The sequence below is a fragment of the Odontesthes bonariensis genome, chromosome 1 (genome assembly GCF_027942865.1).
Source record: "Odontesthes bonariensis isolate fOdoBon6 chromosome 1, fOdoBon6.hap1, whole genome shotgun sequence".
NCBI classification, from domain to species: Eukaryota; Metazoa; Chordata; class Actinopteri; order Atheriniformes; family Atherinopsidae; genus Odontesthes; species Odontesthes bonariensis.
This window is the reverse complement of record NC_134506.1, coordinates 43,815,982-43,888,070: the sequence shown is the minus strand read 5'-3', so window position 1 is coordinate 43,888,070 and position 72,089 is coordinate 43,815,982. Positions and strand designations below refer to the sequence as shown.

The following is a 72,089-nucleotide window of genomic DNA, read 5'->3' as shown; positions in this document are numbered from 1 at the left end:
TGAGCAGAAGGTTTAAAGAGGGATTTTTTTACCTTAACGCTCATTTGAACGTTTTCAAAACTGTCAGAGAAAGTTTCCAAAGTTCTTCAGAGGAGATTTCTCTACACAAGGGAACCATCTGTGACATTATTGTATACGAAGGCCCAACAAACAAAACCTTGTAAACATGGGTGAAAATGTCAAAAGAACTGATGGATCCACACGTCAAAGAGCTCACGACTCGTCTCAGTATGGGAGCTCTTAGGCTAAGAATACAGTTGGTGTTTCACCTCGAGATTCCACAAGGTGGCACAGCTCGTTGCTAAGAGTAGAAGCAGCTAACGTATTAGTTCGTTACTAAGAGCAGAAGCAGCTAACGTATTAGCATACCACAAAGAGCAGAAGCAGCTAACGTATTAGTTCGTTACTAAGAGCAGAAGCAGCTACCGCATTAGCTTGTTACTAAGAGCAGAAGCAGCTACCGTATTAGCATATCACAAAGAGCAGAAGCAGCTACCGTATTAGCATATCACAAAGAGCAGAAGCAGCTACCATATTAGCCGTATTAGCTCATAACTAAGAGCAGAAGCAGCTAATGTATTAACCGTATTAGCTTGTTACTAAGAGCAGAAGCAGCTACACTATTAGCTCATCGCTGAGAGCAGAAGCAGCTCCCGTATTAGCTCATTGCTAAGAGCAGAAGTAGCTACCGTATTAGCTTGTTGCTAAGAGCAGAAGCAGCTACCGTATTAGCTCATTGCTAAGAGCAGAAGCAGCTACCGTATTAGCTCATTGCTAAGAGCAGAAGCAGCTACCGTATTAGCTCGTTACTAAGAGCAGAAGCAGCTACCGTATTAGCTCATTGCTAAGAGCAGAAGCAGCTACCGTATTAGCTCATTGCTAAGAGCAGAAGCAGCTACCGTATTAGCTCGTTACTAAGAGCAGAAGCAGCTACCGTATTAGCTCGTTGCTAAGAGCAGAAGCAGCTACCGTATTAGCTCATTGCTAAGAGCAGAAGCAGCTAGCGTATTAGCTCGTTACTAAGAGCAGAAGCAGCTAGCGTATTAGCTTGTTGCTAAGAGCAGAAGCAGCTACCATATTAGCTCGTTATTAAGAGCAGAAGCAGCTATGATATGAGTTTATTCTCTCCAATAAACACGTAAGGTATGCAGAGAGGGCAGGACTGATTGACAGGGTAGGGATCCAATCATGACGCTTTTCTCAGCCTGCGCTCCTACCGGGTAATCCGTATTATATTTTTAATTAATTTATTAATTTTATATTCAAACTGAAAACATGAACTGAATAACACTCAAGTCATTCAAGTCATCGTGTCTCAAGTCATTCAAGTCATCGTGTCTCAAGTCAAGTGCCGAGTCTTTAACTTCCAAGTCCGAGTCGAGTCTCAAGTCTTTTATTTTTTGTCAAGTCACAAGTCATCAAAACAGCGACTCGAGTCCCCATCTCTGGAAAACAGGCACCAACGGACAGCTTCCAGCTGTCTTCTGTTTGCACAGAAAGTCCCTCACATCCTGTTAGAAACGACGGATTTAACTAAACGTAATCAGACCCATTAATGCGGCTCAGTCACGTTCTTTCTCCAGGACTAAACTGACCGTCTCCTCCTTGTGGTTTTCAGCACCTAAGGTGACACTTTTCCTCTCACACCAGCAGATTTAGCCACTCATTCCCTGCAGGTTGCGTCAGAATAACCAGGAGGTGAACCTGGAAGCGTTCACTCTGCTCTGGGCTCCTGCCGCTCAAACACTTCCCCCCTTCTCCTGGAGCAGCTGTTACGTAACCAGCGGAGAAATTCAACGAAGCCCCATCTGAGCGCCGCTCCTTCGGCCTGCAGACCGACGGCGGGCTGCAGGAAAATGTGCCGTCAGGCCGGCGAGCCGCTCACACGGGACATGACTTCACACGCTGGCTTTAGTTACAACTGTGGGCCTGTTTGAAATCAAGGAATGAGCCTGAAAACCACGTTTCCGTTGGTGTAAAAAGCTTCCAGAACCCAGAGGTTAAATGTGCTGTCATGTGCTGCTCCGCGCCAGCTGGAAGCCACTTTGTGTAAATAAACGAGCTGCTCTGACACACGGACGGATTATGAAACAACGACGGGTCCCAGACTTCCTGCAGAGGAGCCCAGAGACCCGGAGGAACCGAAGGAACCGAAGGAACCGAAGGAACCGAAGGAACCGAAGGAACCGAAGGAACCGGAGGAACCGAAGGAACCGTCCCGTTGCTCCACCAAACAGGAATCATGGGCTGTGTTCGAAACCACATACTGCATACTACATACTGTATACTGCATACTACATACTGCATACTGCATACCGCATACAACATACTGCATACTACATACTGTATACTGCATACTGCATACTACATATTGCATACTACATACTACATACTACATACTGCATACTACATACTGCATACCGCATACAACATACTGCATACTACATACTGCATACTGCATACTACATACTACATACTGCATACTACATACTGCATACTGCATACTGCATACTACATACTACATACTGCATACTACATACTGCATACTGCATACTGCATACTACATACTACATACTGCATACTACATACTGCGTACTACATACTACATACTGCATACTACATACTGCATACTGCATACCGCATACAACATACTGCATACTACATACTGCATACTACATACTGCATACTGCATACCGCATACAACATACTGCATACTACATACTGTATACTGCATACTGCATACTACATATTGCATACTACATACTACATACTACATACTGCATACTACATACTGCATACCGCATACAACATACTGCATACTACATACTGCATACTGCATACTACATACTACATACTGCATACTACATACTGCATACTGCATACTGCATACTACATACTACATACTGCATACTACATACTGCATACTGCATACTGCATACTACATACTACATACTGCATACTACATACTGCATACTGCATACTGCATACTACATATTGCATACTACATACTACATACTGCATACTGCATACTACATACTGCATACTGCATACTGCATACTGCATACTGCATACTGCATACTACATACTGCATACTACATACTACATACTGCATACAACATACTGCATACTACATACTGCATACTGCATACTACATACTGCATACTGCATACTGCATACTACATACTGCATACTACATACTACATACTGCATACTGCATACTACATACTGCATACTACATACTACATACTGCATACTGCATATTGCATACTACATACTACATACTGCATACCGCATACAACATACTACATACTGCATACTACATACTGCATACTGCATACTGCATACTACATACTGCATACTGCATACTGCATACTGCATACTACATACTGCATACTACATACTACATACTACATACTGCATACTGCATACTACATACTGCATACTGCATACTGCATACTGCATACTACATACTGCATACTACATACTACATACTACATACTCATCGATCAGACAGTATGCAGAGCGTTTACCCACAATGCATTTCGCTCCTGCCCGAGCCGAAATCAGCCGGCCTGAAGCTGATTTCCCTTAAGCTCTAAACTCTGTAAACTTTAGCAACATTTGAAACATTTTCAGGTGAGAAAGTAGTCGTTTAGATCCCCAACGTGTTGAAAACCTGACAAAATACCGGCTGTTTACAATTTTGTTCCCACGAATTCGGCGTTACTGAAGCTAGCCGCAGTGAGCAGCCCACTTCCGGTTATTTTCACAAAATAAAATACCCGTTGCCTTTTATCATAGGGAAAGCCATTATGATACAATTGGTGCTTTTGTTTTGAAAACAGGAAGTGAACCTACCCTCGTTGTAGCTAGCTTGAAACTGCTGTTTTGACAGGAAATGACGATCAGCGACGTCACGTTACGTTGCATCTTGGGTAGTTTGAGTATGAGTAGTAACCTCATGATGCATACCCAACATTTAGGAGAATCTAGTATGCATCTGGGAACTTCTGCTTACTCAAACTCGCATACTAACTCAAAAAGTTAGTATGAGTAGTAGGAGAAGTATTCGGTTTGGAACACAGTGGAACACAGCCATGCAGATGTTTTTCCTTGTGGCTATTTTAATCCACATTCTGATTATTTGGTGCGTTTTTTCACACGTTGCTTTGAGCTCGGCGACGTCATGGAGTTAAACTGCGTTCTTCGCTTTGCTTTCACTGAAAAGTTGAGCTTTTTTAAAGTTAAAACTTCTCCAGCAAAATCAATAAGTTGTTTGTTCCCCAATATGAGGGAAACTCAGAGGTCATTTTGCGGCATTTGCTTGAACCGAACACATAAGGAATAATTACAGGTCGCCTCTGCCTGCAAACAAGTCGCGGCGTCCAAAAGTATCACTCATTGGGGTCACATGGCCCTGAAAGGATCGGATTATTGGCTAAATTACATTAAGACTGAGCTGAGCGAGGGTAATTCTCCTTGGATATGTGGCGGTGAATGAATGGGATCAGAGGCACAAAGCGTGTCATACCCCGGTATGATAGGTGGCGCTGTACCCATTCCAGCTGTTGCTAATAGAGCCACTTCCTGTTGACCTCTTCACCACCAACAACAACAACAAACTCAGGCATTGGAGAAAGATGGAGAACGCAGAGCCAGATGAAGCTACGTCCCTCTACATTTGCTCTGTGATGAGCTGCTTGTTGCACAAACTCGATGCCCAACGGAGCTTTCTCCATCGCGTTGTTTCTTTCTTTCTGACGGCGACAACAACAGGAATATCGTCTCCTTTGACTTCCGGGTCACGACCCCGGGAAAACATCTGGAGCATGCGCAGAACGCAAAGTCTGATTCACCACGAGCTTCAGCGTCTACAAGCAGGTTTAGAGTGACTTTCAAACCAGTTATCTCGGGGTCTGAATCCCATCCGATCCAGTTCTTAGTCAGATTAAGGTGTCTACATGCACTTAATAACTCAGTCTGATTGTAATTTAGCCAATAATCCGATCCTTTCAGTGTCATGTGACCCCACTGAGTGTCAACAATTCCAACTAACGTTGTCTGCTGTTGTCTGCACCAGGTTCCTGGTTCAAATCCCGTGCATGCCTGGGTTCTGATGGCTTAAAAACATGCACGGTAGGTTATTGGTGACTCTACATTATGGCCCTGTGATGGACTGGGACCCATCCTTGGTTTCCCTCTCAGCCAATCACAGCTGGACCCTGAGTTGGTACAGAAAATGGATGGATGGAGGTCGGGTTATTGACCGGTTTGCATCCATCTCAAACAAGTCTTCCAAAGTGAGAACATGTTGTCAGACGGAGACCTGATGGAAGCTGAAGGTCAGTCCACAGATTTTATTTTCCTCATGTTGAAACAGGAAAAGATCAAAGTTATCTATAATACATCATGTTCATCATGTTTTCCTTCAGTGGAGCCTGAAATAAACCACGAACAGGCGGGATTTTACCCTTTAAGTGAATTATTCTGATTAAAAATGAGTTTATTAAAGTTAAAGCGGGTCTAGCTAAAGAAAAGTTGGTGATTTTTTTTTCTCCACCTGCAGCGGAGCTCCCAGCGGCTCTCAGCAGCCTCTGCAGCCGGCTCTCAGACACCTTCTGCGGCTGCACAGCTCAGCGTGCTCAGGTGTCTCCCGGAGCTGTTTTCTGCGCACGAAATGCGTGAATCCCATCAACCCGTTTGAAGTTGCCTCAGCAGCACAAACACACACATTCAGACCTTTATCATTTAACCCGCCGCTCCTACCTTTGCCCTGGCCGGAGCCGGAGGAGCCGGAGGAGCCGGAGCCGCTGTGCGCTCTGACCGGGGCGAGCTGCGCAGTCTCCGGGGTTGGTGTCGCGGGCTCAGAGCGGCTCCTGCCCGCCTCACGCACCGAATCCTGCGGAGGCGACTCCATCCAGAAACCGGAGAAACTCTCCTGAAAAGATCCGACAAAAAGATCCCGGACAGCTGCTTCTGGAGGCAGGAGGCGGTCAGGAGAAAGCAGCCGGGGTGGAGCGCTCAAAGGGCGGCAGCGGAGCGGCCGGCAGGTCGCTGTGGAGGAGAAGAAGCCCGGCTGAGAGGGAGGAAGGGCGGCGCTGTGCAGAGCCCTGCACTCCCTGGAGGCTGAACACGACCCGCAGCACAGAGAAGTCTGGAGCTGAACTAAAGTCTGAGAATCACTAACAATCCCATTTAACTCAGATTAGAGTGTTTCCCTGCAGATAACTGAGAAAGCAAAGGCTCCTGGGTAACTCCTGGATGTGGAAGCTGCTGTTCAGTGTCATAAAAAAATTAAATAACTGCAGAGATTCACTGAAACATGTTCCAACATGAACATAAACCCAGAATCTGAGTTAGAACCAGAGTTAGTTCAGTTCTGAGCAGCTTTAAAGTGAATATCTGCTCTGAGCTCCTTTCTCCTCCAGCACAGCCTGAACCCTCTCAGACGAGCTTTCTGTCCTTTCTTTAAGGAGTCTTCAGGAATAGTTCTCCAGGCTTCTTGAAGGACATCCCAAAGCTCTTCTTTGGATGTGGGCTGCCTTTTGTTGCGTTCTCTGCCAACATGATCCCACACTGCTTCAGTAATGTTGAGCTCCGGGCTCTGGGGAGGATTCATCCCTCCATCAGACCTGCTGCCACTGATTTTCAGCCCACTTCTTGTGTCCTTTGGCCCAGCTCAGCCTTTTCTCCCTGTTTCTCCCAAGTTTTCAGCTAACAGCTCTTTGGGAATTACCTTGTTGCTGCAGAAATCCTGTTTTCTGTCTGTCACACTGTGTTATCTTTGCTGTTTTTCACACATGCAGCTAAAGAAATGGGAACAAATCTGAATTCCAGCCTAAAACCCACAAAGAGCCTCTAGATTATTCATTTCTGGTGGCATAAAACAGTTTAATCATTTCATTTATATTAATTGTTCCATAATTAGTCATTAGATTATATCTTATATTCCTTTTTAAGCTTTAAATTTAATCTTATTTACTTTTTCTTGATGTTGAATAACATATAATTCTTATTATTGTCTGTTTTTTCCTACTTTTCTACTTTTAGACGTGATAACATTAATTATTTTGGGATTAGGATTTTTTTTTAAACTGAATTTCATATATTAATTTGACTCTTTTGGTAACTGAAAGCAGTTTTAACGTAAATGTACAATAAAGTTGAAACTATGAAGCTGTTTTTCACAGATGCAGCTAAAGAAATGGGAACAAATGATGTGTCTCTGTGACAGGCTGCTGGGAACAAAGTGCCTAAAGATCCAGTTTAAAACGGCTTCTTTGCTAAGTTGGACACAACACTGGTTCATCCCTTGAGTTAGGAGCCTTTTTCCTGCCTGAATGCTTCACAGCTCAGAGTTAAGTGGCTTAATGAAGAAAAAAACGCATTCCTCTGAAGATGCTCAGGTACGAGGACTGGGCTGAAGATGAGGGAAGAAGCTGAAAAAGCTGCAGAACTGCTGATCAGGACACTTTAAAGGTTCCAGGGACATCTGGCTGCTTGGAGGGAATATATAAAGAAATAAAATAAAATCTATTTGTAGCACATTTCATGTATATAACAGTTCAAAGTGCTTCACATAAAATAAAAGTGGAATAAGCATTAAAATACATAAAAGAATATAAAGAGAAACAAATAAAATAATTCAAATTAATTTAAAAAGAAGCAACAGATTCAAAGATATCGTGTAGATTTCATGCATAGACACATGAGAAAAGAAATGGTTTTAACCTGGATTTAAAAATCAAGGCTGTATTAATCACTAAAGTAACGCTACGACAGTGTGAAAGTATTCTGCTGTGGTTCTTATAGCAGCAAACTGCAGCTGGAGTATCAAACACGAGTTCTGAATGTGTCTGTTTTCTTTCACAAACATCGTTTCCAGCTCATCAGCTGCAGTATTTGAGTAAATACTTTCAGCACTTCTTTGGAAACTGACTGAGGAGCCACACCTGATATCTGACTGATGGACAGAAGCAGCGCCTCATCCTGTGAACAACATTTCTAATAAAAATGCTAAAAACCGGCTCCTCGGCTCCTTTCCTTCACTTCCTGTGGCTGGATGTCCTGATGCCAACACAACTGTGTGAATAAAGTTGATTCTTCATTATGCAACCGTCCCGTCTTTCCTCTGCAGATTAACCAGCACACACCAAGTTTCTGCCTGATATTAGCACATTAAAAGAGCATTTTTTAAAGGTTTTTAAACTCTCACATCAAGACACGTTCATTTATGATGGAAAAATTCTCCCTGAGGTGTGAGAACACAGTAAAAGTCTTTGGTGGGCAGAGACGTCAAAGCCAACTCAAAGACTTCTGATCTTATATTCTGTGTTTGTCTCCTTTTCTGCTGTTAATTCAAACTGTTCATGTGATGGAAAAGATGTTTAATCCTAAAACATCCTGAGAAAACTTGACTTTAACTTGAACTGATGGTACGGCAGGTTGCAGGCTGACTGAACTGCGTCACTCTGACCAAACTGGGGTCGGTTTCAGGACTGCAGCAGCCTCCGTGTCCCTGTCGGCTTTTCTTACCACTTCCTCCTCCACCTTTTCATCATCAGATGCTTTTATTCCTGATTTCTTTTCGCCGAAAGCTTCAAAACGCCTGCAACGTTTTAAAAGAGGGAAAATTGCTGCAGATTTCATCATCTTAATTAGCCAGGATTAAGTAGAAAAGAGCTGAATATTCCGATTGTTTAGAGGACTGAGGCGGCTCCTCGTTCGCCTGCAGAGAAAAAGCCTCGGGAGCGCTCACGTTTCCCTCATTTCCATCTGGCTTTCCCTTTAAACAAATTACAGATTACAAATGTGGCAATCTGTGTGTTCAGATTGGATCTGCAGTTTTCATGAAGTTAAGAGTGTGGATGGACCTCTGAGACTTTCTCCCCTAATAAAAAGAGTTGCTGTAAATCACAGCGGCAGCTTCCTGGTTCAGAGTTTGGGCTCTCACTGAAACTCCTGATGGAGGCAGCTGGGATGGAGGAACAGATCGTTTCAAAGCGTGGGGCACCGGCTGTAGCTGTGACCCGCTGAATCAGCAGGTGACCTGAATTAAAAAGAGTTTTCTCAGATTTCCGATTCGTACGAGACGCCGTTAAACACTGCGATGCAGAGTTGAAGCTGCAACGCTTCCTCCATCATCTCACGGCCTCATCCATCAGCCTTCACCCACCTCTCTGCCTCCTCCCACGTCAGCCGGAGCTCTCAGAGCGACCTTCACCTGTCTGTAGTGGAGCTGTAGCGATACACTAATGTCACGATACGATTCGATATGATTCTATACGGTACAACTCAATTCGATTCGATACAATTCGATACGATTCGATGCGACTCGATACGATTCGATACGATGCGATTCAATGTGATTCGATTCGATACGATTCAATACGATTCGATGCGATGCGATGCGATTCGATACGATGCGATATGATACGATTCGATACGATTCGATGCAATGCGATTCAATGCGATTCGATACGATTCGATACGATGCGATTTGATTCGATACAATTCAATACGATCCGATACGATGCGATTCGATGCGATTCGATACGATTCGATGCGATTTGATTCGATACAGTTCAATACGATTGGATACGATATGATACGATTCGATACGATTCGATACGATGCGATTCGATGCGATTTGATTCGATACAATACAATACGATTCGATTCGATACGATTCGATACAATTCAATTCGTTGCGATTCGATTCAATTCGACACGATTCAATGTGATTCGATTAGATACGATTAAATTTAATTTGATTCAATTCGATACGATGCGATTCGATACACTTACATAATTTTCTGGGGGAAAAAAAGAACAGTGTGATTTGATATAAATGGTCATGATTGGACCGGTGGTCCGATCTTTGAACCGGAAGGAAAACACCGCCAGACAAACAGAAACAAACGTGAGAGCTGTGCACTTTATACAACATTTTTATCAACTAATTTATCACTGTTCGAAAGCAAGGCTGCTCAGTTTCTCCATTGATAAAATAACTTCACAACTCTACAACATAAAAATTCATAAAAAACATGTAGAATATAGCATATACTTTGTTGTCTACAGTAGTAGATCAACCCTCATCTTACTTTGAAGCTCCCAGCTCCCTGAAGTGACGTCGACGCAGCTTTAGCTGCAGAGAAGCTATCAGGCTTGTGTTGATAATAATAAACTCCTGGACTATTTTCAAACTTCCAAATGCATCGTTTGGTGAGTACAGACCATATTTGTACTCCTGTAGAAGTTTGGTGTCATGGCATGTGATTTTAGTGTGGTAATTTTGGAGATACTGCCTAGGTTCCATTAGCGCTTGTACTAAGCTATTCGGGATAACTCAGTAACTCAGCTGATGTTCAGCCAATATCGAAAAAACTGCGGGTGGGCTACTTGGCTGGATATCACGGTTCAAATGACCCCAGGTTGAAATTACTCCGGAGTATCACTTTAATCGTTGCCCAGCCCTGGTTTAAACTAACAGAACTGCACTCGGTGCATTTCAAAGAGGCTGAAGCGACTCAGTTGTCCTGCAGACTGACCTTTAACATCTCCACAACAGACAGGAGATGAGATTTTACCTCCTGAATGTCTTCACTGAACCATCGTGTTTCTACACTGTGAGCAAGAGGAGTTTGCAAAAAATGCAAATTTATGCAGTGTGACTTATTAAAATGCATCTGGCTAAAAATGAAAATACTCAGCAAGCACTAATGCGCGGCATTATCATTTTAAAGCTTCCCTTTGTAGTTTGTGTTTCATCAGAGCAGGGTGTGATGAAATGATTGTGACACTTTATTAGAGATTCATGTGGAGATGAAATCGTGTGCAGATGGTTCAGTTTCAGAACATCAGAGCAGCTTTTCTGTCTGATTCTCAGCCGTCCTGTTGTCTTTAAACAGAAACACCATGATGGGTTCTGTGCGAAAGCTGAGAGGTTTTACAGCACTGTGTTCAGTAAAAGTCAAACAACAGAAACACACAGAATGCAGTTCTGGTTCCTCAGAGTTTCATCTCATTATCAGAAGAATCTATGAGAAATCACTACAGTTAACACACAAGTTCCTGCTGCTGCTAAAAACGTTTGACTTCAGAAATAAACGTCTGCAGAGTTCTGCTTGGCAAAGGAACAAGGCCAGAACACTGACTAAATTAGGCAAAAACACCAAAGAAACACAAATAAAAGACTAAAAAAGGAGCACAAAACAACAGGGTTTGAGATGGGTTGTGTCACAGCATGTGACCGAGTCTGCAATCATTGGGCCTCATGCAACAACCGTCCGTACGCACAGATTTGTTCTTAAATCGTGCGTTCGAGTGATTTAAGAGAACATTCACCAATCTTTTCGGATTTTATGTTTTCTTTCAGGTACGAACAGAATTCACGAGTGATCCAGACCTGTCGTAGGAGTTTCCTAAAATAGTCCGCTGTGATTCCAATCAAGTTTGCTTGACTAATGGATTGTATATTTAATTACTTTGAAGCAAACATAAATAAATATATACATTATACCCCATAATGATGCTGAAATTATTCTGTTTGACTTGAATTATGCACTAATTGAAGTTTAATTTGACTCTGTATACAACAAGGTCAATGGGAAGCGTAACCAGCGGCTGACTTTCTGCTTTTGGATGCCTTAGAGCATCAGGCTTTTGGAAGAGAGCGTGTGTTCCGAGACCGAGTAGATATCCATGTGGAGACAGACGAATGGCTGACATCGCGATTAAGATTCCCAAGGACTGTGCTGCTGCAAATATGATGTTTGTTAGAGCCACAACTCCAGAGAGAAACACACCGATCAAACCCAATTCCACCACACGGCCAGGTCCTCACCACCCTTGGATTTTTGGCCACTGGAACCTTTCAGAGGGAGACTGGAGACAGATCGGGGGTGTCCCAGTCCTCTGTGAGTCGTGCGCTCCCCTTGGTCATCAAAGCTCTCATCAGTTTATCACCCATGGTACATCAGATTCCCATACACCGCTGTCCAACAAGTACAAATTAAGAGGGACTTTCATGCCGTGGCTGGACTGCCAAACATAATCGGAGCACGAGACACATATACGCATCAAAGCACCCGTGCTGTCGTGGAGCGCACTGAGCTGAAGGCCAGGTGGGTGTGTCTCCATACAGCGGGGGGGCAAACTGCTCTATAGCCCAGAGAAGGCATGCCAGATTTGCACAATATTGCCTAATACTCACGCACAATAATACTCCTACAACCTGAACCAGCCCAGGCAGACTAGAAGGTGCCAGAAAACCCCCCTCATGGACCGTCCCATCAAAGTGCCATCATGATGAGGCAACAACTGATTGCACGGCTTTAGCTGCAGTCATCGAGCGCCTGCCCAGGGCGAAACGTTTTTTTAAGCCATTTTCATAGGGATCATTTCTGGTAAATGTGGCAGGTTGTAAAGTAAAACTTTACATGAATGTTATTACATATTGAGCACAAAGACACTTATGATGCTGATGCTGCTGAATAGAGAGAGCAGAAACACAACCAGCTTCAAAAAAGGATGATCCAGAGAAACTGTCTGAAAACCCTGAAGTTTTCTCATTGAGTATTTAATTATTGAGTCAGCAGGAATTTAAAAGCCAAACTAAAGGAGTTAAAGAGCAACATCCAGTCCTCTCTGTGAACCGGTCTGCAGACTGACTCCATCAGAGTCGGACCTGATCTGTGTTTCAAAGCTCAGAGTCTGTCTGAAGCTCGCTTTAAAGAGCAAACCTTGTCTGGCAGCCACAGAAGTCATCCCTCTGATCAGGAGAGGAATATTCAGCCGAGTGGTTTCACAGCGCAGGACGCCGTCTGCAGACTCAATAATTCATTCGTACAGAGGAGCGCTGAATTATTGAACTGAGCTGTTAGTCCGACCAAGACTCGCTCACTGTTGTTCTGAGAGAAGCTTCGGCTTCCTCTGATCACCGAGGACACGTCAGCTCCTCCGTCTGCTCTGCTATTATTTATCAAAGCAGAAGCAGGAGACTTCTGTGCGTATCCGAGCTTTAAAGTAATCAGACGGGTCGACTGGATGCTGCATGAGATGCAGGACGAGCAGCTGACAGAGCTCCCAGCACCACAGATCTGTGGATGCCACAGCTCTCAGGACACATCTAAAAAGTAATAAGTATTTAATAATAATAATATGATGATATAATATAATATAATATAATATATTATAATTTAATATAATATGATATAATATAATATAATATAATATAATATAATATAATATAATATAATATAATATAATATAATATAATATTGTATAATATAATATAATATAAATGATAATAAGTATATAATAAAAGCAAAAGTAAAAAGTTGTCATCCAAATAATTACTTGAGTAAGATTAAAAAAATGCTCGGTGAAAAAACTACTCAAGTACTAAGTAACTGTTGAGTAACGTCTGATTTATTTGTTAACACAAGCATTCAATCAGACAGACAAAAATACTAAATAATCATCTTTAGGCCAATTAGAGTTCATCCAATCGATAAAATGAATTAAAATGAATTAATTAATTACAAAATAGCTTAAATTAAAAATAATCCAGGTAAATTCAAGTACTTCAATAAAAAATAAAAGAGACTTAGGAAATGTCTAAAACATATGTAACCCATATGTAACCTAAAAAACAAACATTCACCTATCCATGTTTAGGAAACTTAGCGCTACATGTTTCCTCAAGTTAGATGTTGAGTTTCTGCTGAAACCAAAGCGTCCCCCCCAGTGTGTTGGACTTGATTTTAATCTGAGGTAGAAACACATGTTGTTGTTCATATTCTGATACTGTAGGGCAGGGATGTCCACAGCCGGTCCTCGAGGGCCGCCGTCCTGCAGGTTTTAGACGTTTCCCTGCTTCAACACACCTGATTCAGATCCAAGCATCATCAGCAGGCTTCTGCAGAACTTTACAACCTTTTAAGGAGATCTATTCCATCTGAATCAGGTGTGTTGAAGCAGGAAAACGTCTCAAACCTGCAGGACGGCGGCCCTCAGGGACCGACTTTGGACATCCCTGCTGTACAGAGTCGGTGAAAAACCCAAAGCAAGGTGCTTGTGGTCTGCTGCAATCCTCCTGTTGGCCTCATGGCGGCAGTGTCGTCCCACTGTTACAGAGACAGATTAAACACGATAAAAAACAAAGGGAGAAACTGCTTTGATCATAAAAACGTGGACTTGTTGGGCACCTTTAATAAGTGGCATCACCTCAGATTTATCCATTTCGTGCTGAATTACAACAAATGTCTCCTCATGGCGGAGCACGTGGACGACCATACATCAGGCCTAAATCAGGCTTTAAACTGATCCGTGCGTGAATGCCGTCAGCTCCTGGCCCATGAGGCGATACTCTAACCCTTTCTGAGCAGGTGAAGGCAGAATCTGAGCCAGATGTTCCCGTTTGAGCAGCTCCAAATGTGTGCACGTGTCCTTTATCTCGTGTTCAGATAGTCCAAAGTTAGACCCAAACCATGTTTTACACTGAAAGCAGCTGCAGGGCGCCCAGATGTGTTCGTCAGATGCAGCTGGACTGCAGAACTCATGTAATGGAAAGAACAGACTTTAACTGAGTTAAAGTTTAAGATTAAACCCACAGCTTCAGATGAAAAGCATTAAATGAAGTTATTAATCCATGAATTCTGTGACTGCAAACAGGGAAAGAGGACGATGGAGCAGGTGGAAGCTGGACAGAAGGACGGTTTAAAGCCTTTATCCTCATTTTACTGCAGTGGATCCACAGATGTGAAGTGATTTTTAATGATTATCTGTATTAAAGGAGATCAGAGGTCAGCAAATCCTGTTTTTAGGAGCAGGAGGAACAGAAGGAACAAGCCTTAAAGTGTTTAACCGTGTTCTAACTGTGTCCAAAGCCTCGGTTTCTGTTACCTGCAGCGGTTGGTGTTTGGGTTGTTCTTCAGCTCAGGGAACATGCTGCTTTGCACGGTTAATAAACAGAGCAGGAGGTATAAATATGCTCTGAGCTCCAGCAGAACTTTCTGCTGACCTTTCAGACAGGTGAGACAGACTCAGACCAGGTGGGAGCGCCTCCTCTGCTGCTTCCAACCTGAGACCGAAGAAGCCTTTCAGGTGAGAAGTGAAACATCTTCCACAACCAGGAAGAAGAAGTTCAGCTGTCCTTATCCGAGCTTTTAGGAGAACAATTCATCTAAAGAGTTTAATTTTTTTTTTATAAGAATGAAGACTTAATCATTTGAGGTTTGGAGCTGCTGAAGACCGACAGAAAAAGAGAAACTGCTTCTGCTCGGGGGCATTTTGGCTCCCTGTGGCTCTGTTTTTATTCACAGACCAGAAGTCACTTGTTGGGAGTTCTCCGGAAGGTGTTGTGGTTTCTTCTTTATCCAGCAGATGGCGCCAGGGAGTCGGTAGGCTGAGTTTTTCCTTCCAACTTAGGCTACATTTACACTGCAAGTCTTGATGCCCAGATCTAATTATTAGCCTAAATCCGATTTTTTTTAACGTGTGGTTACACGTACTTTAATAATGCGACTCATATCTGATTCACGCGATTACACTTGCCTATCACCTGAAACATCGCGCATGCCTACTTAAGTGTTTACCAAACTCTACTGCTGAGGCAAATGGACGACGTTGACACAGGTGTGATGCTAGTGTTGCGGTACATGAGAAGTTCGCCCAACATTGTCAGGATTTTAAGGCAGAGAAGGAGGAAAAGGGAATTATTGCGTCCTGTGCACACGCTGCAATGATTGCCTCCTCAGCTGTTCAGAGGAGCGTCTGGGTGCGAGACCGATCCCAGGACTGGTGGCAGAATGTTGTGGCGGGCTTTGATGAAGAGCAGTGGGTCAGCAATTTTAGAATGAGCCGACAAACTTTTGATATGCTGTGCGAGAGTTTGTCCCCATTCTTCTCCTCCCAAGACACCACATTTCGTCGGGCGATTCTTTATTTATTTATTTATTTTCGTTAGCACAAGTTTCTTGTGTTTACCTTGAATAGGGATGGCTCAGGTAATCCTGAAACATCCCATAGTTAAGCTGCTATAGGCCTAGACTGCTGGGGGGGCTCATCTGTCACACCTTTCCTCACTTTACTCTCTTTATGTATATGTGATGTTATTGTGGTCATTAACTCGTGTTTCCCTGTTCCAACAGATATCCTTTGAATGGTGTTACAGTGCCGCCGCCGCGGCGCCCCCCCCCCCCCTTTCTGCCTTCTCAAACCCCAGCTGGTCGAGGCGGATGGCCACCCTTCCTGAGTCTGGTTCTGCCAGAGGTTTCTTCCTGTTAAAAGGGAGTCGTTTCTCTCCACAGTCGCCTCAGGCACGCCGCTCAGGCCGGGAGATTGGACCGAAAAAGAAAAAGTTTTCGGTGCAATCTGTTGGTTTCCTTAGCTAGGAAATTGTTTTTGAATTGGCTCTATATGAACGAATTGGATTATTTTATGAATTATGATTATTATTAATTAATTGAATTCCAATTGGCTTGAATTGGACTTACTATCTAAGTGCCTTGAGATGACATTTGTTGTATTTGGCGCTATATAAATAAAAATGAATTGAATTGAATTGATTCCACTGAAAATGCGTGTCGGTGTCGCTCTTTGGTGGCTCGGAACAGGTGCAGGCTATCGCACATTGGCTCACCTATTTGGCATCAGCAAAGCATCATCAGTGTGCCTGATTGTAAACAACTTCTGCCAAGTCGTGCGAGACGAGCTGTGGCATCGGTACATACAGCTTCCACGAGCTGATGAGCTACAGACCGTCCTCCGAGGTTGACGTGTGGAACGCAAATGTGTAAGAACATCCGATCTGCCTGTTTACACGGCGGTCGCATTGTCACATATCCGATTCGTATCTGATAAATTTCCACATATGAAGGAGGCCTGTATCCGATCTCAAAATATCCGAATGCATGCGTCCTTGTCCTATTTACATGGTCAAAAAACATGTCCGATCTGTGTCACATGAGAGCAAAAAAATCTGAATTGGATAACATTTAACTGACAGTGTAAATGTAGCCTTAGGCACACCTGCGATCTATTATCCCTCATCAGGAAGGAGCATTTTAGGAGCATGCAGCCATTCCTCCAGTGCCTGAGGCCACATTTACACATAGCCGGGTATTTAGAGAAACCAATATTTCCCCCCCCTCCGTTTTCAATAATAACATCGTGCACACAACATCGTTTTCAAAAAACTTGTCATTTACATCAACCCGCATAAATACGCCGTCAAGCGCCATAATAACTCTGCCAAACCTGTTGGCGGCAGTGTAGGGAAAGGAATAAAGCCATGCAAGCCAATCAAAATCCTCAGAATCGAGGACCTTCCTCATGTGAAGGAGGAGATAACGCGAGCACATATCACAACAAAACTGAAGGCAATAAGAGGGAAATATAGACAGTCAGTGCATACTGGACGCAGGAGCGGCCACGGAAGAGTGGTGCTCCTCTATTTGGAACTGTGCGAGCAGGTTTGGGGTGGCAAACATTAGTAGAACTTTAACATCATCCATGATAATCCTGATCAGTAGCCAAACAAACTGTAAACATAAGGCGCTCGCATGACGTTAAGCATTTTCTGGCGCATAATGTGACGTTTAAGAACCTAAAACGCCGTTTCTCCCAGTTGACACGGCAACACATAACCGGCGTTATCAGAAATCTCCACTTTGGCCGGAGGTTTTAGAAATAATCGTTTTCTGTGATTAAAAACGGGGTTTTGGTGTAAATGAGAGGCCAAACTGCAGGAAAATATCTGCGTCTTCCTATCGTGTAAACGGGGCCTGAATGTTTGCCATATCTGGTAACTTCAAGCCCCTACGTTTGCCTCTCGAGAATCTCTTGCGAATACTTACCTTTGTGCTTGTTCCATGGTTCCCTCAGTTTCTGCCTGATTCACAGAGCTCTGAAATCTCACCTACAAGGTTCCTTTAACCCCCAGCCCAAGTTCCTGACTGGCAGCTTCAGACTCCCTTTCCTCGCTTCTTGGTCAAGATCGAATCCTGTCCGCTCTCCACCGTGCTCCCAAGAAAGGAGCAACACCACCTAACACGGAAACGAAAACGGGTTAAAAACGCAAAACCTTTTTGCGGATGCACTATATCGTTTAGATGGAAACGGCGTTTTGGGGGCATGAAAACGCAAAAAAGTGAAACCGCCCTCCAGAGTGGAATTCTTGAAAACGCTCCACTGTCGCGCCGCCGTGTAAAGGATAAAAAACGCAAAACTGCGTTTCTCGTCAAATAGAAATGAGTAGAGAAGTAGAAAGACTTGGTCTTGGCAGTGTTTCCACCTAGCCATCTGGAGTGTTTACTGCATCGATAAATATGAAACGTCACACACTTTTGCGTTTCCGTATGCACGCAGATTTTCACCCTAAAACGCTCGTCTAAACGCAGATTTAAAAGTGAAAACGAAGCGCCACTTTTGCATTTTGGTTTCAGATCGTTTCTTTGTAAAGGTAGCCTAAGAATCCACGGACCACCGGAAAAAGAAACCCCAGCAGCCCCCCTTGGTGGATCACCCCAAAACTCTCAGTAAGCCGCACTCTAAAGAAATACTGGATCCGATTTTCACCATCTCCAAACTCGCCCTGTTCTGTGCTCTCTCCTAAGGAAACGTTCCTGTGTGGAACCCCGACCCGAGACCCGGGAGAATTATCTTGCCATATTTTCACTCCAACCTGTAAATTAAACCTTTTAAAACTTCCCCGAGTCTCCTGAGAGTATCTGCATGTGGGCCGGACAAACTGGTAAAACCATGACAACACTCCTGGAGATAAAATAACTGCTTTTTCTTTTCTGGGACCTGATGCAGAATCAGTTTAATCCAACAGGAACCTGTGGAAGAATAATGAGCCACTCAAACGTCCTTCATCACAGCAGCTTTTATTCAGAGCTCAGCTTCTTCCGGCTCATCTGAAGCGTGTGTTTTCGCTCGTTTCCTCTCCTACGTGCAGACGAACAAACAAGTCAAAGCGTGCAGAACGGCGAGGCTCCAGGTGAGGCCTGAAAGAGACAAAGACACTCTTTAAAGCTCAGCAGCAGCAAATCACGGTCAGTGACAACATGAAAGATCACCGTTATTTCTGATTATTAACAGTTAATCACTAAATGTTCCTGCTTCTTTACAGACTCAGTTCAGCCTGAAACAAGTGTTCATCCGCTGCTGAAAATAGTCCTTTTTGCTCTGTAAAAACTAAAGTGAACAATAAACTACAAACAAACCACAGAATGGACGACACTCAGTGGGGTCACATTGCTCTGAAAGGATCAGATTATTCGCTAAATTACAATAAGAATGAGCTGAGCAAGGGTAATTCTCCTTGGATATATGGCGGTGAATGAATGGGATCAGAGGCACAAAGCGTGTCATACCCCGGTATGATAGGTGGCGCTGTACCCATTCCAGCTGTTGCTAATAGAGCCACTTCCTGTTGACCTCTTCACCACCAACAACAACAACAAACTCAGGCATTGGAGAAAGATGGAGAACGCAGAGCCAGATGAAGCTACGTCCCTCTACATTTGGTCTGTGATGAGCTGCTTGTTGCACAAACTCGATGCCCAACGGAGCATTCTCCATCGCGTTGTTTGTTTCTTTCTGACGGCGACAACAACAGGAATATCGTCTCCTTTGACTTCCGGGTCACGACCCCGGGAAAACATCTGGAGCATGCGCAGAACTAGGGCTGTAGTGACTAATGTCACGATATGATTCGATACAATTCGAAATGATTCGATTCGATTCGATACACTTGCATCATTTTCTGGAGGAAAAAAAGGACAGTGGGATTTGACATGAATCGTGGCTGATTGGACCGGTGGTCCGACCTTTGAACCGGAAGGAAAACACCGCCAGACAAACAGAAACAAACGAACATAATGTGACCCCTGGCATTGTGTTTTATTTCCTTAATGTTCTGTGTTTTCACTCATTGTAACGTCTGACTTTTCAATAAAGTTTGCTTTAAAAAACAAAAACATTTCATTAAAAAAAAATGTTTTAAAAATTTTAAAAATCGAAACTTTATCGGGAAACGAAATATCGATATATATCGCAGTATGGATAAAATTGCTCAGCACTACGCAGAACGCAAAGTCTGATTCACCACGTGCTTCAGCGTCTACAAGCAGGTTTAGAGTGACTTTCAACCCAGTTATCTCGGGGTCTGAATCCCATCCGATCCAATTCTTAGTCAGATTAAGGTGTCTACATGCACTTAATAACTCAGTTTGATTGTAATTTAGCCAATAATCCGATCCTTTCAGTGCCATGTGACCCCGCTGAGTGAGTGGAATAGGTGTGAAAGAGGCCAGGACACCTGAGGACATCTAGGGTTAAAGACAAGAACACAAGAAAACAGAAAACAAGGAGTAAAGCTCAAACAGGAACACAGAGCAGTCAGAAACTCCCACACATTGTTCCGGGTATAACGTACCTGAATGTTTCACTCCACCCGTCGGTGCTGAAGTAACGGACTCTAAACAGAAACAAACGCACCCGAGTCAGCCTCACAGTTAGCAGAGATGTGTGCGATCTTCACAGGAAGAAATCCACTTTAACCTGAGAGCAAATTCATTTTCAGAATCCTCAGAGACTCGTCGGACCACCAAGAGGAAAAACAGTTTCCTCTGGTACAAAGAACTGAGATTCTGGTTCCATCACGTTCTGAAAAATGACTTTAAGAAAGTGACTTCACATGGAAATACATGTGCTGCCCACAGTGATGCACACAAAGATCAATGAGATCCAGTTGGATGGTTATAAAAATTATCTGTAAAGGCTAAAGACAATTAATCTGGTTAGAAAACATCATGGGAATAAGAGACGGAGGAAAACAGATGTTCAATAATTATTCTGCTGGATGCAGCTTCATCACATACTTTCACAGGATTTATAATCTATTAACAAATAAACTAATGAGAACAGGCTGATCTCACTCATCCTCATGTTTATTTACAGGAGTCTCAGGTTCATGCTGAGAACCTCAGGGTCACAGCTCTGCCATCCAGGGGGAGGAGCTCCAACATTCAGGGGGGAGGAGCTCCACCATCCAGAGGGAGGAGCTCCAACATCTGGAGGGAGGAGCTCCAAAATCCGGAGGGAGGAGCTCCAACATCCAGGGGGAGGAGCTCCAAAAACCGGAGGGAGGAGCTCCAAAAACCGGAGGGAGGAGCTCCAACATCCAGGGGGAGGAGCTCCAAAAACCGGAGGGAGGAGCTCCAACATCCGGAGGGAGGAGCTCCACCATCGTGAGGGAGGAGCTCCAAAATCCGGAGGGAGGAGCTCCAACATCCAGAGGGAGGAGCTCCAACATCCGGGGGGAGGAGCTCCAAAATCCGGAGGGAGGAGCTCCAACATCCGGAGGGAGGAGCGCGAACATCCAGGGGGAGGAGCACCAACATCCGGAGGGAGGAGCTCCAACATCAAGGGGGTGGAGCTACAATATCCGGAGGGAGGAGCTCCAACATCCAGGGGGTGGAGCTACAATATCCGGAGGGAGGAGCTCCAACATCCAGGGGGAGGAGCTCCAACATCCGGAGGGAGGAGCTCCAACATCCAGAAATAAGGTCTTGCTTTAAAAAAAAATAATTTCCCCTTTAACAGACCAAAGAAAAACATGTCTGAGAAACTCTGTCCGACAGAAACGTATCTGGAGTCTTTGAGGATTCAGAAAACCCTTCCATGGCTTCCTCAGCCCCCCCCTCACCTGCCATGCTGTCCAGCTCGATGCTGTAGTCGGAGAACTCGTGGCGTTTGCTCACGGAACAAACGTGAGTACCGAGGTCGTGCGGCCGGACTTGGTGGATGCTGAGCGCGATGCTGCCGGGGCTGTAGCTGATGGCGTAGCCGGCGCTGCAGTTCTGGAAGGCTTTGTGTTTGATGTAGTGACACAGCAGCTCGTTGAGGGGACTCCTCCACTGCACGGACAGCTGCGAGATGTGCGCCCCGTCCTCATAGTGGTAGGAACAGGGCAAAGTGACGGGCTCCCCGGGTCGACCGAACACCTTTTCTGCGCTGCCTGGAGACAAAGTGTGAGTGTGAACAAAGCTGCACTTCTTACATTAAAGGAGGCGGGCTGTCACTAGGGCTGAAGCGGTACACCAATGTTACGATACTATACACGATAATCAGCCAACGATTCGATACGATTCGATATGATTCGGTACGATTCGATACGATTCGATACGATATGATTCGATTCGATATGATACGATTTGATACGATTTGATACGATACGATTCAATACGATACGATACGATTCGATTCGATACAATTCGGTACGATTCGATACGATTCGATACGATACGATACGATACGATACGATTCGATTCGATTCGATACGATTCGATACGATCCGATACGATACGATACGATACGATTTGATTCGATGCGATACGATTTGATACGATTCGATGTGATACGATTTGATTCGATACGATTCGACACGATTCGATGTGATACGATACGATACGATTCAATACAATAAACGATATTCAGCCAACGATTCGATACGATACGATACGATACGATACGATTCGATACGATTCGATACGATTCGATACGATATGATTCGATTCGATATGATACGATTTGATACGATTTGATACGATACGATTCAATACGATACGATACGATTCGATTCGATACAATTCGGTACGATTCGATACGATTCGATACGATACGATACGATACGATACGATTCGATTCGATTCGATACGATTCGATACGATCCGATACGATACGATACGATACGATTTGATTCGATGCGATACGATTTGATACGATTCGATGTGATACGATTTGATTCGATACGATTCGACACGATTCGATGTGATACGATACGATACGATTCAATACAATAAACGATATTCAGCCAACGATTCGATACGATACGATACGATACGATACGATTCGATACGATTCGATACGATTCGATACGATGTGAAACGATACGAAACGATACGATACGATTCGATACGATTCGATGTGATACGATACGATGTGATACGATACGATACGATACGATACGATTCGATACGATACGATGTGATACGATACGATACGATACGATGTGATACGATACGATACGATACGATTCGATACGATTCGATGTGATACGATTCGATTCGATACGATACGATGTCATACGATACCATACGATTCAATACGATAAACGATATTCAGCCAACGATTCGATACGATACGATTCGATACAATACGATACACGATATTCAGCCAACGATACGATTCGATACGATTTGATTCGATTCGATTCGATACGATTCAATTCGATATGATTCGATATTATCATCATCATCATCATCATCAACTTTATTATATAGCCTTTTAACACAGCCATGGCTGAAACAAAGTGCTGTACAACACAAAATAAAACAAGGCTTAAAACACAAGAACAATGTAAAAACAACAATAAACAACAACAATATTAAAATAATAAAAACAATAAAACAATACTATAAACAGAGAGAACATGCTGGGTTAAAAGCCAGGGAATAAAAATGGGTCTTAAGACGGGTTTTAAAAATGGGCAGTGAAGGGGCCTGTCTAATGTGAAACGGGAGGTCGATTCGATGCCTTTGAACCGGAATTCTCTGAAATGTTGGGTATGCATCATGAGGTTACTACTCATACTCAAACTACCCAAGATGCAACGTAACGTGACGTCGCCGATCGTCATTTCCTGTCAAAACGGCAGTTTCAAGCTAGCTACAACGAGGTTAGGTTCACTTCCTGTTTTCAAAACAAAAGCACCAATTGTATGGTAATGGCTTTCCCTATGATAAAAGGCAACGGGTATTTTATTTTGTGAAAATAACCGGAAGTGCATTGCTCACTGCGGCTAGCTTTAGTAGCGCCGAATTCGTGGGAACAAAATTGTAAACAGCTGGTATTTTGTCAGGTTTTCATCACGTTGGGGATCTAAACGACTACTTTCTCACCTGAAAATGTTTCAAATGTTGCTAAAGTTTACAGAGTTTAGAGCTTAAGGGAAATCAGCTTCAGGCCGGCTGATTTCGGCTCGGGCAGGAGCGAAATGCATTGTGGGTAAACGCTCTGCATACTGTCTGATCCATCAGTATCCAGTATGGAAGTATGTAGTATGCAGTATGCGCTTTCGAACACAGCCACAGTTTTTTCCAAAGCAAGTTGCTTCAGTATGATTAAAAATATTATAATATATAATATTTTCCAGGCCGTAGATGAGCTGCACAAATTGATAATTGAAGCTCATAAAGTTCAGTCTGAAGGAAAGTCCCATTTGCAGTGGTTTCACACACATGAAACATCCTCAGATTAAAAAGCGAGCGTTTCCAGAGTTTGAGGAAACATTTCCCTGATCTGACTCAGGTGTGTGGACTTACCTTCTCCAACCAGGTGTGACAGAACCAGTCCAAGGTACAGTGCAGCTGTCCCAGTCTGCTCCACCGCTGCCGTCCACATCTGTTAACTGATCGACTCGTCGGGCACAAACACTTGAAAACAATCTGTGGAGGAGTCTGAGTCAGGAGAGAAGAGACGCCCCTCACTTTTGTTTGCACAGTGTGTCGGGTTACAAGCTTCAGCCGGCCCGAGCCCGAGGTCACCGTCCTCCGGAGAAGAGCCGCCGTAACCCGAAGCTTCGGAGTCAGAGAGGAGGACGAGGCTCTGTCTGTTCAGCATTTATCAGAAGAAAAACACACAGAGCTTTCACTTTGGTCCGCTTTCTGTTTTATTCTGAGTCTGAGATGAAGACAGCAGCAGGTGGAGGTTCTTATTTCCATAAAAACAGGAAACAGCCGCAGAGATTTATTAAAACATAAACCCAGAATCTGAGTCAGAAGCAGAGTTAGTTCAGTTCTGAGCAGCTTTAAAGTGAATATCTGCAGATGTTTCCATGGTAACAGCTGCAGAGATTCACTGAAACATACAGAAACATGAACATAAACCCAGAATCTGAGGCAGAAGCAGAGTTAGTTCAGTTCTGAGCAGCTTTAAAGTGAATATCTGCAGATGTTTCCATGGTAACAGCTGCAGAGATTCACTGAAACATGTTCTAACATGAACATAAACCCAGAATCTGAGGCAGAACCAGAGTTAGTTCAGTTCTGAGCAGCTTTAAAGTGAATATCTGCAGATGTTTCCATGGTAACAGCTGCAGAGATTCACTGAAACATGTTCCAACATGAACATAAACCCAGAATCTGAGGCAGAACCAGAGTTAGTTCAGTTCTGAGCAGCTTTAAAGTGAATATCTGCAGATGTTTCCATGGTAACAGCTGCAGAGATTCACTGAAACATGTTCCAACATGAACATAAACCCAGAATCTGAGGCAGAACCAGAGTTAGTTCAGTTCTGAGCAGCTTTAAAGTGAATATCTGCTCTGAGCTCCTTTCTCCTCCAGCACAGCCTGAACCCTCTCAGACGAGCTTTCTGTCCTTTCTTTAAGGAGTCTTCAGGAACAGTTCTCCAGGCTTCTTGAAGGACATCCCAAAGCTCTTCTTTGGATGTGGGCTGCCTTTTGTTCCGTTCTCTGCCAACATGATCCCACACTGCTTCAGTAATGTTGAGCTCCGGGCTCTGGGGAGGATTCATCCCTCCATCAGACCTGCTGCCGCTGATTTTCAGCCCACTTCTTGTGTCCTTTCAACCCGGTCTCACAGCAAAACGTGGAACAGCCACTTTGGTCCACGAGGGAAAACGTGGTATTGTCACAATTTGGCCCCCAAAAATTGTGACAATACCACATTTTATTTGGCCTATTCATTTACATTGCTCCATAGCAACCACCTTAACAACGGTACAAAATGTTTTATTGTTACGTTTTTTCAAGGAGATACTAAAATCTTTGACAAAACTAATAAACAAAAGATCGTCTACATTCATAATGCATAATATGCATAATATTATGCATAGTTCTCGCTAAAAATGCCATCGAAATGCAGACAAATGGAGATGCTTTTTTAAAATGTCATTCGGCCATTTTCTTTCTTTAGCTGAGGGAAACTTGATCGTCACGTGACCTGGTTGCGAAACAATGTAAATAAATTTTTCATTTACAGTTTTCAGGATTACACTTTTTCTTTTTCTTTTTGTAACCACAAACCAACTGTCATAACAGTTTTCTTTTACATAATAAAGGTTTATTATTGCTATTATATAAATGTGAAGTAATTACTTCTGAATTAATTATATTGAAAGGGAAAAAAACAGCCAACAATCTGGAACCAAGGAACCAACTGCTGGTACTTTGATTCAGGGTACCTTTATATCCTCTATACAGAATTTGTTTTTATTATGTCGGAGATTGATTTTTGTTTCAAGAGTGCAGGTCAAGTTCAAGTTCCAGTTTCTTTGATGTGTGACTCTTAGAGAGTTTGTGTCGCCTTTGAACTTTTTTTCTGGTCTTTAAATGTTTTTATAATTCACGGGTCAAAAATGACCCATAAGACAATCTTTGTACCCGAGTGGTGTACAGCCCACATGGAAACATAAATAAAAGTAAATAAAGTAAATAAAAGTAAAGTATGACTTTTTCTAATGACGGGGTCCCTTTAGGAAAAATTTCAAGTTGGAAAAAGATAGTTTAAGGTATTTTTTCTACAGCTAAACATGGTCGTGGCTCACTTTTGAGACAACAGGACAACAGGAGGGTTAAAGCAGGAAAGACTCGTAAAACCATCGAGAACATTAGTTTATTGAGCATCAGTGTCGTGCAAACACACTGAACATCTGTTTCAGAACAACACAAACTACAGTTAATCCACCGAGTCATTTAAAAACTGAAATCCTGAACAAAACTTTACTCACAACTCGGGCTGGGCGGGTTAACTCGTTATTATCGAATTAACGCTGTTTTTTATTTTATTAATATTTTTAGGGGGCTTTTGTGCCTTTAAATGGAAAGTTCAGAGAGACAGGAAGCAGGGGGCAGAGAGAGGGGGAACAACATGCAGCACAGGGCCGTCCGATGCGGGACTCAACCCACTACGCCACGGACCACCCATGTTTTATAGGCTTTTATTCTGTAAAAGTCTGTTGCTCACAGGCTTTTATTTTGTAAAAGTCTGTTGCTCACAGGCTTTTATTTTGTAAAAGTCTGCTGCTCTCAGGCTTTTATTTTGTAAAACTCTGTTGCTGTCTGCTGTGGAACAGGAAAAGAAAGTAATCGGCGGATCCACCAAACATGGAGAAGGGTACGGAACTTTTACTCGGCCATTTTCATTTTAAAGTTCTTCCAGACGGCGGAGTCGACAGAACCAAAGTCATCTGTAAACACTGCCAAGTTGAATTGTCTTCTCAGCGTAGTAGTTCCAGTCTAAAATATCACTTAAAGGCAAAACACACAACTGATAGCAGCAAGTCATTCAAGGAAACAGACAGTGGAGCGAGGCTTCTACATAAAAACTACAGAAAGATGCTGATGTTAAAAGTGTGTTTGCACAACAAATGTTATGGCACTTTCATTCATATGGCAGCACATTTAAAATAAAGCTAAATGCTAAAAGCTATACGCTACTTTTGAATTCATTTTTGGATTTTGTGTATAAATGCGATTAATCGCGATTAATCAGGGAAATCATGCGATTAATTAGATTAAACATTTTAATCGTTGCCCAGCCCTACTCACAACACTTGGGACACAGCCTGGGGGTCCGGAGGAACAGTCCCACATCCCAGCTCAGGGTCCTGAACCAGCTCCCTGTGAGCCCACCATGTTCGTCACAAAGCCAGTGAAAAGAGCTCAGGAAAAAGGGTTTTTTATTCTTTTAATATTCGACCGGAGCCCCACGCTGATGAACATTTTGCCTTCCACCAGCAGGGGGAGCCATAACCTGTGCTTCCATTTCAAAGGCCATCCTGTTCACACTCAAACACGCAGTTTATTCAAATATTGTCCCGTTAAAAAGCAGAAAAGTGTTTCATTTCAGTCTGCTGCGCTTCTGTGGAGCTTCCTGTAACTTTACAAACGTTTCCTCCTTCAAACTGATGTTTATTCAGCTTTAAGTGGACTTCAGTTCGTTCACCTCGCGTATGAATGCCTCGTCACATGATCAGTGGACGCAGCCTATCAACCTTCATGTGGCTCCTGGTGGCATCCAGTTTATAAAAGCTGAACATGCAGCGGTTGTACAGATGTTGCTGGTCTTTTGAGACATTTTCTGCCCTTTTCTTTTTAAAGTTTTCCAAATGAAATGGGGTCTTCCTCTTTATAGATTTGTGGTACTGCTCAGTGACCTTTAAGGTGACACATTCAACCCTTTTTAACTATTTGACACCATATTCTGAGCTCCTACAGAGATGTATGAGGCAGACTTTGGTCTAAATACCTGTTGGTTTAAGCACAGCGGCTCTCAGCCTCAGCCCTGTTTTAACACCTCTCTGGTAACAGTCTGTGTTCAGGGTGGAGATTCAGCCCCACCCTTTTGGTGAGGTCAGCAGCCACTAACTTAAAAGGAAAGAACAAAACCATCTGCTGTGTGATTTAATGCAGAAACACAGACATAATGAAGCTGTTCCTGCAGTCAGACCAACAACCCTCCAGCTCTATGTACAGATACAGATAGTTCCTCTGTTGATCCCAGAGGGAAATAGGTTAGCAGTGTAGCTGTAAGCTAGCAGCAGATGCTAGCAAACAATGCTTTCTCCTCAACAGTGATGAAGAACCAAGACGGTGTAGGTACCAGATCGGCTCTGGTTCCTTCGTCTGCTGATTACATCACACAATATGGCTGTCCGCTTGAATGGTAGTACATTGTGATTGGCCATACGTCGGACAGTTGTGACTGGCTGTAGTAGCCATAGTAACCGTAACTAAGCGCTGTGCGTCGGAGAGTTTTTTTCTCTGTCTTTCGGTGATCGGCAGAAAAAATTAAAGAAGAAATTAAATATTTCCTACAAAACAGTGTGTACCACACCCTGACCACCACCAGCCCCAAACCTTTAAGATCTAGTTTGTTTAGTTTAATCATTTTTGGCCACTTTGGTTCACTCTGAAGAGAAGCTTCATTTTCAGTTTTGTGTGCTGAGCAGCAATAACCTCTTTGACTATATGCGTGTGGACTGCTGCACATAAATGTACATTAAACTTGTAAAAATTGTTCTGTTGGATATGTGTGTATATACATACTCTACATGTGTGTATATATATCAGTCTAAGTAATTAAGACAAATACACACACTGAAAAATTAGCTTAAATCTGTCTATCTATCTGTCGTGAAAGTCGAATGCTACGAAGTTTATTATTTTTTTTAATATTAAAGATTTTTAACAAAATTTACAGAAACATGTGGCATGTATACACAAAGGTAAATCGGGTTGTACATGTTCAAGGCACGCATAAGGTTATAAGAAAAACGAGCCGATCACAACTGTCCGACGTACAGCCAATCGCAATGTACTCCCATTCAAGCGTACCGCCGTACTGTGTGTAATCAGCAGACGCTGGACCCCGAGCCGATCTGGTACCTACACCGGAGTCCATTACAGAACGGAACCGTTCAGCTAGAAAGCTTCAGCTAACAAAGTAATGTGGGAACAATAATGTTCATCTTTCAGAAAGGAACAGCAATAACTCCTTAGAAGCTGGTGTACGTCACCTTCATTAGCTAAGCTGTTAGCGTTAGCTGCTGCTAAAGGAACAGCAATAACTCCTTAGAAGCTGGTGTACGTCACCTTCATTAGCTAAGCTGTTAGCGTTAGCTGCTGCTAAAGGAGGAAATAAATCAATAAATAAACCATGAGGAGTTATTTCTCAGATGCTTCCATTTCCCTGCTCTGAACTTCAGGCTCTGAGAGTTGGAACTGATCCCTCTTTGTGGCTCACCTTCTTCAGTCCAGCGTTGAACTGGACCGTGTTGTTATAACAGTGGGATGAAAAGTGGCTGCTGCACATCCACAGTCTTTAGCTAACTCTGCTGGAACATTAGCCTCAGATAGAGTTCATCCACAGTCTTTAGCTAACTCTGCTGGAACATTAGCTTCAGATAGAGTTTATCCACAGTCTTTAGCTAACTCTGCTGGAACATTAGCTTCAGATAGAGTTTATCCACAGTCTTTAGCTAACTCTGCTGGAACATTAGCCTCAGATAGAGTTCATCCACAGTCTTTAGCTAACTCTGCTGGAACATTAGCCTCAGATAGAGTTCATCCACAGTCCGTAGCTAACTCTGCTGGAACATTAGCTTCAGATAGAGTTTATCCACAGTCCGTAGCTAACTCTGCTGGAACATTAGCCTCAGATAGAGTTCATCCACAGTCCGTAGCTAACTCTGCTGGAACATTAGCCTCAGATAGAGTTCATCCACAGTCTTTAGCTAACTCTGATGGAACATTAGCCTCAGATAGAGTTCATCCACAGTCTTTAGCTAACTCTGCTGGAACATTAGCTTCAGATAGAGTTCATCCACAGTCCGTAGCTAACTCTGCTGGAACATTAGCCTCAGATAGAGTTCATCCACAGTCTTTAGCTAACTCTGCTGGAACATTAGCCTCAGATAGAGTTCATCCACAGTCTTTAGCTAACTCTGCTGGAACATTAGCTTCAGATAGAGTTTATCCACAGTCTTTAGCTAACTCTGCTGGAACATTAGCCTCAGATAGAGTTTATCCACTGGGCTCTGATATCCTCTGAGGCTGCTGCTGGATGGAAGATGCATGCTCCTCAGAGCAGCTAACAGCAGAACATTTCCACCAGAAGATGGCTTCATCCGTCAAGCAGGGTGGATGTGAGTGGGCGGGGCTTAGCAGAGGAGGCGGAGTCAACTTAAGGAGTGACGGATTTAGAAATGAAAATCAGAACGGCTCGTTAAATGAGGAACTTTCAAACAAAGGGGAGCTAAATAAATCCCAGGGTTGTGTTTTTGGGGAGTTTTACACCTGCTAGTGACCTCAGACGTCCTAATATATGCTCCCAGGAACAGGAACAAGGAGTTTTACACTTCAGACGCCCAGATATATGCTCCCAGGAACAGGAATAAGGAGTTTTACACCTCAGACGCCCTGATATATGCTCCCAGGAACAGGAAGAAGGAGTTTTACACTTCAGACGCCCTGATATATGCTCCCAGGAACAGGAACAAGGAGTTTTACACTTCAGACGCCCTGATATATGCTCCCAGGAACAGGAATAAGGAGTTTTACACCTCAGACGCCCTGATATATGCTCCCAGGAACAGAAAGAAGGAGTTTTACACAATTTGTCACCTTAAGATGATTCCTGTAAAACCCTCTTTGCAACGTTGCAGGAAGCTCCAGAGTTTCGTCTCTTTAAGTTTCTACAACACGTTTCTATGACCACAGCAGGCTTAGATAAAACTAAAATAAGGTGAGATGATAAAAACGCTGCTCTGAGTTCCAGAGCCGACCTCCTCAGAGTCCATCTGGTCTGAAAGTGATGCCGACAGTCCGCCGCGTGCAGATGCCGTGCACTCGCTCGTGGTGACGTCATGTGTCATGGCGGCTGTTTTCCTGGACTGAAGCAGCTTGGACTCCATCAACAGTGAAGAGCAGGAACTTCCTGTGTGTGTTTTTGTGCCCAAAGCAGCTCAAACATCCTGCTGCTGAATGTAACTATGCAGAACACAAAACCAACGAGACACAGAAACAAACACTGCACAAACCACTTCACATGTTACAGTCTGTTCTCCTGCCGAGAAGGAGGAGGAGGAGGAGGAGGAGGAAGGTGGGGTTACTGGATGCCTCTGAATAAACACATCGCAAACACCATGGCGAAGAGCTGGAGGAAGGACGAGACAAAGGAACAGAGGTGAAAAACATAATTTTTAATCACTTGTTCAGCTTTAAAAATATTCAGGAGGGAAACGTGCTTCTTTAGGGACTATTTTCTGTGGCGGAGGTACATAAAAACAAACGATGGACAGACAGAAACCTGGCTAAACCAGGCGATAACTCCATAACTAAACAGACTTTAAAGATTAAAAACAAAGCTATGCGTAACGAGACGTCACCAATCAGGAGGATTTTAGTGGTAAAAACTGGGATTCATTCTTTGTCTATATTATTGTTTTCCTTTTTGGTTCCAGTCTCTCTTTCGTGATTTGCTTTAGTTTTATATTATCTGATAGTCTTAGTCTTGCCTCAGTTCTGATCTGATCTCAGTTTCCCAGACTCACGTTTGACTTTGAGTTCTGTGTAGTTTTTAGTGTGTTCAGTTCGGGGTTTTGTTTGATTTCCTGTTTTATTTTGAAAGTCAGTTTCCTATTACTCCTCTTTTATATCCCGTCACTATTTAATCTCCTCAGTTTTCCCTGTAAGTTCCCAGTTTGTTGGTAGATTTCATCCTTGCTTCTCAGTTTTGAGCCTTCTTGTTCTAATTTTGTTCACTTGGAGTTTTCTTTAAGTAACTCAAGTTCTGCCTTCCTCCTTGGGTCCAAACCTCTCGACTTTAACCATGAATCCCAACAGAGACAACAACTATCTGTAGGCATTATTCTGAGAACAAACATCAGTCCAAATAAATCCCAGGGTTGCGTTTTTGGGAGGTTTTACACCTGCTGGTGACTTCAGACGCATCGTCACTGAGGTCACTTTTACATCTTCATGTCCACAACTTATAACTTATTCATCATTCCACATCGAACATAAACAATACCAATGAATGTTCTGGAAATGTTCTGTATTTATCTCCAGTTTTTTTCTGCTTTGAATCCTCGCTGGAAGACACAACAAATGATGACGACTTTTCACAAACCTCGATGGTGAGCACCACGATGGTCAGAGCTCCTGCTGAGTAGATGTAGGTCTCAAAATGTTCGACCATCGCAGAGTAACAGCCCTGTGTGTCCAACACACAACACAAAGCGTGAAAGACGGTCCTGAAAATCAATATAAACTTTAATCGGAACAAATGAAAAGTCCCAAAACTGTTCTTAAGGAATATCATAGCATTTCTTACCTATAGTTATTGTTGCTGAACATTTTAAAAATAAGTATTCATATAATAATTCATACTTCATAATTCATAACTCATACTAGAACATTTCTGAAGAAATTTTGATGGGTGCCAATCTACTGCCCGACCTATCAACAAAGCCTTTAGTTCAGTTGAAGTTGAGAGTCTCCTGTCACATATAAACTTTGAATGAGGTCTCTGTGATGTCGTATGACTGAGTTATGAGAACTCCAAAATAGGGCAGTTTTTGGCATTTTTGGCTCGTTAAGTGCTTTTCAATCAATTTTCCCATTGAATTTTGGGCTTCTGCGAGAACCAAAATTCCTAACACAGGTCTGATGAAGAGATTTATGTCATTTTTATCAAGGTCCTGTTTAAAATACAGCATTTATGGCATTTTCAAAATGGCCTCGGTAAGTGGTTTTCAATGCATTTTCCCATTGCATTGTGGGTATTTTCAAACTTCCCCTCACTATCAGTTTAACGGAGAAAAGCAGATCAGATTAATAACATTAAGCTGTTATAACAGGGCATCCATCTTAGCTCTGCCCTCATAAGCAGTCTTAGAACAGAGCAGGCTCCTAATGCGTTGCTACGGAGACGGAACCAGCTGCGGCTCGTCTGTGTTAAACAGAGAGCAAACTGACATATGTGCACACACTATGGCTTCTTAAAATTAGACTATAGTTTTGACTGCACTCCACTGTCTCGAACAAACGGTCGCTGTTCGAAAAGTAAAAGTCGTATCCGAATAATTCTTGAACCGTCAGCGCCCCAAGAGACGGCAGACGCCAGCGGTGTAATTTTCATTCGGCTACTATGTGTGGCTCGTTTTTTATGGCAGTTTTAAAATAATGGCCTTTATAATGGAAATGGAGAGGCGACCTCTGGGCTCAGAGGCAACTTGTAAGAAATATGTGTGGCAGAGCTCAATGAGTGTGACTTTGGGTGAAAGAGGTCCAGATCGGGCAGATATTTCGGACATGAGAGACATGTTTTCGAGGAATTGGTGCAGTATCAATTTTTGAGTGAGGATCTGAGTGGCAGAGACACCTCAGCTGAGATTTAGTCTTCCTAAAATGTAAACTGCCGTTGTGTCAAAGCTGTATAATGTATCAACAAACCCTTTGGTTCAGTTAAGACTGAGAGTCTCCTGTCACATATAAACTTTGAATGAGGTATGTGCGATGCTGTATGGCTGAGTTATAAGGCCTCTAAAATAGGGTAGTTTTTGGCAGTTGGCTGCCAACTGGAAGTGAGACAGGATACGGGCAGTGAGACAGGACACAGGAAGTGAGACAGGAAACAGGAAGTGAGACAGGACACGGGAAGTGAGACAGGAAACAGGAAGTGAGACAGCACACGGGAAGTGAGACAGGACACAGGAAGTGAGACAGGATACGGGAAGTGAGACCGGACAAAGGAAGTGAGACAGGACAAAGGAAGTGAGACAGGACACGGGAAGTGAGACAGGAAACAGGAAGTGAGACAGGACACAGGAAGTGAGACAGGAAACAGGAAGTGAGACAGAAAACAGGAAGTGAGACAGCACACGGGAAGTGAGACAGGACACAGGAAGTGAGACAGGATACGGGAAGTGAGACCGGACAAAGGAAGTGAGACAGGACAAAGGAAGTGAGACAGGACACGGGAAGTGAGACAGGAAACAGGAAGTGAGACAGGACACAGGAAGTGAGACAGGAAACAGGAAGTGAGACAGAAAACAGGAAGTGAGACAGGACATGGGAAGTGAGACAGGACACAGGAAGTGAGACAGGAAACAGGAAGTGAGACAGGACATGGGAAGTGAGACAGGACACGGGAAGTGAGACAGGAAACAGGAAGTGAGACAGGACACAGGAAGTGAGACAGGAAACAGGAAGTGAGACAGGACACGGGAAGTGAGACAGGACACGGGAAGCGAGACAGGACACAGGAAGTGAGACCTGTAACCCTGACCCCAGGACAAAGGAAATTTAACAATAAACATTTAAAATCCTGAAGATGCTCCTGAAACAACAAGCTAATGATTCTCTGACCTTGTTGTGTCGGAACGCCACGCTGCCGCTCACGCACTGCTCCACGCCGCCGTCTCCCAGGTAACCGCCCGTCTGGCAACAGGCCTCGGGGACCATCTTAGTGGGGTTGAGGAGTCTGAAGAGACTTTCCTCGAAATCCTCGGAGCCGCTCACGCCACAGCAGTCGAACTGTACGAACAGACGAACAGATGTGGAACACTGAGGCTGATGATGATGAGGTGGGAGCAGCGTTCAGGGGACAGCGGGCGCCTCACCGTGGTCATGATGGTGTTCCACGTGGTGGTGAAGACATCCGTGTTGTTTTGACCTTGGAAGTGACGTTTCAGCTCCCGGCTGAAATACTCTCTGGTTAACTGTGACGGCACAAAAACAAAAATCAGGTCAGAAACCTGAAAATAAATTATCCAACATCCTCTTCTGTCACCTTCACTGGTTCACCTGGGGTCAAAGGTCATCAAATACTCACAATTTCACACACAAACTCAAACTGTGGTTCTGCAGCAGGACGTCTTTTAACTGGACCCTTAAAGGTAACACCAGAGGCTGTTCTGGTATACAAGCATGAATATAAACACTCAAAATAAAGTCTAACACCAGTTTGATTTAAGGCTGAAATCACTCCAACACCACAATAAAATCGAATTTAAAAAACAGGCTTAAATTATGTCGAAAAGCAGTTTTAATCCTTGGTAAAACAAGCTTTTACATGTCCCAAATCTGTCCCAAACCAGTCTAAGACTAGCCTAAGATCAGTCCCAAACCAGTCTAAAACCAGTCCCAAACCAGTCTAAGATCAGTCCAGAACCAGTCTAAGACCAGTCTAAGATCAGTCCCAAACCAGTCTAAAACTAGTCTCAGATCAGTCCCAAACCAGTCTAAAACCAGTCTAAGATCAGTCCCAAACCAGTCTAAAACTAGCCTAAGATCAGTCCCAAACCAGTCTAAAACCAGTCCCAAACCAGTCTAAGATCAGTCCAGAACCAGTCTAAGACCAGTCTAAGACCAGTCCCAAACCAGTCTAAAACCAGTCTAAGATCAGTCCCAAACCAGTCTAAAACCAGTCTAAGATCAGTCCCAAACCAGTCTAAAACCAATCTAAGATCAATCCCAAACCAGTCCAAAACCAGTCTAATATCAGTCCAAAACCAGTCTAGAACCAGTCTAAGATCAGTCCCAAACCAGTCTAAAACCAGTCCAAGATCAGTCCCAAACCAGTCTAAAACCAATCTAAGATCAATCCCAAATCAGTCCAAAACCAGTCTAATATCAGTCCAAAACCAGTCTAAAACCAATCTAATATCAATCCCAAACCAGTCCAAAACCAGTCTAATATCAGTCCAAAACCAGTCTAGAACCAGTCTAAGATCAGTCCCAAACCAGTCTAAAACCAGTCCAAGATCAGTCCCAAACCAGTCCCAAACCAGTCTAAGATCAGTCCAGAACCAGTCTAAGACCAGTCTAAGACCAGTCCCAAACCAGTCTAAAACTAGTCTAAGATCATTCCCAAACCAGTCTAAAACCAGTCTAAGATCAGTCCCAAACCAGTCTAAAACCAATCTAAGATCAATCCCAAACCAGTCCAAAACCAGTCTAATATCAGTCCAAAACCAGTCTAGAACCAGTCTAAGATCAGTCCCAAACCAGTATAAAACCAGTCTAAGATCAGTCCCAAACCAGTCTAAAACCAGTCTAATATCAGTCCAAAACTAGTCTAGAACCAGTCTATGATCAGTCCCAAACCAGTATAAAACCAGTCTAAGATCAGTCCCAAACCAGTATAAAACCAGTCTAAGATCAGTCCCAAACCAGTCTAAAACCAGTCTAATATCAGTCCAAAACCAGTCTAGAACCAGTCTAAGATCAGTCCCAAACCAGTCTAAAACCAGTCTAATATCAGTCCAAAACTAGTCTAGAACCAGTCTATGATCAGTCCCAAACCAGTATAAAACCAGTCTAAGATCAGTCCCAAACCAGTATAAAACCAGTCTAAGATCAGTCCCAAACCAGTCTAAAACCAGTCTAATATCAGTCCAAAACCAGTCTAGAACCAGTCTAAGATCAGACCCAAACCAGTCTAAAACCAGTCCCAAACCAGTCTAATACCAGTCTAAAACCAGTCTAAGATCAGTCCCAAACCAGTCCCAAACCAGTCTAAGATCAGACCCAAACCAGTCTAAAACCAGTCCCACACCACGTTTAAAACATTTCTACAGCCAACTTTTAAAAAAGTCCAACAGTACTCACATGCTCCCTGAAGAGGAAAGCCAGGATGGCAGCAGCCAGCTCCGCCAGGAAGATGAAGAGGATGAGCATGAAGAACTGAGACAGAACAACATTTATATAAATATATTCCAGTTACAGACACGCCTGTTAATCATGGCCGCCCTTTGTTGTGCACGTCATTAGAAATTAAAGGTGGCAGGTAGGACTCTACCCAGCCTACCTAGGACGACCAACCTAGGACTCTGGGTAGGTCAGGTGACCCTCAGAGCCGAATCAGGTCGGCTGGACTTCTTCTTCGTGGTTCTTGAAGGGTCATTAAGGTCATTATGTTTCAGAACTGAAAAAGCCTTTCAGATGAGATGTGAAACATCTTCAAGAACCAAGAAGAAGAAATCTGATGCAACAGCAAAGCTGTATTTTCACGTCAGACCTCCAGAATGAATCTACAAATTCGGCCTCCATGTTTGGGCGGTAAAAAGCGAGACCCGCCCGTTGACCGACTCACAAAGAGCAGCAGGCATTTGTTCTCCCGGATGGCGCCGCAGCAGCCCAGGAAGCCCAGCAGGAACAGCATGGCCCCCAGGGCCAGGATGACGTAGACCCCGGTGAAGAGCAGAGGGTTGACCGCCACGATCTCCCTGAAGCCCAGCGGGTCCACCAGCACCCAAACGCCCACGCCCAGCAGGAAGGAGCCGCCCAGCTGCGAGAGAGGATGGAGACCAGTTCAGACCAGTTCAGACCAGCTCAGACCAGCTCAGACCAGTTCAGACCAGCTCAGACCAGTTCAGACCAGCTCAGACCAGCTCAGACCAGTTCAGACCAATTCAGACCAGTTCAGACCAGTTCAGACCAGTTCAGACCAGTTCAGACCAGTTCAGCTGGGAAAATGGAGCAGAAACCTGGAACCAGGGATGAATCCTGAAGCCAAAATCAGTTAGTTTGGAACATTATCATATTTTCTGTTTTTTCTATGTAGTTTTTCATTTTTTCGTTTTTTTTGTTTTATTTGTTGATTTCTGTTTAATTTGTAGTTTTTCTGTTTTTTCTGTTTTTCCTGTTTTATTTGTTTTTATATTTTATTTTGTAGTTTTTCTGTTTAATTTGGTGTTTCTTCTGTTTACTTTTGTAGTTTTTCTGTTTAATTTGGTGGTTTTTCTGTTTTATTTGTTGGTTTTTCTGTTTTATTTGTTGGTTTTTCTGTTTTATTTTGTAGTTTTTTCTGTTTTATTTTTTGATTTTTCTGTTTTATTTTGTAGTTTTTTTGCTTTATTTTTTGATTTTTCTGTTTTATTTTGTAGTTTTTCTGTTTTATTTGGTGGTTTTCTGTCTAATTTGTTGGTTTTTCTGTTTGATTTGTTGGTTTTTCTGTTTCATTTGTTGGTTTTTCCGTTTTATTTTGTAGTTTTTCTGTTTTATTTGGTGGTTTTCTGTCTAATTTGGTGGTTTTTCTGTTTTATTTGTTGGTTTTTCTGTTTTATTTTGTAGTTTTTTCTGTTTTATTTTTTGATTTTTCTGTTTTATTTTGTAGTTTTTTTGCTTTATTTTTTGGTTTTTCTGTTTTATTTTGAAGTTTTTCTGTTTTATTTGGTGGTTTTCTGTCTAATTTAGTGGTTTTTCTGTTTGATTTTGTAGTTTTTCTGTTTTATTTGGTGGTTTTTCTGTCTAATTTGGTGGTTTTTCTGTTTGATTTGTTGGTTTTTCTGTTTTATTTTGTTTGTTTTCTTGTTCTCAGTATGTTGGAGTTCTGGATCTGAATCAGGATTTATTCTCTGTCTGTTCTTGATGAACCTTTTTGTTTCTCGTCTCTCTTTTGTGATTTTCCTCAGTTGTTGTTCTTGCTTTAGTTTCATATTCATCTGATGTCGCCTCAGTTCTGATCTTGGTTCAGGGTCTGAAATGAGTTTATTCTGTCTTAGTTTCCCAGAATAAAACCAGAATCCGTCCCCCTGGTTTTATTCTGTTTTTTATTAGTTTGGATCCTCTTAAGTTTTCAGTGTGTTCTGTTCAGCGCTTCGGTCTCCGTGGATCCCAACAACAACACTTAAAGCACTCCTGGTTTCAGTGTTCCTACAATAAAACCAAGGTTTTTGTTTCACTTTTATCAGGGAAAAACTAAAAAGGTTAAAGATTAAAACAAAAACTCATCTTTTTTTTTGTTTTTAAGTCCACAACCACCTGAATTCTGATCAAACCTGAGGGACATATTTGTTGCTCCACCAACTCTGCTCAATCAGACATAACATCCCAGATTTACCCCAGAATAAAATGACTAAACTCTTAGTATAAACTCAGATAAATGATTTATATTGTGTTGTATTGCTCGTCCAGGGTGAAGTCTTTCTGATTTATGCAACAGACGAAGGAAACTGAATCGTTAATGTTTCCCTGTGCAGATGCTTCGTTTATTTATTAACTTTATTAAAAAAAAAAAATTTTCTGTTAGTGTGGAAATCTGCTGAAAATCAAATAAAGAAAATCAACGACTGACTTCTCAGAACCGTTCTGTGGATGTTGAACAGCAGCAGAGAAAAGTGTTGAACTCACAAAGATGAAGAAGTTGAAGATGAACATCAGGTACTTCATGCAGCTGAGGCAGTCGCCCTCCATGGCTGAAGCCTCCGCCTGCACATGCACACAGAGCACACCAACAACATGATGATTCAGAGCGCTTTACACAGAACGTAAACAGTTATGTTATTAAACTCATTAAGTTAGTAAAAGTCCTTCTAATCAGTTCAATAAATGCAACGTTGAACAGGAAAGTTTGAAGGTTTTAAAAGAAGAAGAGTTGACTCAGACCTCCAGTTATCTGGACTTTGTTCCACATAAATGGAAATGTATTTTATTTCTACAGCCCTTTACAGACAATCCTTACGATGTACCAAAGTGCTTTACAGCAGGTAATAAATAAAGAGAAGAAGAAGTAAAAATAAATAAAAACAATAAAAGAACAGTGAAAGCAATGAAATACAACAAAATCGAATAAGATAAAATAAGATAAAAGTGTCATCGTGCTACTGGGTATTAGGATAAAAGTCTTATTTGCGACGGATCTGGTGTTGATGAGCGCCATGCGAACAAAACGCCGATCCGTCTGTTGGGAGGCCCGGTTACCGGTCCCAGACTGCGGATCCTCACGGGTCGGCGGCAGGGAGATGGGTACCAGTGTTAATTTCGTCAACCAGGACGATGACGAAAATATTTCGTTAACGCCCCTTTTTCCCGTGACGATGACGAGACGATGACGCACATAATTGCTTCCAGAAAATAAAAATATGACGAGAATAAAAAATTATTTTCGTTAACGAGACTAAGACGAGACGAAATTTACAAGTCATGGACGAATGGACATTAAGAAATGTAATTGTTTATAATTAATTTGTAATTTGTATTTGTTAATATAAGTCTTTCTTGAACTTCATAGAAGATTACGCGCTGTTGCCCTGTTTGTCCCTGCACGGCGCCTGTCCCACAGAGCCTCGCGCGGCTCAATCAGTCAAGTAACGTAGCCGGTAGCTAGCTATAACTTAACCGTAGCTAGTTCAACTTTGCAGTCCAGTAATGGTGTCGAGCTCGGATACCGGTATACGGTTTGTTGGAGCTGGGCGAAAACAACGCCTGGATGTATGGAGCCATTTCGTTTACAACGCGAAGGACAACAGAACAACCTGCATGATAATGATTGATCATGCCGCCGATGCCGGTGGTGGCCAAGATGAGAAGTTCTATTTTGCACAGTGTTATATAAATAAAATAGAGAAAAAGAGAAGCAGTGTGCGGAGAAGTTCTATTATGGACAGTGTTGACTAAAATGACTAAAATTTGACTAAGACTAAAATTGATTTTCGACATTGTGACTAAGACTAAATTTAAAAAAGCTGACGAAATTAACACTGATGGGTACCCGGCCTCGGTACGACCGGTGTTCTGTCGATTTTTGCTACTTTGTGGATTTGCGCATGCGCGCCGAGCCGATTTTCTAAGTTTCGTTTTCACGCCCATCATGTTTTGCTACCCTGCGTCTCAGCTGGTGTGTAACGGTAACATCCTCAAAATCCTGATTATTTTCTCTTTTGGAAGACATGCAAAGTAATAAAACACTTATCGTATTAACAAGCAGTTAGCTTAACGTGCACATATGGGGTGTCTGAAATATGACGCATAGTTGAGCATGTTGAATTGGTGGAAGGCGCCTATGAAAGTTACGTTATCCACGAGGCTTTGTCTCTCTCACAACAAATACACAATTTTTCTCTTCTATATAAAAACTTTAATTAATAACAGTGATGCTGTTTTTAGGAATGGAAGAAAACTGGACTACAGTTCACAAGTACCTTTCTGAGGGACTCAACCCGGAAGGGTATAGTAAGTCCCAGAGGCAGAACCTCAGAAGGTACAGTAAAAAATTCACACTCAAGGGTGAGTATCTGAAATGCATTCAAATGTACCTATTGCGGGACATGGATTAATCTGTAATGATTTTATTCTTTTAATGAATTTTCACTACAGATGATGAGCTCTTTTTTGGACAGAAGAGGGCCATCAGAACCAAAGAAGATGCCAAAAGAAATTTCAAGGAATTTCACAGTACACCAAAATATGCTACCCTCTTAAATAAATCAATTTCATTACACTTTTTACAATTACACACATGAGAGACAAAAACACTTACTTTATGACTTTATTTGATATACAGAGGTAGAAAACCATAAAGTAGCATTTTTTTTAAATATTTTTTGGGGCTTTTTATGCCTTTAATGGATAGGAAAGTTCAGAGAGACAGGAAGCAGGGGGCAGAGAGAGGGGGAACGACATGCAGCAAAGGGCCGTCCGATGTGGGACTCGAACCGGGGCCAGCTGCAGCGAGGACTATAGCCTCTGTACATGGGGCGCCTGCTCAACCCACTACGCCACAAACCACCCCTAGCATTTTTTGATAGGGTAGCTTGAACCGATAGACACGGCTACCGGTTTTTGCGGCGGTAGCATTTCTGGACGAAGTAGCAGAAATCGACTGAACACCGGCAGCAGCCATCGGTCGGAGTAATCCACGGAGCCGCGGATGTCGTAGCCGGCGCTGGAGAGACCAGACAGCAGATGGCGAAGCCAGGTGGGCTTTCGACCGGCATATTACTACGCCCCCCCCCACCCTTTCCACGTCTTCTGCGACGGCTGTTGCTTGGCAACCGACCAGGTAGACGCCATAAGTAAGAGGGTACAGACGCCAAAACAGGCGGCGTTGTCCTGGATTGGTATTATGTCCACAGAATCTGGGATTTTCAAGGCGATCATACACCAGTAGTGATGAAAACGATAAAAACATGACAATACACAAAAAAAGGTAGCAGAGGTGGACGGCCAGCCACTCACAACGGCGCCATATTCATACACATGAACCATAAAAACTGACAGGCTTTGTGCCTCTGATCCCATTCATTCACCGCCATATATCCAAGGAGAATTACCCTTAATAACTCATTCTGATTGTAATTTAGCCAATAATCTGATCCTTTCAGGGCCATGTGACCCCACTGAGTGTTGTGTCCACACAGAACAGACAACTCAGCAAAGAAGCCATTTTAAACTGGATCTTTAGGCACTTTGTTCCCAGCAGCCTGTCACAGAGACGCATCATTTGTTCCCATTTCTTTAGCTGCATCTCTGAAAAACAGTTTCATAGTTTCAACTTTTTGTACATTTACGTTAAAACTGCTTTCAGTTACCAAAAGAGTCAAATTAATATAAGAAATTCAGTTTAAAAAATCCTAATCCCAAAATAATGAACCTTATCACATCTAAAAGTAGAAAAGTAGGAAAAAAACAGACAATAATAAGAATTATATGTTATTCAACATCGAGAAAAAGTAATTAAGATTCAATTCAAAGCTTAAAAAAGGAATATAAGATATAATTTAATGACTAATTATGGAACAATTAATATAAATGAAATGATTAAACTGTTTTATGCCACCAGAAATGAATAATCTAGAAGCTCTTTGTGGGTTTTAGACTGGAATTAAGATTTGTTCCCATTTCTTTAGCTGCATGTGTGAAAAACAGCAAAGATAACACAGTGTGACAGACAGAAAACAGGATTTCTGCAGCAACAAGGTGATTCCCAAAGATAAACTGCATTATAAACTGTGTTTATATTCATGTTTGAACCTGTTTCAGTGAGTCACTGCGACTGTTTCCTGTTTTCATGGAAACATGTAAAGAAATGAGGGATGAATTGGGACCTTTGAACAGTTTTGTGTCAGATTCTGGTCCAAAAACATGAAAAGACTTCATGCAACACGATTATTTGTGTCTCAGGAAGCACGGATATAAAATCCCACACAGTTAGATGGAGCCTGGAGTTGAATCAGCTCCTCGTTAAACAACGAGCAGGACCACACGGGCAGCCAGAGCTGCGCTCAGCTGTTGGCCGTGACTCCGACAGCCGGGCGCCGTGGGACAGCGGGACACATGGGGGGACGCTGGCCGCCGCCGAGCAGGACGTGCTGGTGTAATGGAGCCACCGGCGGGGGTGTGAACAGGACCAACTGTGCACTTATGCTCCCTGATGGTGTTTACCAGCCGAAGCCACCTGTCACAGCAACGCTTCGGTTCGATGTCTGCAGAGTCCTTCAGATGCTTTAATGGCTTTTCATGGATGCTTTAACTTCATCCGAAAGGTTTAGAAGATGATGAGCCTTGTTTTGCCTTAGATTTAGAGTCATAAGGCTCATTCCCACTGTAGGAACCTTTTACAGTTCCTTTAACCTTTTCAGGAACAGGGCCGTTTTTTCCCATATTCGGACATACAGGAACTAAGGACCACGGCCGTCAGTTCCTGGAACCATTTCAGCTCCTTCTCTGAGGCTGAGGCTGTGTTCGAAATCGCATACTTCTCCTACTACTCATACTAACTTTTTGAGTTAGTATGCGAGTTTGAGTAAGCGAGAAGTTCCTGGATGCATACTAGATTCTCTGAAATGTTGGGTATGCATCATGAGGTTGCTACTCATACTCAAACTACCCAAGATGCAACGTAACGTGACGTCGCCGATCGTCATTTCCTGTCAAAACGGCAGTTTCAAGCTAGCTACAACGAGGGTAGGTTCACTTCCTGTTTTCAAAACAAAAGCACCAATTGTATGGTAATGGCTTTCCCTGTGATAAAAGGCAACGGGTATTTTATTTTGTGAAAATAACCGGAAGTGCGTTGCTCACTGCGGCTAGCTTTAGTAGCGCCGAATTTGTGGGAACAAAATTGTAAACAGCCGGTATTTTGTCAGGTTTTCAACACGTTGGGGATCTAAACGACTACTTTCTCACCTGAAAATGTTTCAAATGTTGCTAAAGTTTACAGAGTTTAGAGCTCCATGTACAGGTGACATCATTGTTGTCATTAACTTGTGTTTCTCTCTCTCAGCAGGTATCTCTGGCCTGGTGTTACGCTGCTTGTTGTCCCCTCTTTTCTGTCCTCTCAGCCCCCAGCTGGTCCAGGCAGATGGTTCTGGTTCTGGTTCTGGTTCTGATGGAGGTTTCTTCCTGTTCAAAGGGAGTTTTTCCTCCCACAGTCGCCTCGTGGAGCTCAGGACGGGGTATTGGATCAGAGAGACATTTCACTGCAGTCTGTTGGTTTCCCAAGCTGGGAAACTGTTTTAAATTAACTTTGAAAGAACTGAACTCATTTGGATTTGATGAATTGGATCTGATTGGAATTATAATTTCAAAATTTAAACTAGTGCTGGGCAACGATTAAAATGTTTAATCTAATTAATCACATGATTTCCCTGATTAATCACGATTAATCGCATTTGTACGCAGAATCCAAAAATGAATCCAAAAGTATTGTATAGCTTTTAGCATTTAGCTTTATTTTAAATGTGCTGCCATATGAATGAAAGTGCCATAACATTTGTTGTGCAAACACACTTTTAACATCAGCATCTTTCTGTAGTTTTTATGTAGAAGCCTCGCTCCACTGTCTGTTTCCTTGAATGACTTGCTGCTATCAGTTGTGTGTTTTGCCTTTAAGTGATATTTTAGACTGGAACTACTACGCTGAGAAGACAATTCAACTTGGCAGTAAATGCAGGAGTTTTTTTAAAAAAATATTTTGAAAAACGTGCTTTTATGTTGAAACAAGTAAAACAGGAAGTAGCGCCGGTTAGCTCCATTAGCTTCACACCTGTAGCGGTGATGTTAGCTGCTAGTTTATCTTTATTTTATTCCTCCATGCTTCGTGGTGTTTGCTGTAACTTTGTGAATGTGATGCATTCAGACTTTTACAATAATAAAACCTGCGTTAATGCGCGATAAAATATTTATCGGCGTTAAATAATAACGAGTTAACTCGCCCAGCCCTAATTTAAACTTTATTTACCGTAATTGGCTCTGAATGAACTGGACTCATTTGGGATTAATTAAATGTAATGAACTGGATTGAAGGGTAAAGGGTTGAACTGTATCTTTGAAGTGACCTGAGATGAGATTTCTTGTGATTTGAGGCTTTATGAATAAAACCGAACAGGGTTTGTGTTGTTCTGCAGACGATAAATAAAGCTTATTTTCTTTAAGCAGCTGTGTGCTGGTGCTCGTCAGAGTGGACGCCGACACCTTTAATTCGGCGTCCTGCTCTTTGTGGAGCCTGAGCGCTCTAAAGTGCACGTGTTGCTGATCTGAGCTCTCATTGTGCAGCTTTTACTGTAACGAGGTAAAACGACGGGCGCTCTCACTGCAATTAAACACAGGTTCTGTGGGGGCAGGTGCACTCTGGGTAATTGCGGCCTCTTCAGCTGAGGTCAGGGCTAATAGAATAAAGGTGTTTATCTGTTACTGACGCGCCTGAGTACGACGTGGACAAAGAAAAACATCCTCACTTTTATCATGATTCTATTGAAAGGATCAAATTAATCCACGAGCAGCTGTGTTGTGTTGAGATGGAATAAAAACACCAAGAACCTGGTTTCATTAGAGCAGTTTTACCAGGTTAACTCACGCTTTCTGATTCAGGATGTGAGAGAGTTCAAGTTAAGAAGGGAAGAGCTGGAGTTACACTGGAAAAAATGCCCCTCCAAAAATAAGTAGGAAAAACAACAAATAAAAGACGTTTTTGCTTGAAATAAGCAAAAAAATCTGCCAATGGAACTAGTGAAAATCAGCTTGTCAAGATTTCTTGAAATAAGATGTGATATTTGGGACTTTTAAGATAAAAGTGATCTTGAAATTAGCTTAAAAACTTCTTCAAATGTCAAAAAAAGCTTGTTTCATATAATATGTGACTCAAAAAAAATTGTTTTCAAGACTTTTAACAAGATATTCCAGATGTTTTGTCTTCAAACAAGTCCCTATATCTGGCTGAAATGGTGCTTGTTAGGCAGTTGTGTCTGATATTAAGTGTAATGAGATATTTTGACTAGAAATGAGACAAATATACTTGGTAAGACTTTGATTTTTTTTCCAGTGTAGATATTCAATCACAGTCACGGCTCTGGAGCTGCTCTCACAGGAAGAACAAAGTACAACCTTAAAGGGACAGTTCGCCTCTTTTAACATGAAGCTGTGTAACATCCCATATCAGCAACATCATTTCTGAACATCTTCTTACCCCCTGCTGCGTCCTGTGAGCAGAGTTCCAGCCTCGTTTTGGTGTTGATGAAGGTAGTCCGGCTAGTTGGCTGGGGTTTAAATCATAAAGCCTTTTGCTTCTCAAAACAATATGCGTTCAACAGAGTAATACATTTGCATCACAAAATGGTTCTCCAGGAAAAAGTCTGACTTTAGACGCCCTGATATCTGCTCCCAGGAACAGGAAGAAGGAGTTTTACACTTCAGACGCCCTGATATATGCTCCCAGGAACAGGAAGAAGGAGTTTTACACTTCAGACGCCCTGATATCTGCTCCCAGGAACAGGAAGAAGGAGTTTTACACCTCAGACGCCCTGATATATGCTCCCAGGAACAGGAAGAAGGAGTTTAACACTTCAGACGCCCTGATATCTGCTCCCAGGAACAGGAAGAAGGAGTTTTACACCTCAGACGCCCTGATATATGCTCCCAGGAACAGGAAGAAGGAGTTTTACACCTCAGACGCCCCGATATATGCTCCCAGGAACAGGAAGGAGGAGTTTTACACCTCAGACGCCCTGATATATGCTCCCAGGAACAGGAAGAAGGAGTTTTACACTTCAGACGCCCTGATATATGCTCCCAGGAACAGGAAGAAGGAGTTTTACACTTCAGACGCCCTGATATATGCTCCCAGGAACAGGAAGAAGGAGTTTATACACCTCAGACGCCCTGATATATGCTCCCAGGAACAGGAAGAAGGAGTTTATACACCTCAGACGCCCTGATATATGCTCCCAGGAACAGGAAGAAGGAGTTTTACACCTCAGACGCCCTGATATATGCTCCCAGGAACAGGAAGGAGTTTTACACCTCAGACGCCCCGATATATGCTCCCAGGAACAGGAAGAAGGAGTTTTACACCTCAGACGCCCTGATATATGCTCCCAGGAACAGGAAGAAGGAGTTTTACACCTCAGACGCCCTGATATATGCTCCCAGGAACAGGAAGAAGGAGTTTATACACCTCAGACGCCCTGATATATGCTCCCAGGAACAGGAAGAAGGAGTTTAACACCTCAGACGCCCTGATATATGCTCCCAGGAACAGGAAGAAGGAGTTTTACACCTCAGACGCCCTGATATATGCTCCCAGGAACAGGAAGAAGGAGTTTATACACCTCAGACGCCCTGATATATGCTCCCAGGAACAGGAAGAAGGAGTTTAACACCTCAGACGCCCTGATATATGCTCCCAAGAACAGGAAGAAGGAGTTTAACACCTCAGACGCCCTGATATATGCTCCCAGGAACAGGAAGAAGGAGTTTAACACCTCAGACGCCCTGATATATGCTCCCAGGAACAGGAAGAAGGAGTTTATACACCTCAGACGCCCTGATATATGCTCCCAGGAACAGGAAGAAGGAGTTTTACACCTCAGACGCCCTGATATATGCTCCCAGGAACAGGAAGAAGGAGTTTTACACCTCAGACGCCCTGATATATGCTCCCAGGAACAAGAAGAAGGAGTTTATACACCTCAGACGCCCTGATATATGCTCCCAGGAACAGGAAGAAGGAGTTTTACACCTCAGACACCCTGATATATGCTCCCAGGAACAGGAAGAAGGAGTTTTACACCTCAGACGCCCTGATATATGCTCCCAGGAACAGGAAGGAGTTTTACACCTCAGACGCCCCGATGTATGCTCCCAGGAACAGGAAGAAGGAGTTTTACACCTCAGACGCCCTGATATATGCTCCCAGGAACAGGAAGAAGGAGTTTTACACCTCAGACGCCCTGATATATGCTCCCAGGAACAGGAAGAAGGAGTTTTACACCTCAGACGCCCTGATATATGCTCCCAGGAACAGGAAGAAGGAGTTTATACACCTCAGACGCCCTGATATATGCTCCCAGGAACAGGAAGAAGGAGTTTAACACCTCAGACGCCCTGATATATGCTCCCAGGAACAGGAAGAAGGAGTTTTACACCTCAGACGCCCTGATATATGCTCCCAGGAACAGGAAGAAGGAGTTTTACACTTCAGACCCCTGATATATGCTCCCAGGAACAGGAAGAAGGAGTTTTATACCTCAGACGCCCTGATATATGCTCCCAGGAACAGGAAGAAGGAGTTTTACACCTCAGACGCCCTGATATATGCTCCCAGGAACAGGAAGAAGGAGTTTTACACCTCAGACGCCCTGATATATGCTCCCAGGAACAGGAAGAAGGAGTTTTACACCTCAGACGCCCTGATATATGCTCCCAGGAACAGGAAGAAGGAGTTTTACACCTCAGACGCCCTGATATATGCTCCCAGGAACAGGAAGAAGGAGTTTTACACCTCAGACGCCCTGATATACGCTCCCAGGAACAGGAAGAAGGAGTTTTACACTTTAGACGCCCTGATATATGCTCCCAGGAACAGGAAGAAGGAGTTTTACACCTCAGACGCCCTGATATATGCTCCCAGGAACAGGAAGAAGGAGTTTTACACCTCAGACGCCCTGATATATGCTCCCAGGAACAGGTATAAGGAGTTTTACACCTCAGACGCCCTGATATATGCTCCCAGGAACAGGAAGAAGGTGTTTTACACCTCAGACGCCCTGATATATGCTCCCAGGAACAGGAAGGAGGAGTTTTACACCTCAGACGCCCTGATATATGCTCCCAGGAACAGGAAGAAGGAGTTTTACACCTCAGACGCCCTGATATATGCTCCCAGGAACAGGAAGAAGGAGTTTTACACCTCAGATGCCCAGATATATGCTCCCAGGAACAGGAAGAAGGAGTTTAACACCTCAGACGCCCTGATATATGCTCCCAGGAACAGGAAGAAGGAGTTTTACACCTCAGACGCCCTGATATATGCTCCCAGGAACAGGAAGAAGGAGTTTTACACCTCAGACGCCCTGATATATGCTCCCAGGAACAGGAAGAAGGAGTTTTACACCTCAGACGCCCTGATATATGCTCCCAGGAACAGGAAGAAGGAGTTTTACACTTCAGACGCCCTGATATATGCTCCCAGGAACAGGAAGAAGGAGTTTTACACCTCAGACGCCCTGATATATGCTCCCAGGAACAGGAAGAAGGAGTTTTACACTTCAGACGCCCTGATATATGCTCCCAGGAACAGGAAGAAGGAGTTTTACACCTCAGACGCCCTGATATATGCTCCCAGGAACAGGAAGAAGGAGTTTTACACCTCAGACGCCCTGATATATGCTCCCAGGAACAGGAAGAAGGAGTTTTACTCCTCAGACGCCCTGATATATGCTCCCAGGAACAGGAAGAAGGAGTTTTACACCTCAGACGCCCTGATATATGCTCCCAGGAACAGGAAGAAGGGCAACACGCAGCAATGACTTTGGGATATTTCTCACAGGGTATCAATAAACACCTAACACAGCAAAACCAACAAACTTTCACTTGTGTGCTGAATAAACCTGATCATTTGTCCTGTTTTCTGCACTCAGGTTACTGTAGAAAACCGAATTAACTTCTCTCTGTCACGTAATTTTCAACCAGGTGAAAAAAGCCGTGAGCAGAGCAGAGAAATGTTGAACAGAGGAAGCTTCAGTGGGAGTATAATCATGACCACTCTGCGCCGGTGAAAGCTACCTGTTATAAAAGCAGCCAGAGGCTCAGCTCGTCCACGCTTCATAAAAAGAACCTGCGGGGGAGGCAGCCAATCATCTCTGGTTCTGAAAAGTTCCTGAGATGCAAATAAGAGCAGCTGGTGGGAGAAAGCATAAAGAGCAGGGGGCAGTTCTGGTTTAATTCCACCGAATCATCGACAGAACAACACGGGATGGTTTAACCTCGTCTCTTACCTTGTTACCTGTGATGTGGACTTTAGAGCTCAGAGTCAGAAAAACTCCCAGAACGAACAAACTGAGGTTTCTAAGAAGAAAACCGGCTGCAGCTTAAAAACGATCAGAGATAAAGAGAAACTGTGAATGGGAAAAAAAACGATAGTGACCCAAAGTTTATCAAGGCAGCAGATTTAATCGCCTAATTAGCATGTGGTGACATCACTGATGACATCACTGCGTGGCGGCGCCTTGGATTCCACAGCTTGCAGTGAACATTGGATTCTGAACACATTTCCACAAGATTTTATTTTATTTTCTCCCTTTTTGATCCTTTTCTGAATTCACAATCACGACTATGAACAAAGATGTTCCAACTTCTGATCTTTTTCATGTTTTTCTGTCATTTTATCCACATAAAAACAACAGAAAATCAGTAAAAAAAAAAAAGGCTGGGCAACGATTAAAATGTTTAATCTAATTAATCACATGATTTCCCTGATTAATCACGATTAATCGCATTTGTACGCAAAATCCAAGAATGAATCCAAAAGTAGTGTATAGCTTTTAGCATTTAGTTTTATTTTAAATGTGCTGCCATATGAATGAAAGTGCCATAACATTTGTTGTGCAAACACACTTTTAACATCAGCATCTTTCTGTAGTTTTTATGCAGAAGCCTCGCTCCACTGTCTGTTTCCTTGAATGACTTGCTGCTATCAGTTGTGTGTTTTGCCTTTAAGTGATATTTTAGACTGGAACTACTACGCTGAGAAGACAATTCAACTTGGCAGTGTTTACAGATGACTTTGGTTCTGTCGACTCCGCCGTCTGGAAGAACTTTAACATGAAAATGGCCGAGTAAAAGTTCCGTACCCTTCTCCATGTTTGGTGGATCCGCCGATTACTTTCTTTTCCTGTTCCACAGCAGACAGCAGCAGACTTTTACAGAATAAAAGCCTGTGAGCGACAGACTTTTACAGAATAAAAGCCTGTGAGCAACAGACTTTTACAAAATAAAAGCCTGTAAGCAACAGACTTTTACAAAATAAAAGCCTGTGAGCAACAGACTTTTACAATAATAAAACCTGCGTTAATATAATATATAATATTTATCAGCGTTAAATAATAACGAGTTAACTCGCCCAGCCCTACTAAATAGGCTTTATTTTTTTGCCTCAAGTTCTACTTCATCAACATTTTTCTGCTGCTCGTCTCTCTCCTTTCAGTTATTGAAATGTTCTCTAATCTAACTCATGCAGAGCATGAAATATAAAGTTATTTATAACTATTATATTTATGTATTTATGAAATAATACAGTCATTTCTCGACTGGAACATGAATATTTGAGAGTCGTGCTGAGCTGTAAAACACGAACAGACCGTCGGCATCGTTATCTCTCAGTAAATACTCCAACGTGACGCGTTTGCTTGTTCGGTCTCGGCGTGTTTTGTTGGTCATGACTTGACACCATCAGTGGGATCCAACAGGATGAAGGCGGCTGCAGAAATGAATCATCTCAGAGGTCGCTGATCTAATGAAGGCCAATAAAACAGCTTGTTTACTGGAGCTCAGCTGACTCCAGTGATGAAGTTTCAGGGAGTTCATCATGTGGTCTGAATCACCTGATGAACCAATCAGACGCGCTCAGATGGCAGATGGCGAGCTGACTGTTCAGCCCTCGGTCCTCATCACACTCCAGCCCAAACACGTCCACTCTGTGAGTAATCCGAGTCGACGGATCACATCTTTGGAGCTTAAACTTGTTAAAGATTGTTGCCACGGTGGCATCACCCTGTGAGAGGAGCATCTTCCCCTCATGTCAGCATTAATAAGCGCTCCAAGCTAACGGGCCGGAAGGGCAGCGACAGAAACACGGCGTGTTTGTAGCTCTGACTCTTGTAGTGGTTTTAGTGAGCGTTAAATAATTCAATTCTCTGAGTTTTACGCTCTATTTTAGGGTCAGAACTGTCCTTGTGTGCGCAGGATTACATCACTTTCACCTCAGCTCAACTGCTCGCAGCATTATGGAAACATTTGGAGAATTTAATTCAGTTCAGCTTTATTTATAAAGCTCCAAATGTCATCTCAGGGCACCTCAAAGTTACAGTCTGATCCCCGTCCTGAGGAAGAAACCTCCATCAGAACCGGAACCATGATGATCTCTGGACTCTGAGAACAGATGAAACTAACAGATGTCAACACCAGGGCGAGTTAACTCGTTATTTATCGCGCATTAACGCAGGCTTTTATTTTGTAAAAGTCTGTTGATCACAGGCTTTTATTTTGTAAAAGTCTGTCGCTCACAGGCTTTTATTTTGTAAAAGTCTGTTGCTCACAGGCTTTTATTCTGTAAAAGTCTGCTGCTCACAGGCTTTTATTCTGTAAAAGTCTGCTGCTGTCTGCTGTGGAACAGGAAAAGAAAGTAATCGGCGGATCCACCAAACATGGAGAAGGGTACGGAACTTTTACTCGGCCATTTTCATTTTAAAGTTCTTCCAGACGGCGGAGTCGACAGAACCAAAGTCATCTGTAAACTCTGCCAAGTTGAATTGTCTTCTCAGCGTAGTAGTTCCAGTCTAAAATATCACTTAAAGGCAAAACACACAACTGATAGCAGCAAGTCATTCAAGGAAACAGACAGTGGAGCGAGGCTTCTACATAAAAACTACAGAAAGATGCTGATGTTAAAAGTGTGTTTGCACAACAAATGTTATGGCACTTTCATTCATATGGCAGCACATTTAAAATAAAGCTAAATGCTAAAAGCTATACACTACTTTTGAATTCATTTTTGGATTCTGCATACAAATGCGATTAATCGTGATTAATCAGGGAAATCATGTGATTAATAAGATTAAATATTTTAATCGTTGCCCAGCCCTAATATTAACCCCTCGTGAACAAACATGAAAGTGGCCCAAAGAACTAACAGATGCAGGTTATCTGGCTGAGGACACGATGCCTTTGGACACAGCGGGCAGGGAGGAGTCTGGGAGTCCAAACTCTGTCTGGAGACTGTTTCACAGAATCACACAGCGGTGAAAAACCAGCTCTTTGATGACATAAAGTGTTCACCGGCTGGGATCTGCGAGCACGAAGCTGTTTCACTGCCAATGCAGCAGCCAGATGCAACATCTTTAATAAAACCTTCATGTTGGAATGGAAATGATGCATTTAATTCATTTTTTCTGGGGTCTATGTTTGGAGTGAACCCAAAGTAGAAGACATTAACACGTAACACACACTTTTTTCCTGATACAAACGTCTTGAACACGAGGACACAAACTGAATCGTACCTCACTGGTCGGTCATTGAAAGTATCTTGGCTTCTTCTATGTAGCTTATTGTTAGCTGTAATGTTATATCCTCATTTGTAAGTCGCTTTGGATAAAAGCGTCTGCTAAATGCATAAACATAAACATAAACAGAGGACAGAGAAGCAGCAGGAAGCATCATACCATCTGTAGCCTACCTGTTTAATGGCTCCTGAGTTACACTGTGGACGGGACAGCAGCCTGTAGCCTCCGACCTCGGGCAAGAAACCACCTGCTGGAGGAAAGGTAAGAGGATTTCAGACAGTCAGGGACGGCTGAACATGTGGCTCTTAACATTTATGTGTATGTGCAACATGAAGAAGCAGATTATAATGCCCACTGTTTTCATAACATCCAGCTTCTTTACATTTTTCATCCTTTATCTATAAATAAACTTAAAATTGAACATAATCACAGATTCTGAGACGGGCCGGTTTCAGATTCTGTTGAATCACCTTAACGGCTGGATGCTAAACTACGTAAAGGTTTGTTCTGTAATAGATATTATCAATTAATTTCAGTTTATTCATTGTCCCAAAATGGTGTGCAGCAAGAATACAGCACACGGAAAACACACAAGACAGACCACACAACAATTAACGCAAAGCAGAAAGAACAGCCAGAGATAAAAAAAAAGAATAAATTATTACAGAGTTGTGTTGGGTTGAAAAATAATTAAAGTTCTGTTCTCTGCTGGCATCCTTCTGTTCTCTGCTATCATCCTTCTGTTCTCTGATAGCATCTTTCTGTTGTCTGCTAGCTTCCTTCTGTTCTCTGATAGCATCTTTCTGTTCTCTGCTAGCTTCCTTCTGTTCTCTGATAGCATCTTTCTGTTCTCTGCTAGCTTCCTTCTGTTCTCTGCTAGCTTCCTTCTGTTCTCTGCTAGCATCCTTCTGTTCTCTGCTAGCATCCTTCTGTTCTCTGCTAGCTTCCTTCTGTTCTCTGATAGCATCTTTCTGTTCTCTGCTAGCATCCTTCTGTTCTCTGCTAGCTTCCTTCTGTTCTCTGCTAGCATCCTTCTGTTCTCTGCTAGCATCCTTCTGTTCTCTGCTAGCTTCCTTCTGTTCTCTGATAGCATCTTTCTGTTCTCTGCTAGCATCCTTCTGTTCTCTGCTAGCTTCCTTCTGTTCTCTGATAGCATCTTTCTGTTCTCTGCTAGCATCCTTCTGTTCTCTGCTAGCATCCTTCTGTTCTCTGCTAGCATCCTTCTGTTCTCTGCTAGCTTCCTTCTGTTCTCTGATAGCATCTTTCTGTTCTCTGCTAGCTTCCTTCTGTTCTCTGCTAGCTTCCTTCTGTTCTCTGCTAGCATCCTTCTGTTCTCTGCTAGCATCCTTCTGTTCTCTGCTAGCTTCCTTCTGTTCTCTGCTAGCTTCCTTCTGTTCTCTGCTAGCTTCCTTCTGTTCTCTGCTAGCTTCCTTCTGTTCTCTGCTAGCATCCTTCTGTTCTCTGATAGCATCTTTCTGTTCTCTGCTAGCATCCTTCTGTTCTCTGCTAGCTTCCTTCTGTTCTCTGCTAGCTTCCTTCTGTTCTCTGCTAGCATCTTTCTATTGTCTGCTTGCATCTTTCTGTTGTCTGCTAGCTTCCTTCTGTTCTCTGCTAGCTTCCTTCTGTTCTCTGCTAGCTTCCTTCTGTTCTCTGCTAGCATCCTTCTGTTCTCTGCTAGCATCCTTCTGTTCTCTGCTAGCTTCCTTCTGTTCTCTGATAGCATCTTTCTGTTCTCTGCTAGCTTCCTTCTGTTCTCTGCTAGCTTCCTTCTGTTCTCTGCTAGCATCCTTCTGTTCTCTGCTAGCATCCTTCTGTTCTCTGCTAGCTTCCTTCTGTTCTCTGCTAGCTTCCTTCTGTTCTCTGCTAGCTTCCTTCTGTTCTCTGCTAGCATCCTTCTGTTCTCTGATAGCATCTTTCTGTTCTCTGCTAGCATCCTTCTGTTCTCTGCTAGCTTCCTTCTGTTCTCTGCTAGCATCTTTCTATTGTCTGCTTGCATCTTTCTGTTGTCTGCTAGCTTCCTTCTGTTCTCTGCTAGCTTCCTTCTGTTCTCTGCTAGCATCCTTCTGTTCTCTGCTAGCTTCCTTCTGTTCTCTGCTAGCATCTTTCTATTGTCTGCTTGCATCTTTCTGTTGTCTGCTAGCTTCCTTCTGCTCTCTGCTAGCTTCCTTCACAGCTAACAAGCCGACTGATTTTCCATCAAAAGGCTAACATGAAACGTTCCCTTGTGTTTGTTCCACTCAGTGGACTCGATGTGTGAACTGGCTGCTTTCTGCTGAGATGCTGTACATTGACGTTGTGCTATCGTGCTAAGCTAACTGGCTTTTATAATGCACACACTGTATAGTATTTTCTCTTTTCTTTTGTTTGAAATGCTCCCAAACTTTAGACATTTTTCCTCTTATTCTCTGATTTTCCTCATCATTGTTTTCTCCAGTTTCCTCTTTAAAATCAAGCTGCTAGAAACGTGCGCATGTTGTGCGACAGTAAAAACTCTCCGTGTGAAACAGTGCGATCGCTGAGCAGAACATGTTGGTGGGAGTTAAACGAAGCATCGAAGCAGATCATTTACATTGAAGAGTTTTGTAGTAATCGAGTATTTTCAAATTACTCGAGGAAACGTTTCAGCCTTAGTTTAAATAATCCAGACATTTACTTTTGTGTGTTAGCTCATCGCATATATCAAAGCTGTATGTTGTCTTTTTCTCGTTATGTTACGTTGTTGCTTGATGTTTTTGGTGGATATTGGAGGCGTCTTTGTCAGCTTGTTCAGCATCACACTGGAAAAAATCAAAGTCTTACCAAGTATTTTTGTCTCATTTTTAGTCAAAATATCTCATTACTTAATATAAGACACAACTGCCTAACAAGTACCATTTCAGCCAGATATAGGGACTTGTTTGAAGACAATACATCTGGAATATCTTGGTAAGTGAAAAAGTCTTGAAAACAAATAGTTTTGAGTCGGATTTCATATGAAACATGCTTTTTTATTTCATTTGAAGAGGTTTTTAAGCAAATTTCAAGATCACTTTTATCTCAAAAGTCCTAAATATCACATTTTATTTCAAGAAATCTTGACAAGCCCATTTTCACTAGTTCCATTGGCAGATTTTTTTGCTTATTTCAAGCAAAAACGTCTTTTATTTGTTGTTTTTCTACTTATTTTTGGAGGGCATTTTTTCCAGTGCACAACCCAGGGTTGTGTTTTTAGAGCCTATTATACGCTCCCAGGAACAGGAAGAAGGGATTTTTTTACTGATTATGGCACCTAGTATTCATCAATTCAACCTTTCTTGAAAGAAAAAGAAGAGATTTGTGTCGACTGACGTAGCATCTCAGCACATTTCTTGGCTGAGACGTAACCCTCTGTGGATCCTCAGTTTGTTGTCTGCATTTAGCTCTTTGGGCACGATTTGAAACTTTTTGAAAGCTCTCCTTGAGGATCGAAGCACTGAAGAGTTCATACTGCGACTGCTTAATGTGTAGCTGTTTCTATAGCAACCACCACATGCGAGCAGGGATAAAACCACGAAGGATGCTGCTGCTGCAGCGTTGCTGCACAGCTCCTCCGTGGGAAACGTCAGAGAGAAGGACCGATTCATTGTGCAGCTCATGACTCATGCTTTTGTTGTTTTCTAAAGCCCGATTTTAAGCTATCTGTCTCAATAAAACACCAAAAACATGAAAAAACAGATAAAGAAAGTCGTGACAGAGTCAACTCTGATTCAGCCATCATCGCTCTGACAGGACTGCAGAGGAATTAAAAGTGAACAAACCCGTCATGACAAAGCTTTTGTTAAGTTTTCAGCCTGACGGATGAGCGGGCGACAGTTTTCAGCTCCTCACCGAGAGGCCGAAACAATCAGGGCGGCAGTCTGAGGACGAGGAGTAACATCCAGTCCCGTTCAGAGCCTGTATTTCCCTCTTTTTATCCACTTTATCCACTCTAAACTGTGGTATCAGTTTAGGCTACGCTTCCTTAACCTCAGTCTGCTTTCAGCTGCCATGGAAACCCAACAAACCTCCAGCCAGTTCTCAGTGGCTGAAGGATGTTACGTCTCTTCTAAAAATGATAAAATATCTCAAACACAGACCGAACTCTATGAAATCCTTCCCTGCTGATTGTATATAATCCATGTTGATTAGGGCTGAGCAATTTTATCAATACTGCGAAAGATATTGATATTTTGTTTCCCGATAAAGTATCGATTTTTCAGCTGCGAGTATCTTTTTTTTTTTTAAAGCAAACTTTATTGAAAAGTCAGGCATTCCAATTAGTGAAAACACAGAACATTAAGGTAATTAAGGCATTATACAAAACAGTGAAAAATTAGTTGATAAAAATGTTGTATAAAGTGTACAGCTGTCACGTTTGTGACATGTTCGTTTGTTTCTGTTTGTCTGGCGGTGTTTTCCTTCCGGTTCAAAGGTCGGACCACCGGTCCAATCAGCCACGATTCATGTCAAATCACACCGTCCCTTTTTTTTCAGAAAATGATGTAAGTGTATCGAATCGAATCGTATCGAATCGTATCAAATCGAATCTTATCGATTCGAATTGTATCGTATCGAATCGAATCGTATCGAATCGTATCAAATCGAATCGAATCGAATCGAATTGTATCGAATCGAATCGTATCGAATCGTATCGAATCGTATCGAATCGTATCGAATCGTATTGAATCGAATTGTATCGAATCGAATCGAATCGTATCGAATCGTATCGTATCGTATCGAATCGAATCGTATCGAATCGAATCGTATCGAATCGTATCAAATCGAATTGTATCGAATCGAATCGAATCGTATCGAATCGAATCGTATCGAATCGTATCGAATCGAATCGTATCGAATCGTATCAAATCGAATCGTATCGAATCGAATCGTATCGAATCGTATCAAATCGAATTGTATCGAATCGAATTGTATCGAATCGAATCGTATCGAATCGAATTGTATCGAATCGTATCGTATCGTATCGAATTGTATCGAATCGAATTGTATCGAATCGTATCGTATCGAATCGTATCAAATCGTATTGAATCGCGCGAATCGTATTGAATCATATTGAATCGAATCATATCATATCGAATCGTATCGAATCTAAACGACTACTTTCTCGCCTGAAAATGTTTCAACATTCACATCTAGGACCAGCGACCCAACAGTCACTGAAACCTTCATCAGGGGATGAACACGACTGTAAATGAGTGGCGTAAACAGCCACAAAGACTTTGAAAATGAAATTTAAAATGAGGAATACAGTTTATTTTATCTTTCTGACAAAGTTAATCCAAGTAGGAAATAGTTATGTGAAATAAAGAGCTGATGTTTGTGTAAATTAGGTTTTTCCACTGGTGTTAAGTAGTGTTTATCAATATTTCCAACAATTTGCACACATGTTTATCCAATCTGTGCAACTAAAACAATAAAATAAATACTATAAATAAATAAAAGAAGCCCAAAGCCTCGCTGTGAAACTATATCGCATCCATCTGCAGAAGAAGTCTGCCTCAGAGCATCACCAGCTCAGAGTGTGACGGTGTTATCTGCACCTTTTACTGTGGTTACATTTTGTTTGGTTGATCCAGATGTTGCACTGATGTTCCTGCTCATCAGAAACTATCTCTGGAATCTCTGGAAAAGCGGAAGCACTCTGCATGAGTTAGGCTGGGATCTGCTCATCAACAAGCTGGCAAGTGCGTTAGAATCTGATCCAATTATCAAACCAAACCCATTATAAAACTCCCAGAAACACTCAGCTGAGGTCATTTTATTGGGTCACATTACTGACGCTAAATATTTGTTATAATCCTGGACCTTGTTGGTTTATATTTTAATATAAAGTTATTATGTAGAGTCTCCAAACAAAACCAGTGGAACTCAGTGGAAGATAAATCCTCCCAACATGGTGTGAAGCAATGACCACAATTACCCAAAATGCAACATGGCATGATGTCAACCTTGGTTTTTTAAAGATGCACATACGAAACAACCGTAATGTTCACTTTTGTCCTTTTTCGTGATTCAGCATTCATGTTCTGACTTAAAGGAAAAGACCGTTTTTTTACATTGGGCCCTTGATTTCACATTATAACATGATGTTCTACTCACCCCTGCTTGTTGTTGAACATTTGGAGCTGTTCCGAAGATATTCGCGAGGCGTCTGGCTGCTCTCTTGAGATATTCGGCCATGAAACGGTTTCCTATGGGCAAGCTTATACAGGCACAAACTATGCTGTTTATAATTTATTAATTACTCTACACCAGCACTGATAACGTGGAGGTGCGTCGCTTACTTAAAAAAATCCGGGTTACTAATTTTGAATTTTAGCCGAATGAATAAATAGGCAGCAGGTCTGTGGGCTGTCTGTGGCAGTAGCACGACGAGGACGTCAGTAACACCCACTTTACGACAAAAAAATCTAAATTACAGTAACCCGGATTTTTTTAAGTAAGCGACGCACCTCCACGTTATCAGTTCTAGTGTAGAGTAATTAATAAATTATAAACAGCATAGTTTGTGCCTGTATAAGCTTGCCCATAGGAAACCGTTTCATGGCCGAATATCTCAAGAGAGCAGCCAGACGCCTCGCGAATATCTTCGGAACAGCTCCAAATGACCAACAACAAGCAGGGGTGAGTAGAACATCATGTTATAATGTGAAATCAAGGGCCCAATGTCAAAAAAACGGTCTTATCCTTTAAATAAAACAGGAAGCCTTGACGTCCAACATCAACTGTAGATTTAAGGTAAACACAAGAAACTTGTGCTAAAGAAAAAATGGACCAGACCAGGTCATCAGGTGGGAACCTCCTTTCAACAGTGTTTCGTCTAGTTGGGCCCACGACACCTCCAGGAGGCTAGACAATGACCACTAGCGTCCCAGAGTCACCCCCCTAATGCCAGCCATCACTGCTCCTCACACCACAACAACCATCTTTTACAGCCACAAGCTCCCCCAGCCTCTCACCAACTGCACACCAGTCACAGCGGGGTGGGGATACAAACCCTGGTTCGGGTAGCAATAGAAGAGGTAAAGATAAGTAGGAATGGGATTCAGGAAAGGAGGAGGATCACAGAGCTGGTTAACAACAGCTGATTTTTCATAATAATTCATTCTGCAGGGATATATATTCCCTTCAGGTATGAATAAAGTATAATTCAAGGAATTTAATTTAAATATTAAACCTCTGATGTTAAATATTTTCAATTTAATATCCATCCATTAATTTAATTCAGGGTTAGGGGTCCCTAAACAGGTCACCCGTCCATCATGGAGCCAAACTGAGCCAAACAACAGTGCATGGTTGTTTGTATCTTATCTTATTCATCAATCTGGGGGCCAATCAGACTAATCATCTGATCAGGGCTGAAATTACAGAAATAATCCTGCTTCTACAGACTCGTGCATGGCAGACATTACATCACCTCTGAATGCTCTGATCTCTCAGTGATAATCAACATCAAACAGGCCACAAACTGCCGCTTTTAACCGAGCATCGTTTATGAGGATGAACAAGGTGGAGTGGCAGGGGTGGGTTTCTTCTTTTAGATGCAGCTGGAATCCGCAACTGATGTACTGAAGACAACCAGCAGGAGAACGGAGCCAGAACAGCTCCATCAGAGGCTGTTATCTGATTGCTTTCAGAGGCTGGAGAGCAGCGTCAGCCCTGATGGGAGTGTGATGAAGAGACATTATTCCCAACTGCTGCCAACACTTCAGCAGAGTGCCGACCTGCCGGCAGCTGAGGAAAAACCACACTTTAAAAGATGAAAGAGAAAGAGGAGCCGACACGTAATCCCCCAGAGACCCAATTCCACTCAAACCCGGAGAGGTGGACGGATGCAGAGGCAGCTGCTCGGTGAAATCACCACAGCAGGAGCCGACCTGCAGCTTCCTCTTTGTGTTGATTCAGCCATCAACAGCTGATAGAAGCACACGGACCAGGGATTACTGTGGGAAACCTTTGTCCTGCACCACGATCCAGAGCTCCATTCACAGGCTTTACTGTGCAGAGAAGAAACCTGATGTTAACCTGGTCCAGAGGCGGCGTCCACTTCTCTGGGCTCGGAGGCGTCTGGGACGGAGACGGATGCTGTGTCAGAGCGAGTATAAAACCAATTCTACGATTTATTCGCCGTGAATAATGGAGTTTTGGGCTTGTTTTGTCTTTGTCTTTGAAATCATGCATGAATAAAGATAAAGACTGTGTTCGAAACCGCATACTTCTCCTACTACTCATACTAACTTTTTGAGTTAGTATGCCAGTTTGAGTAAGCGAGAAGTTCCCGGATGCATACTAGATTCTCCTAAATGTTGGGTATGCATCACGAGGTTACTACTCATACTCAAATTACCCAAGATGCAACGTAACGTGACGTTGCCGATCGTCATTTCCTGTCAAAACGGCAGTTTCAAGCTAGCTACAACGAGGGTAGGTTCACTTCCTGTTTTCAAAACAAAAGCACCAATTGTATGGTAATGGCTTTCCCTGTGATAAAAGGCAACGGGTATTTTATTTTGTGAAAATAACAGGAAGTGCGTTGCTCACTGCGGCTAGCTTTAGTAGCGCCGAATTCGTGGGAACAAAATTGTAAACAGCCGGTATTGCCAGTATGCGGTATGTAGTATGCAGTATGCAGTATGCAGTATGTAGTATGCAGTATGTAGTATGCAGTATGCAGTATGCAGTATGCAGTATGTAGTATGCGGTATGTAGTATGCAGTATGTAGTATGCAGTATGTAGTATGCAGTATGCAGTATGTAGTATGCAGTATGCAGTATGCAGTATGTAGTATGCAGTATGTAGTATGCAGTATGCAGTATGTAGTATGCAGTATGTAGTATGCAGTATGCGGTATGTAGTATGCAGTATGCAGTATGCAGTATGTAGTATGCAGTATGCGGTATGTAGTATGCGGTATGCAGTATGCAGTATGTAGTATGCAGTATGCAGTATGTAGTATGCGGTATGTAGTATGCAGTATGTAGTATGCAGTATGTAGTATGCAGTATGTAGTATGTAGTATGCAGTATGCGGTATGTTGTATGCAGTATGTAGTATGCGGTATGTAGTATGCAGTATGCGGTATGTAGTATGCAGTATGCAGTATGCAGTATGCAGTATGTAGTATGCAGTATGCAGTATGCAGTATGTAGTATGCAGTATGCGGTATGTAGTATGCAGTATGCGGTATGTAGTATGCAGTATGCAGTATACAGTATGTAGTATGCAGTATGTAGTATGCGGTATGTAGTATGCAGTATGCAGTATGCAGTATGCGGTATGTAGTATGCAGTATGTAGTATGCAGTATGTAGTATGCAGTATGCAGTATGTAGTATGCAGTATGCAGTATGTAGTATGCAGTATGTAGTATGCAGTATGCGGTATGTAGTATGCAGTATGTAGTATGCAGTATGCGGTATGTAGTATGCCGTATGCAGTATGCAGTATGTAGTATGCAGTATGCGGTATGTAGTATGCGGTATGCAGTATGTAGTATGCAGTATGTAGTATGCAGTATGCGGTATGTAGTATGCAGTATGCAGTATGCAGTATGTAGTATGCAGTATGTAGTATGCAGTATGGAGTATGCAGTATGTAGTATGCAGTATGCAGTATGTAGTATGCGGTATGTAGTATGCAGTATGTAGTATGCAGTATGTAGTATGCAGTATGTAGTATGTAGTATGCAGTATGCGGTATGTAGTATGCAGTATGTAGTATGCGGTATGTAGTATGCAGTATGCGGTATGCAGTATGCAGTATGCAGTATGCAGTATGTAGTATGCAGTATGCGGTATGTAGTATGCAGTATGCGGTATGTAGTATGCAGTATGCGGTATGTAGTATGCAGTATGCAGTATGCAGTATGCAGTATGTAGTATGCAGTATGTAGTATGCGGTATGCAGTATGTAGTATGCGGTATGTAGTATGCAGTATGCAGTATGCAGTATGCAGTATGCGGTATGTAGTATGCAGTATGCGGTATGTAGTATGCAGTATGCAGTATGCAGTATGTAGTATGCAGTATGCGGTATGTAGTATGCGGTATGCAGTATGCAGTATGTAGTATGCAGTATGCAGTATGCAGTATGCAGTATGTAGTATGCGGTATGTAGTATGCAGTATGTAGTATGCGGTATGTAGTATGCAGTATGTAGTATGTAGTATGCAGTATGCGGTATGTAGTATGCAGTATGTAGTATGCGGTATGTAGTATGCAGTATGTAGTATGCAGTATGTAGTATGCAGTATGCAGTATGTAGTATGTAGTATGCAGTATGCGGTATGTAGTATGCGGTATGTAGTATGCAGTATGTAGTATGCAGTATGCAGTATGTAGTATGCAGTATGCAGTATGCAGTATGTAGTATGCAGTATGTAGTATGCAGTATGCAGTATGTAGTATGCAGTATGTAGTATGCAGTATGCAGTATGCAGTATGTAGTATGCAGTATGCGGTATGTAGTATGCAGTATGCAGTATGCAGTATGTAGTATGCAGTATGCAGTATGCAGTATGCGGTATGTAGTATGCAGTATGCAGTATGTAGTATGCGGTATGTAGTATGCAGTATGTAGTATGCAGTATGTAGTATGCAGTATGCAGTATGTAGTATGCAGTATGCGGTATGTAGTATGCAGTATGTAGTATGCGGTATGTAGTATGCAGTATGTAGTATGCAGTATGTAGTATGCAGTATGCAGTATGTAGTATGCAGTATGTAGTATGCAGTATGCAGTATGTAGTATGCAGTATGCAGTATGTAGTATCCAGTATGTAGTATGCAGTATGCAGTATGTAGTATGTAGTATGCAGTATGTAGTATGCAGTATGTAGTATGCAGTATGTAGTATGCAGTATGCAGTATGTAGTATGCAGTATGTAGTATGTAGTATGTAGTATGCAGTATGTAGTATGTAGTATGCAGTATGCAGTATGTAGTATGTAGTATGCAGTATGCAGTATGCAGTATGTAGTATGCAGTATGCAGTATGTAGTATGCAGTATGTAGTATGCAGTATGTAGTATGTAGTATGCAGTATGCAGTATGTAGTATGTAGTATGCAGTATGCAGTATGCAGTATGTAGTATGCAGTATGTAGTATGTATGCGGTTTTGAACACAGCCAAAGATTCATGCTCTCCCTGAACTTTGGTTGAACCTGTTCGATGTGGAGAATCTGGCTGAAACAGAGCTCCGTTCGTTTTCTCCAGCAGCAACATGAGACATTAATCAGGGACTCGTCTTTAAACTCGCTTTCAGCACCTCCACATCCTGAAAGTTCAGGTCATCTCTGGGGCACAGGTCCATCTGTCGCCTGCCTCCCCGTGCTGCTCGGTCTATTTATGGACCGAGCAGCACGGGGAGGCAGCCTGACAAAGGAGCTGTGGAGCGGCGGGACGCCTCTGGGGCAAACTGAAGGAGAGCCGCTCTGATAGGTGGAAACCTTTAGACCCAAGACCTCTGAGTCCAGAACTGTGGAACCATTTCTGGGCCAAAGAAACATGTGAAGGCAGACGAGCTGAGTGCGAGTCGGACGAGATGCAGATGATCACAGCTCTCTGATCAGATCAGAGCCAGAGGTGGGTAGTAACGAGTTACATTTACTTTAAAGGAGAACTGCGGTATTTTCAACATTAAGCCTCTTTTCTGAGTCGTCTGCAATGTTTTAGAACCCCCCTCACCGCTTTTTTTGATGTTTACTACTGTCTCCGGTATTTGCCTAATTTTGATTCATCTCAACCTGCTTCAGAACGGCAAGTCATGTGCACGTCCTAAAAGGTCCGTAAAAGCACCATAAACGTCCGTTTTCAAAATCATCAACTCACCGGAGTGGTTACTGGTGTGCACTGGTAATCCATATCAAATTTTGTTGCGAAAAGTTGATTCTGTCGTGTTTTATTTGACAGCTCGTTCATGCTTGCACTATTTTCTTAGCGGTGGCGGAGTAATATCAACGAACATCCAGTACAGAATGTCAAATAAAACACGACAGAAGCAACTTTTTGCAACGAAATTTGATATGTATTACCAGTGCACACCAGTAACCACTCCGGTGAGTTGATGATTTTGAAAACGGACGTTTATTGTGCTTTTACGGACCTTTGTAGACATATATATGACTAGCCATTCTGAAGCAGGTTGAGAAGAATCAAAATTAGGCAAATACCAGAGACAGCAGCAAACATCAAAAAAGCGGTGAGGGGGGTTCTAAAACATTGCAGACGACTCAGAAAAGAGGCTTAATGTTGAAAATACCGCAGTTTCCCTTTAATAAGTTTTTGAAAACATTATACTTCTAGGAGTAGTTTAAAATCTCTATACTTTTTACTTTTCCTTGAGTAGATGTGTGCAGCAGAAACTGTCCTCTTACTCCGCTACATTAGGCTACAATGAGCTGGTTACTTTTCTTCTTACCTCTTTGGTATTCTACGCCTCATTATTTTTATCCCCCCGCGTACGCCTCATTTTAATGTTTTATTCTGACAGAGAGAGAGACTTCCGCCAAAGGCTCTACCACCTGACTGTGTTCCACCAATCAGACGCAGCCGTGCAGTCTGGTCACGTGACCGTACTCGATCTCAGCGGCGGGACGGGTTAGCTTTAGCATTAGCAGTCGTAGCAAACAAAGAAAGAAACAGATGAAAAATGTCAGAACCAACGGTGGGAAATGAAGACGCAGACGAGGCCTCATACTGAAAGCATGTTTACCTTACAAAGAGTGAGAAACAGCAGCTACATTATGTGTCTTCTGTGTCAACCAAAACAAACGCACATTTCAGCAGAAACTCAACATCTAACTTGAGGAAACATGTAGCGCTAAGTTTCCTAAACTCGTTTTTCCCCCATGGATAGGTGAATGTTTGTTTTTTAGGTTACATATGGGTTACATATGTTTTAAACATTTCCTAAGTCTCTTTTATTTTTTATTGAAGTTCTTGAATTTACCAGGATTATTTTAATTTAAGCTATTTTGTAATTAATTAATTCATTTTAATTTATTTTATCAACTGGATGAACTCTAATTTGCCTAAAGATGATTATTTAGTATTTTTGTCTGTCTGATTGAATGCTTGTGTTAACAAATAAATCAGACGTTACTCAACAGTTACTCAGTACTTGAGTAGTTTTTTCACCGAGCACTTTTTTACTCTTACTCAAGTAATTATTTGGATGACTACTTTTTACTTTTACTTGAGTCATATTATTCTGAAGTAACAGTACTTTTACTTGATTACAATTTTTGGCTGCTCTAAGAATACTACTCAGAATTTGTGTGGATTTTTAAATCAGTTATTTTACCTGGTAACAACATCAGCTCACCGGCTTCTTCTTGTTTTCCTCCAACAGATGAAGCAGTTTGACGATGCTTCGGGTTTCCGTGCGTTAATGAGACGTTTGTGAGAGTTAAAGGCAGGCGGGAGGCAGGAAGGGGTCGAACCTGATCACATTAACTCGCTCTGACTCGGCCTCTCCTGCTCAGACGTGATGCTCGTGACCTGCTGCCCCTTCAAAGGTCGCCGCTTTTAACCAGATTACGTTCAAACTGAATTAAATGGCAGATGTGGAGCCCCGCCCACCGCCGGGCGACCCCGTCCCTGAACTCTGAACTCTGTTCCTGCTCATCTTTACGCTGAATTCATCAACCATATAATATATTTTTTCAGGATGAGTTATTTTACCCTCTGAAGTTTCTGCCTGTTTTTGCTTCATATTTTATGTACATTTTTAATATTAATGTGACATTTTCTGCCCTTTAACAGAAATGTCAACTCTACAGGATGAATAGCATAAAGAGATTTTACTCAAACCCCTTCCCACGGTGGTGGATCTGCCCAGAAACTCCTCTCTGTGGCATCATTTCTAACAGAGAGCTGTTCCACGGTCACATGAATAAATGCTTGTTTTTGGTCTCTGAACAGAAAATTATTCCAATTTTCTGTCTGGGAGTTAATTATGATTTTAGGAGCTGCTTAACCTCCAAATATAAACTCGATTCACAGAGTTTCAGTCGCTTTGAGGTTTTCGGTGCTGCTTCCTCAGCCTCTCTCTCTAAAATCAAACTGCTTCTTTCTGACAAAATACCGGCTGTTTACTATTTTGTTCCCACGAATTCGGCGCTGCTAAAGCTAGCCGCAGTGAGCAACGCACTTCCGGTTATTTTCACAAAATAAAATACCCGTTGCCTTTTATCATAGGGAAAGCCATTACCATACAATTGGTGCTTTTGTTTTGAAAACAGGAAGTGAACCTACCCTCGTTGTAGCTAGCTTGAAACTGCCGTTTTGACAGGAAATGACGATCGGCGACGTCACGTTACGTTGCATCTTGGGTAGTTTGAGTATGAGTAGTAACCTCATGATGCATACCCAACATTTAGAGAATCTAGGATGCATCCGGGAACTTCTGCTTACTCAAACTCGCATACTAACTCAAAAAGTTAGTAGGAGTAGTAGGAGTAGTAGGAGAAGTATGCGGTTTCGAACACAGCCATGGAGAAGGGTACGGAACTTTTACTCGGCCATTTTCATTTTAAAGTTCTTCCAGACGGCGGAGTCGACAGAACCAAAGTCATCTGTAAACTCTGCCAATATGCCGCCCATTGATTGGATGCGAGACTCCGGTTCTTCTCACAGATGTTTATTAACGCCACATCAACACCGTAGAACTAAATGTTCGAGTAAACAAAATAAAAGACAACATTAGTTTTTGTAATCATTAAAGAAATAGCATTCTTAGCATTGTCGCAGGTACCACTAAATAATCAGAGTAATACTGGCCACTTTAGCTGCTTCTCAACCAGCGGCAGAGTCATTCCCCAGAGGCAATCTGCAGGGTCAGAACTAGGATTCTTTAACTTCCACATCTCCTCTGCATCACATTCACACAGTTACAGCAAACATCACGAAGCATGGAGGAATAAAATAAAGAGAAACTAGCAGCTAACATCACCGCTACAGGTGCTCCTCGGTCTCTGTGTGAAGCTAACGGAGCTAACCGGCGCTACTTCCTGTTTTACTTGTTTCAACATAAAAGCACGTATTTCTAAATAAATTTTTTTTAAAAACTCCTGCATTTACAGCCAAGTTGAATTGTCTTCTCACCGTAGTAGTTCCAGTCTAAAACATCACTTAAAGGCAAAACACACAACTGATAGCAGCAAGTCATTCAAGGAAACAGACAGTGGAGCGAGGCTTCTACATAAAAACTACAGAAAGATGCTGATGTTAAAAGTGTGTTTGCACAACAAATGTTATGGCACTTTCATTCATATGGCAGCACATTTAAAATAAAGCTAAATGCTAAAAGCTATACACTACTTTTGGATTCATTTTGGGATTCTGCGTACAAATGTGATTAATCGTGATTAATCAGGGAAATCATGTGATTAATTAGATTAAACATTTTAATCGTTGCCCAGCCCGAGTTTAAACTGATTCAGGAGAACCTTTATAAAAACATCTTTAATGTTTCATAGCAGAAAAAGATGGGGTCAGTAGGCCTAAAAGCATTGAGAAGTTACCACTTTCATGTCGTCTTGTTTACGTGGTTCAGAACTTTCTTTAACTTGATCCAGAGTCACACTGGCTCCAGATTCTTTAATCAGATCAGCGTGGGACTCCTTTACTGCCGCAGACTTCAGTGTGTCAGTCTGTCCAAAGTTAAATCAAACCGTGGGATGTCATCACGTGATGCATCCCAACCTCTCAGCTATGACACGTTTCTTCCTCTCATCACATCTTATTTTTGGGTTTTTGGTCCTGTCGTGTCTTAAAGAGCTAAAAACTCTTTCATCTCTGACACAAACAGGTCAAAACAAAGACTGACACAAAGAAACGACCTTTAAGTTCCACAAAGTTGAGGAATCACAGATCACCTGAACACCAGGAAAGGTGGTTCGATTAGAAATGTGTCGGTTTAATCAATTAATTATGTGATTGGATGAATCACAGCACACACACTGAAGCTGAATCATCAGGTTTAAAGTAACAAATGATGCAAAGCTGTAGCTGTACAATTAAAATACATATATTTACAATATTATATATTATACATATATAATATTACTTAAATAAAACCTTAAATTAAATTAAACTACAGTTGTTGATCTTGTTGAGTCAGAAAATCCTATTTTTGGTGTAAATGTAATGGTTTAATATCCAAATATCTTATTTATTAGATGGTTTAATATCCAAATATCTTCTTTATTAGATGGTTTAATATCCAAATATCTTCAAAATTAGATGGTTTAATATCCAAATATCTTCTTAATTAGATGGTTTAATATCCAAATATCTTATTTATTAGATGGTTAAATATCCAAATATATTCTTTATTAGATGGTTTAATATCCAAATATCTTCTTTATTAGATGGTTTAATATCCAAATATATTCTTTATTAGATGGTTTAATATCCAAATATCTTATTTATTAGATGGTAAAATATCCAAATATCTTCTTAATTAGATGGTTAAATATCCAAATATCTTATTTATTAGATGGTAAAATATCTTCTTAATTAGATGGTTAAATATCCAAATATCTTCTTAATTGGATGGTTAAATATCCAAATATCTTATTTATTAGATGGTAAAATATCTTCTTTATTAGATGGTTAAATATCCAAATATATTCTTTATTAGATGGTTTAATATCCAAATATCTTATTTATTAGATGGTAAAATATCTTCTTTATTAGATGGTTAAATATCCAAATATCTTCTTTATTAGATGGTTTTAAATCCAAACATCTTCTTTATTAGACACAAAGGAAATAAACACCTGAGGATGTTGGACTGACCTGTCAGACCTCCAGAACATTTCTAATGATTTTCAGTTAAGTTTCACACACTCTGTAACACTCAGATGAGTTCACTGTGAGCCAAATTAATAAAAATAACTCAGTTCTTCACCGGATTATCACGCTGAACATCCCACAGAGAAGGGTCAGAGAAATGAACCGGTAACTCACCGGGTTTCTGAACGAGTCTCCTCCGCGTTGCTGAAGCGGACGAACAGATACATCCGACACGGAGCGGCTCAGGCAGCGGGCGGACGGTCCTCCTTCCCCGGTCACACTGACGGCAGTGAGCCGCTGAAAACGTCATCAACACTGAATACCGGCAGCACACTTCCGCTGGACCTTTCAGAATAAAAGCACAACCGGAAAAAGGTGGAACAATCCGTCCCTTCATCTGAAAAATGGGTTGACATGGCCACCCATTAACATTCTGAGTGGTGATCTATAGGTGGTGATCTATAGGTGGGGATCTATAAGTGGGGATCTACAGGTGGTGATCTATAGGTGGTGATCTATAGGTGGGAATCTATAGGTGGGGATCTATGGGTGGGGATCTATAGGTGGGGATCTATGGGTGGGGATCTATAAGTGGGAATCTATATGTGGGATCTATAGGTGGGGATCTATAAGTGGGATCTATAGGTGGGGATCTATAAGTGGGATCTATAGGTGGGAATCTATAGGTGGGATCTATAAGTGGGGATCTATAGGTGGGGATCTATAAGTGGGATCTATAGGTGGGGATCTATAAGTGGGATCTATAGGTGGGGATCTATAAGTGGGATCTATAGGTGGGATCTATAGGTGGGAATCTATAGGTGGGATCTATAGGTGGGATCTATAGGTGGGGATCTATAAGTGGGATCTATAGGTGGGAATCTATAGGTGGGATCTATAGGTGGGATCTATAGGTGGGAATCTATAGGTGGGATCTATAGGTGGGATCTATAGGTGGGGATCTATAAGTGGGATCTATAGGTGGGAATCTATAGGTGGGATCTATAAGTGGGGATCTATAGGTGGGGATCTATAGGTGGGATCTATAGGTGGGAATCTATAGGTGGGATCTATAAGTGGGGATCTATAGGTGGGGATCTATAGGTGGGAATCTATAGGTGGGATCTATAGGTGGGGATCTATAGGTGGGATCTATAAGTGGGGATCTATAGGTGGGAATCTATAGGTGGGATCTATAGGTGGGGATCTATAGGTGGGATCTATAAGTGGGGATCTATAGGTGGGGATCTATAGGTGGGAATCTATAGGTGGGATCTATAGGTGGGATCTATAGGTGGGATCTATAGGTGGGATTTACAGGTGGTGATCTACAGGTGGTGCTCTATAGGTGGGGATCTATAGGTGGGGATCTACAGGTGGGATCTATAGGTGGGGA

General features: G+C 42.4%; 1 protein-coding gene across 2 annotated transcripts; it reads right to left on the bottom strand.

Moving 5' to 3' along the window:
- Nucleotides 1-30,214: 30,214 nt before the first annotated feature.
- LOC142382295 (tetraspanin-18B-like) lies at nt 30,215-70,968 on the bottom strand. Of its 2 annotated transcripts, none has more exons than XM_075467999.1 (9): nt 70,868-70,968; nt 54,052-54,128; nt 39,735-39,812; nt 37,696-37,890; nt 37,212-37,286; nt 35,222-35,320; nt 34,968-35,135; nt 32,728-32,811; nt 30,215-31,752 (listed from the first exon to the last, which is right to left on the bottom strand). In XM_075467999.1, exons 3-9 carry the CDS (start codon nt 39,795-39,797, stop codon nt 31,705-31,707), a joined length of 732 nt encoding a protein of 243 aa, XP_075324114.1. In that variant the 5' UTR covers nt 39,798-39,812; nt 54,052-54,128; nt 70,868-70,968; the 3' UTR covers nt 30,215-31,704. The 2 variants fall into 2 exon arrangements, with proteins under 2 accessions (XP_075324114.1, XP_075324123.1); XM_075468008.1 differs by having other exon boundaries at nt 54,052-54,125.
- Nucleotides 70,969-72,089: the final 1,121 nt, after the last annotated feature.

Excerpts from the sequence above, each read along its gene's own strand:
- LOC142382295 (XM_075467999.1), bottom strand. The coding sequence starts at position 39,797 with ATGGAGGGCGACTGCCTCAGCTGCATGAAGTACCTGATGTTCATCTTC. Across the intron at positions 35,136-35,221 it reads GGAACACCATCATGACCACG|TTCGACTGCTGTGGCGTGAG; the intron begins GTGAGGCGCCCG and ends CTGTTCGTACAG. Across the intron at positions 32,812-34,967 it reads TGGCGTTCCGACACAACAAG|GGCTGTTACTCTGCGATGGT; the intron begins GTCAGAGAATCA and ends TTGGACACACAG.